At 46.2% G+C, this 72,089-nt stretch overlaps 2 protein-coding genes across 2 annotated transcripts; both read left to right on the top strand.

Annotated features, from left to right (window-relative positions):
- Nucleotides 1–514: 514 nt before the first annotated feature.
- On the top strand, nucleotides 515–1,211 carry MAD2L1BP (MAD2L1 binding protein; the record flags this gene model as incomplete). The annotated part of the gene is given in 3 exon segments (XM_077485413.1): nucleotides 515–712; nucleotides 714–923; nucleotides 925–1,211. Coding segments are annotated over 3 exon segments (522 nt in total), but the record flags the coding sequence as incomplete, so codon positions are not given.
- Nucleotides 1,212–25,226: 24,015 nt separating this feature from the next.
- On the top strand, nucleotides 25,227–70,499 carry DRC5 (dynein regulatory complex subunit 5). Its single transcript, XM_077485412.1, has 5 exons — nucleotides 25,227–25,343; nucleotides 30,998–31,217; nucleotides 60,958–61,532; nucleotides 65,087–65,536; nucleotides 70,158–70,499. Exons 2-5 carry the CDS (start codon nucleotides 31,034–31,036, stop codon nucleotides 70,353–70,355), a joined length of 1,407 nt encoding a protein of 468 aa, XP_077341538.1. The 5' UTR covers nucleotides 25,227–25,343; nucleotides 30,998–31,033; the 3' UTR covers nucleotides 70,356–70,499.
- The last annotated feature ends 1,590 nt before the right edge of the window (nucleotides 70,500–72,089 follow it).

Genomic DNA, 72,089 nt, shown 5'->3' with positions numbered 1-72,089 from the left:
ACGCATGACAAGTCGCTACAGTGTAACCGGGGGCTTTGTGCAGATCAATTTAACAAAGTAGATACCAAAGTACCAATGTTACTTTTGTATCCATCTCCTGTCTGAACAATGTTACTTTGTATCGCTCGATCTCCTGCCTGAACAATGTTTATAAACCTTGTCAGTTGGTCTTTTTTTTTTTTTTTTTTGACTATAGAAACTGCTTTATAGAGCAACTGACTATCATTTTGACAGTTGGAAATTACAGAGGGTGGGGATATCAGTAGCAGGGCAGAAAACGGGATTACTATGGATGCAGGCCCAAGTGTTCACAGCTGGTTAAAGTGGAACTGAAAGGTGAATACTCATCCAACCTTTCCTTGCCGGTATCTTTAGGCTTCTTCATTGGCTGGTGGGGGGATGATGTCACTCCTGTACATGCACATGCGCTAGTTGTCCTGGCACTCGCGATTGGCCCGGCACGGTAAGCAGAGAGTGGTCCTTGAACTGATCATATTTCTGTCTCTCTCGGTTCCAGGAAGGAGAAGTCATCAGGAGACCAACGAAGGGAGAAGCATCGGATTCCCGCCAGTGTCAGCGTTCTCTATCAGACTTGGACGCGCTGCTGGCCCAGCTGGAAACCTTCTTCACTTTGACAGCGGTTCCTCGGGTCCTCTTGCTGCTGGGAGGGTCTGCAGTGACTCCCAAGGAGATGTATGTGATAGACATGGAGGGTGTTACAGGTGGGCAATGGAGAGGAGAGCCTGGGCACGCGGCCTTGTCTCCGGCAGCTTTTCCACGCCGTCTTCCTGGCTGACCCATTCAGCGATCTCCGCTCCACCTCCCCCATGAGCGTGGTCATCATGGTGCAGGGACACAGGGACTGCGGCACAGAGTGGTTCCGGCCCAAACTGAACTACAAAGTGCCCATCCGGGGCCACAACACTGACGGTCAGAATGTCCTGCGGCACATCGGAGACCCCCAACGCCAATAGCCATGCCCATGAGGAATATATCTGGTTCCAGGCGCCCATCGCACTGAAAGGATTCCATAACTGAGACTCTTCCCTGTGGCCTCTCGTACCAAAGACCTGACCGTCCTCCATACATGAACCTCAGAAGGCTCCACCGTGACATTTCAGGACCTCAGAGACGGCTTTACCGTATGGTGTCATGCACCAATAAACAATTTCATGAGACGTCTTCATACCTCCAATAAATTGCTGCTTCTTCTGACCGCGTTCTAACCAGTAACTGTGCAATAATTCCAGGGGGGCCGTAGCTGGACCTTTCCTTGGAGGCCTCAGATACAGCCACATATATGTACAGTTCATAGGATGTCCTATCTACAGGAACTCCCTTCAATATAGGAGTGCGGAGACAGGTTCACTTGTGACTCCATCTTTAATCAGCTGCTAAGAAATCCAGGGGAACCCTCTTGGCCTGGAATCATGGGGGGGGCACACATGAGCTTCTTCTGCTGCTGATGTAGGGCGCTTATTGCGGCAAGCAGGGTTTTGGGGCCCAGTCTGACCCATTTCTGTCTGTAAGGCTCTATTCGCACTTGGGCGACTTGTGATGAGACTTTGGACACATAGTGGAGAATGCAAAATCTCGGGCTGCTCTGCATAGAAATCAATCAGATTCCAGGTTTTGTCAAAGCTTCATTAAACAAGCTGAAGTTAGAAGCTGGTTGGCTACCATGTGCAGCTGCACCAGATTTTGCACTCTCCAGTTTTAGTAAATCAATCCCATAAAGTCGCATGGCGTGTCACAGCCCATGTATTTCAATGTAAGGTGTTCAAATTTATGCGACTTAGTCCCACCGACTTTACTGCACTACTTTCATGCGATTGGAGTGCTATATTATAGACTGTAATGTAGGGTTGCGCAGGCACCGGTATCGGTGTTGATACTAAGCATTTGCACGAGTACTCATACCCATGAAAATGCTCTGTTACCCCAGGGCTCGACAAAACCCGGTCGCCAGGTCGCATTGGCGACTAGAAATAGCGACCTCGCGCCTGGGGCAGCACAGCTGGGGGTATCCTGTGTCTGTGGACCCCCCCCCAGCGTGATCGCGTCGGGCCGTTCCGCCGGCGGCCAAAAATTTAGGCCGCGGCTTTGAGGCCTTCTGCGGTCCTATGATTCCTTATGGAATCTGGCGCCCTCTTGTGGTCGCCGTTGGTATGACAAACCAGCAATGTTAATGAAGATTCCTCTGCCTGTATTATATTACCTGCCTCTTCTTGCCTTTATTTAGAACCCCCTAAACATTATATATATTTTTTATTCTAACACCCTAGAGAATAAAATGGTGGTTGTTGCAATACTGTCTGTCACACTGTATTTGTGCAGCGGACTTACAAGCGCACTTTTGTTGGGAAAAATAATTTAGTTAATAAAAAAATAAGACAACAGTAAAGTTAGCCCAATTATTTTTTATATTGTGAAAGATAATGTTACGCCGAGTAAATTGATACCCAACATGTCACGCTTCAAAATTGCACCCGCTCGTGGAATGGCGACAAACTTTTACCCTTTAAAATCTGCATAGGCGACGTTTAAAAAAATTCTACAGGTTGCACGTTTTGAGTTACAGAGGAGGTCTGGGGTAGAATTATTGCTCTCGCTCTACCGATCACGGCGCTACCTCCTATGTGTGGTTCGAACACCGATTTTATATGCGGGCAGGACAGGGCGCGTTTAAAAATTATTATTTTTTGTGCTTTATTTTAACTTTTTTTTTTTCCACTGTTCTTTTAAAAAAAATGTTGTGTCACTTTTATTCTTATTACAAGGAATGTAAAAATCCCTTGTAATAGAAAAAGCATGACAGGTCCTCTTAAATATGAGATCTGGGGTCAGAGAGACCTCGGATCTCATATTTACACTAAAATGCAATTGAAAAAAAAATTGTCATTTGAAAAAAAATAAATAAAATGTCCCTCTAAGAGCTATGGGCAATGACGGGGGGGGGGGGGCTGCGACGGCGCTGCTATCTTCCCCTCACTCGTCTCCATGTCAGGCCAGGGACAGGTCCGGATCGTCGTCACGGACCTGGCTCCTAACTTTTTAAGCTGGCTCCTAGATTCCAAGCAAATTTGTCAACCCCTGTGTTACCCAACCTGAGACCTTTGTGGTGTGATTTGAGCCAATATATAAATAAAAAAAAAAATGGGCTCAAATCGCACTGCAAAAGGATCGCATGCAATTTAAACAGGAATACGGTGCAATTCCTGTCTGAATTGCATGCTGTTTCCTGCACCACTCCTGTGTGAATTTAGGCTTATCCAAGTAACTTCAGCCTGTGCTCACACAGGAGCGGCGTGGGAAACCGCATGCAATTCAGACAGGAATCACACCGTATTCCTGTTCAAATTGCATGCAATCCTTTTTGCAGTGCGATTTGAGCCCAAACATTTTGTATGGGCTCCAATCGTGCCGCAAAGGTCTCGGTATTGGCGAGCCCTTGGCCGAAAGTATTAGTAGTCGTCGGTAGGAAAAAAACAAACGGTATTGGTGTAACCCTACTGCAATGTAAACTCTCAAAAGTCACTTGAAACTTGCATCTTGGACCCCTTTAACACTGACAACGGGCTAAACGGGGTGCTAAACCGTCATTTTAGCGGCACTTTTCAGATGCTAGCAGAGCGCTTTCAACACGCACACCCCGCCCCCCCCCCCCCCCAGCTCCCAAAAAGCAACACTGCCCTTTCATTTCATTGAACGTGGCGGTGAAGGAGAGGTAGATACACCGCCCTGAAGATGCTGCTTGCAGGACTTTTTCTAACATCCTGCAAGCGCACCGCCCCAGTCTGAAAGCACTCGGGGTCTCACACTAGGGCTGCAGGGGTGGCATTTTTCAGGCACTATTTTTAGCCCAAAAGCACCTGAAAAACCCCCCAGTGTGAAAGGAGTCATAACTTTGACTTTGACTGTTGTTGCATTGATAACATTTAAGATGCGACTTTTGAGAGTTTACATTGCAATATGTTTTTTTTTAACCGTCGAGTACTGATACTTTCGGTCAGGTACTCACAGATATTGAGTACCGATACATTTGCGGTGCAGTTTGAGCCCATACAAAATGAATGGGCTCAAATCGCCCTGCAAACAATCGCATGCCATTTGAACAGGAATGCCCGTCCGCAGTGCTCCTGTGTGAACCCAGGCTGAAGTCACTATGATAAGCCTGAGTTCACAGAACAGCGGTGGGGCGATCTGCATGCGTTTCAGACAGGAATCCCACCGAATTCCTGTTCAAATTACATGCGACTCTTTGCAGTGCGATTTGAGCCCATTCATTTTCCATGGGCTCAAATCGCACCGCAAAGGCATTGGTGCTTGATATCGGTGAGTACTTGACCGAAAGTATCAGTAAAAAAACGGTATTGGTGCAACCCCACTGCAATGTGAACTCTCAAAAGATGCAACCTTCATGTGACTTTTGAGCGTTTACATTGGCACGTTGCAATCCTACTGCAATCTAAACTCATGAAAGTAGCATCTTAATGTCGTCAATGCAACAGCCTAAGTCGCATTTTAAGTCGCACATATCCAATGTCGCAATGGAAATCTGTGGAGTTGCACAAATGTGAATGGAGCCTAAATGTAAGATTAATGGATTCGGAGTCAGTTTGGAGACACAATAACCGATCTCAGGCCCTGTTTACATTACTAAATGTGCCAAGAATGTGCCTTCTGTATATGTTATGTAGATAATATTCTTGGGGTCCACCTTCTGTAGATGACCAGCATTTAAGGTCCACCATTGACAAGTATTGGGAACAGCCTTCTGCCGATAACGAATATTTGGGGGTCCGCCTACTGAAAATGAGCATGCACAGTGCACCTTCTAGGGATAAGAATGGGCATTCGGGGGCAGTCTGGCAAATAACGGCCATTATGGGTGTGCCATCTACAAACAGGGATTCCGGGTTTGCGTTCTGCAGACAATCGGAAATTGGGGGGGCCCACCTTATGCAGGTAAAAAAAAAAAATGCATTTGAAGTTCAACTTCTGCAGATAATGAGTAATTGAGTTCTGCATTGTGGAGAAAATGGTAATTTGGGGTCCCCTCAGCCCCCCCTTACTTACCTGAGACCTCATTCGATCCAGGGCCGTGTACATCCGTGGATCGTTTCTCCCCTCACTTCCGGGTCTCGTTGGCGTTGCCAGGGCACTGGGAGCCATTGACTTCCAGTGCCATCAATTAAAGCCAGTGATGACAGGGTGGGGGGCGGGCAAGTCCCTCTGTCTGTCTGTGTCAATGCAGCAGAGAGACTCGGGTGGAAGCACGCACGAGACAAAGGGGAGGGGCCAGGAGCACCGGCACCCCAAAAGAGGAGGTTCCAGGCCAGTCTGTGTGATTCCATTGCACAGAGTAGGTACGTTTTTAGAAATGTTTTGTTTTTTAATAAAAAAAAAATGAAAACTACCTTTCACAACCCCTTTAAATAGAACAAGCTGAATCTAGAAGCTGCTTGGCACAGCTGCACCAGATTCTGAGTTCTCCATTTTTAGTAAATCAACTCCTAAGGGTCCACCTTCAATAAATAACGGCATTTAGGACCTCCCTTCTGTATATAACAGGCTTTTGGGGTCCATCTTTGATAAATAACGGGCGTGCAGGGTCTGCCTTCTGCAAACTACAAGGATGCAGAGTTTTCGTTCTGCAGACAATGCACATTCAGGGGGCACGGTTGGCAAGTGGGTATTGGGGGGGCCGTCGTCTGAAGAGCTTAATGAGCTTTCTATGTCCGCATTAGTCAGCGATCCCGCTCAGATTCCCCCCCCCAGCAAAGCGATGCTCATGTCTCATTACTCAACACGGTCTGGTCTGACTTCAGGGCGTTTCATATTTCCTGTAATCACATGGCGCCTCCGTGATCGCATGACGCCTCCCTGATCGCATGACGCCTCCCTGATCGCATGACGCCTCCCTGATCGCACGACTCCTCCCTGATCGCACGACTCCTCCCTGAGCGCACGACTCCTCCCTGAGCGCACGACTCCTCCCTGAGCGCACGACTCCTCCCTGAGCGCACGACTCCTCCCTGAGCGCACGACTCCTCCCTGAGCGCACGACTCCTCCCTGAGCGCACGACGCCTCCCTGATCGCACGACTCCTTTGTGTCCTTCCTGGTGCATTCGCAGAGGTTATCTGAATGTCATATTTTAAAATTTCATATCATTTTTAAAAAATATATATTTTTATTGCTCTGTGGAGGGATGTCTCTGCGTGTACGTGTTTACCATGATATCAACAGAATTTTGAACAAATATATTTTTCTACATTGTATCTCGTTTTCTTTTTTGTTTTGTTTTTTAAGTGATGATTTATTTAATTGCATGAAGGTGTATTGATTGTTTAGCCTGTAAATATTTTATTTTAATGAGAAGCATTTATTTGAAAGAAAGCATTATGTATCCTACCCGGCGCTTGGCGGTTGTAATTTGATTTTGTTGTTTTAGTCATTTGTGTTTTCTTTTATGAATAAATGGAGCTTCTGTCCTCCTTGTAATGTGTTCTCTATGTACAGCCGGCCTTCCCGCCCATATCCTCAGATGAACGCTGCGGAGAGTAAGTGGACTCGCTCAATATGCCTTAAAGCAGAAGTCAACTCCATTTTTAAACTTGATACCATCAGCAAGTTTTTAATAAGGTCATATCAACCTGTTGGTAGATACACTATATTATCAAAAGTATTGAGACGCCTGCCTTTACATGCACATGAACTTTAACCGCCTGCCGTATAGACAAATGACAGTGGACGGGACCCCCTTTTGTTCTGGACGAATGTTATATGACAGGGATCTGCAATTAGCGGACCTCCAGCTGTTGCAAAACTACAAGTCCCATCATGCCTCTGCCTTTGGGTGTCATGTTTGTGGCTGTCAGAGTCTTGCTATGCCTTATGGGATTTGTAGTTCTGCAACAGCTGGAGGTCCGCTAATTGCAGATCCCTGTTATATGACGTCGCCCAGTCTCACCGCGACCACTTGCCCCCAGGGGGCGCTGTGTCTCTGGAACATGGCACAACCCCGATCTCAGTGAAGAGCTGATCACACGGCTCTTTACCCATGTGATCGCTTGTGTCCAATCATAGCCGATCACATGTAAACACGGAAGGGCCATTTATCATCTTGCCTCGCACTGACAGAGCGTGAGCAGAGCCAATCAGCGGCATTTCCTCACTGGGGAGACCTGTACAGGCAATGATAATCAGTGCAGCCCCAACAGCGCCCATCAGTGATGTGAGTCAGTGCCGCCTTTCAGTGCCACCAATCATTGCCCATAAGACAAGTGCTGTGTATCAGTGCCCATCAGTGTTGCATATTAGTGCCTCTACATCATTGAAGGAGAAAACTTATTTATTCACAAGATTTTCTGAAAAACTTAAAGTGGTTGTAAACCCTTACAAACCACTTTGACCTACAGGTAAGCCTAGATTAAGGCTTACCTGTAGGTCCAAGCAATATCTCCTAAACCTATATGGTTTAGGAGATATTTGCCCGAAAACGGGCACCGCTGTCTACGGCGCATGCGCCGTAGACAGCGGCGCACTGAGCGCGGCATTTCCAAGAATGGAGCTGCCGCGCATGTCAACTCCCATGCGCATGCGCGGGAGTGACGTCATCGCGGCTTCGCCGAATGACAGCGGCGGAGCTGCGAGACCCACCAACAAGATGGATGCGGCGGACTACAGGGGACAGCGGCGACTTCGCTGGCTCCTGTGTCAGGTAAGTGACACATAATGGACTGCTATGCGATGCACTATGTTGTACTATGTGATGCGATGCGATGCACTATGTTGTACTATGTTGTACTATGCGATGCACTATGTTGTACTATGCGATGCACTATGTTGTACTATGCGATGCATAGTAGTCCATTATGCTTTGCCTTTGCAGGGAATGAAAGAGGAAGTAAACTCATCAGGGTTTACTTCCTCTTTAAGAAAATGTATTCAAGTGGTTAAGGCATCCCAGTCATAAAGTGGAAGTAAACTCCCCTATTGTTTTCAGCCAAGGAAGCTGCCATCTTTGCCTCTGTTTAATCTTCAACTGCTATGGTGCTGCACATGTGATCCGTTAGGACGCCAGCCATTGGATGGTTTGATAGTTTGGCTGAGAGCACAGCCAATGTGCAGTTAGCATTCCCGGCATGCCTTTTTTTTTTTTTTTAACCGTTTAAATCGATGGGTTTACTTCCACTTTAAGCGTCTGATTTTTGACAAAAGGGCGTGTGCCAGGATCTTGTCTTGCATACTAACGTTACACGATTGTCGTGTCACAAACACGAGCGTAGTGACGTACTACAAGGAATTTCAGCTCTTCAGCGCCACCCTTTGGGCCCCTTCTGCTAATTTCGTGTTTGGTGAGCATTGATTCTGAGCAGGCGTGTTTGTATTTTCGACTTTTGTGTGACGGATCTTTGTACTGACCATACGCAAATCAGACGTGGAGCCCCGTTGTCCGACGAAAATTTACTAGCCTGCCATCCAACATTTGTTGGCCGAAAATTGGAAAACAATTGTCTGAAGGAGCGTACTAATGGTAAGAATTTAGGACAACGTTCTGTCAACAGACAATCCCCTTCCAACAATCGAACTGTGTGTACGAGGCTTTAGTCTGTAGGGATCAATATTGAGTTGGCCCACCCTTTGCAGCTATAACAGCTTCAACTCTTCTGGGAAGGCCGTCCACAAGGTTTAGGAGATGTGTCTATGGGAATGTTTGACCATTCTTCCAGACAAGAAGGCCTGACTCTCAGTCTCCGCTCTGATTCATCCCAAAGGTTTGCTATTGGGTTGAGGTCAGGACTCTGTGCAGACCAATAAAGTTCCTCCACACCAAACTCTATGGGAATGTTTGGACCATTCTTTCAGAAACGCATTTGTGAGGTCAGGCACTGATGTTGGACGAGAAGGCATGGCTCACAGTCTCCGCTCAAATTCATCCCAAAGGGGTTCTATCGGGTTAAGGTCAGGACAGTCAAGTTCCTCCACCCCAAACTCACTCATCCATGTCTTTATGGATCTTGCTTTGTGCACTGGTGTTCAGTCATGTTGGGAGAGGAAGGAGCCATCCCCAAACTGTTCCCACAAAGTTGGAAGCGTGAAATTGTCCAAAATGTCTTGGTGTGCTGACTGCTTAAGAGCTCCCTTCACTGGAGCCAAACCCTGAAAAACAACCCCCACACCATAATCCCCCCCCTCCACCAAATGATTTGGACCAGTGCACAAAGCAAGGTCCATAAAGACATGGATGAGCGAGTTTGGGGTGGAGGAACGTGACTGGCCTGCACAGAATCCTGACCTCAACCCAATAGAACACCTTTGGGATAAATTAAAGCGGAGACTACAAGCCAGGCCTTCTCATCCAACATCAGTGCCAGACCTCACGAATGGTCAAACATTCCCATACACACTCCTAAACCTTGTGGACGGCCTTCCCAGAAGAGTTGAAGCTGTTATAGCTGCAAAGGGTGGGCCAACTCAATATTGAACCCTACGGACTTAAGCCTCGTACACATGCTTAGATTTTCGGATGGCTGAACATCATTTTTTTTTGTGGCATGTTAGTCTCATGTCGAAAGTGAAGAGGTTACCTGACCTTAACCCGATAGACCATGTTTGGGATGAATTGGAGCGGAGATTGTGAACCAGGTCTTCTCATCCAACATCAGTGTCTGACCTCACAAATGCTCTTCTGGAAGAATGGTCAAACGTTCCCATAGACACATCTCCTAAACCTTGTGGACGGCCTTTCCAGAAGAGTTGAAGCTCTTATAGCTGCAAAGGGTGGGCCAACTCAATATTCAACCTACGGACTAAGACGTGGGATGCCATTATAGTTCATGTGCGTGTAAAGGCATTTTTGTTTGATGTTTTTTGACATGCATTCCATGTGCTCCTTGATGTAAAGGGCAGTTATAGGTTGGGGTGGTTGCCATTTGTTTATCCCCTTGATCTCAGCCTATTGTTAGACCCATTTCTTGTAGACATCTCTTTGATCTCAACCTATTTGTAGACATCATCTCGATCTCAACCTATTGGTAGACATCTCCTCGATTTCAACCTATTGGTAGACATCTCCTCGATTTCAACCTATTGGTAGACATCTCCTCGATCTCAACCTATTGGTAGACATCTCCTCTATCTCAACCTATTGGTAGACATCTCCTCTATCTCAACCTATTGGTAGACGTCTCCTCGATCTCAACCTATTGGTAGACGTCTCCTCGATCTCAACCTATTGGTAGACATCTCCTCGATCTCAACCTATTGGTAGACATCATCTCGATCTCAACCTATTGGTAGACATCTCCTCGATTTCAACCTATTGGTAGACATCTCCTCGATCTCAACCTATTGGTAGACATCTCCTCGATCTCAACCTATTGGTAGACATCTCCTCGATCTCAACCTATTGGTAGACATCTCCTCGATCTCAACCTATTGGTAGACATCTCCTCGATCTCAACCTATTGGTAGACATCATCTCGATCTCAACCTATTGGTAGACATCTCCTCGATCTCAACCTATTGGTAGACATCTCCTCGATCTCAACCTATTGGTAGACATCTCCTCCTATTGGTAGACATCTCCTCGATCTCAACCTATTGGTAGACATCTCCTCGATCTCAACCTATTGGTAGACATCATCTCGATCTCAACCTATTGGTAGACATCTCCTCGATCTCAACCTATTGGTAGACATCTCCTCGAGCTCAACCTATTGGTAGACATCTCCTCGATATCAACCTATTGGTAGACATCTCCTCGATATCAACCTATTGGTAGACATCTCCTCGATATCAACCTATTGGTAGACATCTCCTCGATCTCAACCTATTGGTAGACATCTCCTCGATCTCAACCTATTGGTAGACATCTCCTCGATCTCAACCTATTGGTAGACATCTCCTCGATCTCAACCTATTGGTAGACATCATCTCGATCTCAACCTATTGGTAGACATCTCCTCGATCTCAACCTATTGGTAGACATCTCCTCGATCTCAACCTATTGGTAGACATCTCCTCGATATCAACCTATTGGTAGACATCTCCTCGATCTCAACCTATTGGTAGACATCATCTCGATCTCAACCTATTGGTAGACATCTCCTCGATCTCAACCTATTGGTAGACATCTCCTCGATATGAACCTATTGGTAGACATCTCCTCGATCTCAACCTATTGGTAGACATCTCCTCGATATCAACCTATTGGTAGACATCTCCTCGATCTCAACCTATTGGTAGACATCATCTCGATCTCAACCTATTGGTAGACATCTCCTCGATTTCAACCTATTGGTAGACATCTCCTCGATCTCAACCTATTGGTAGACATCTCCTCGATCTCAACCTATTGGTAGACATCTCCTCGATCTCAACCTATTGGTAGACATCTCCTCGATCTCAACCTATTGGTAGACATCTCCTCGATCTCAACCTATTGGTAGACATCATCTCTATCTCAACCTATTGGTAGACATCTCCTCGATCTCAACCTATTGGTAGACATCTCCTCGATCTCAACCTATTGGTAGACATCTCCTCGATCTCAACCTATTGGTAGACATCTCCTCGATCTCAACCTATTGGTAGACATCTCCTCGATCTCAACCTATTGGTAGACATCTCCTCGATCTCAACCTATTGGTAGACATCATCTCTATCTCAACCTATTGGTAGACATCTCCTCGATCTCAACCTATTGGTAGACATCTCCTCGATCTCAACCTATTGGTAGACATCTCCTCGATCTCAACCTATTGGTAGACATCTCCTCGATCTCAACCTATTGGTAGACATCTCCTCGATCTCAACCTATTGGTAGACATCATCTCTATCTCAACCTATTGGTAGACATCTCCTCGATCTCAACCTATTGGTAGACATCTCCTCGATCTCAACCTATTGGTAGACATCTCCTCGATCTCAACCTATTGGTAGACATCTCCTCGATCTCAACCTATTGGTAGACATCTCCTCGATCTCAACCTATTGGTAGACATCTCCTCGATCTCAACCTATTGGTAGACATCTCCTCGATCTCAACCTATTGGTAGACATACCCTTGATCAGAACCTATTGGTAGACAAATTCCTGATAAAAGTCTCCTTGATCTCAACCTATTGGTAAACATCCACTCAGTCTCAACCTATTGTTAGCTATCCTTTTGATCTCAACCTATTGGTAGACGTCCCTTGATCCCTACCTATTGGTAGCCGTCTCCTTGATCGCAACCTATTGGTAGACACCCCCCTGATCTCAACTTATTGGTAGACATCTCCTTTGTAGAAATCCCCTTGATCTGAACCTATTGGTAGGCCTATTCCTGGTAGACATCCTCATGATCTGAACCTATTGGTAGACCTCACTTTGATCTCAACCTATCACTAGACATATTCTTGGTTGATATCACCATGATCTTAACCTATTGGGCTTCAGGGAAAGAAGATGAGCATCACGAGAGAGCATGTTTGCTGGAGATAGATTATTACATCATCAAGGCTAGGCCAGGATGCTAGAAATGAGCCTTCCAATATGAACGCACCAGTGATGTCCTCAGAAGAAATTATACCGATACAGAGGAAGGATGTGGATGATCATAATGCTGTCTAATAGGGTGCGTTCTCTCTCTCTCTCTCCCCCTCTCTCTTTCTCCCCTCTCTCTCTCTCTCCCCCCCCCTCTCTCTCTCTCTCCAACCCCCCCCCCCTCTCTCTCGCCTCCCTCTCTCCCCTTCTCTATCTTCCCCCCCTCTCTCTCTACCCCTTCCTCCAACTCTCTCTCTCTCCTCTCTCTACCCCCCTCGCTCTCTCTCTCCCTCTCTCTCTCTCCCTCCCTCTCTCTCCCTCCCTCTCTCTCCCTCCTTATTGGTTAGCAGAATGCATATTGACAACACAGTATCTTTGCGGACTGAATGGTGTCAGCTCTGCCCAGTTGCCTTTTGCTAAACTATTCAAATCCTCCCAAGATCCCCATTTTTACAACATAAACACTAATCCCGTGGTCTAAAATAAGAACTAGGAGGGCTAATGAGACTCCTTGAGAAAACACACTGGGGAAGAAGGGCAAGATGATGCTGGAAATAAGGTGGGCTCTGCCTGTCTTGCTGCTGCTTCTAATGCACATTGTGAGACGCTCACAGTGTGCAGTGAAATCAGAGTAAGCTATTTCAGTCTAGGAGAGGAGCCACTACAACTGTGCAAGACTGAAGGGAAGACCGGAGGGAGGATTTCAGCAAAATGTAGTGCATAGACATTCAGAACAAAAAAATTTTTTGCTTTGATTGTTATTTAAATAATTTTGTTTATTCATTTTCAAAATTCGAATTTTGGAAGACAGTTACATTCTTTCAATGTATTCTAATGTATTCTATTCTGTTCTTTCCTAGCCTATTCTCATTCATTCTATTTCAATTTATTCCATTCAAATTTCAGAAGACGGTTTTATATTCTGTTTTATCTTTGCTATTCTATTCTTTCTTGTTCTATTTTATTCTATTTTTTTATTTTCAAGTCTATTTTGCTCTGTTTTATGCTATTCTTTTCTATTCTATTTTATTCTATTCCTTTCTATTCTGTTTTACCCTATTCTATTCTTTGCTATATTATTCCATTCTGTTCTGTTTATTTTTCACTCCTCTTCTGTTCTGTTTTACTCTATTCTTCTTTTTTTATTCTATTCTTTGATATTCTATTTTATTCTGTTCTTTTATTTTCGATTCTATTATATTCTGTTCTGTTTTACTTTATTCTTTTCTACTCTATTCTATTCTATTTTATATTTGATTCCTTTATTTTATACTATATTTTATTCTATTCTTTTATTTTCTATTATATACTGTTCTGTTTTTCCTCTATTCTATTCTTTTTTTTTATTCTATTACTTTAATTTATATTCTATTTTGTTCTGGTTCACTCTATTATTTTCTATTCCTTTCTGTTCTGTTTTCCTCTATTTTATTATTTTCTATCATATTCTTTTATATATTATTCCTTTATTTTGTATTATGTTTTGTTCTATTATGTTCTGTTTTACCCTATTCTATTCTTTGCTATATTATTCCATTCTGTTCTATTTATTTTTCACTCCTCTTCTGTTCTGTTTTACTATATTCTTCTTTTTTTTAATTCTATTCTTTGATATTCTATTTTATTCTGTTCTTTTATTTTCGATTCTATTATATTCTGTTCTGTTTTACTCTATTCTTTTCTACTCTATTCTATTCTATTTTATATTTGATTCCTTTATTTTATACTATATTTTATTCTATTCTTTTATTTTCTATTATATACTGTTCTGTTTTTTCTCTATTCTATTCTTTTTTTTATTCTATTACTTTAATTTATATTCTATTTTTTTTCTGGTTCACTCTATTCTTTTCTATTCCTTTCTGTTCTGTTTTACTCTATTTTATTATTTTCTATTATATTATTTTATATATTATTCCTTTATTTTGTATTATGTTTTGTACTCTATTCTATTTTATATTCTATTCCTTTAGTTTATGCTATATTTTATTCTATTCTTTTATTTTCTATTATATACTGTTCTGTTTTTCCTCTATTCTATTCTTTTTTTTTATTCTATTACTTTAATTTATATTCTATTTTTTTTCTGGTTCACTCTATTCTTTTCCTTTCTGTTCTGTTTTACTCTATTTTATTATTTTCTATCATATTCTTTTATATATTATTCCTTTATTTTGTATTATGTTTTGTTCTATTATGTTCTGTTTTAATCTATTATATTCCTTTATTTTCTATTTTATTCTATTCTTATTTTTTGAATGAAATTTTCCGAATCATATTTCAATTTCGGACGAATTTTTGTTATTTTGTGTTTGTTTAAATTCGGATACATCTGAATTTCCGAATAATGAAAAATTTGCCCGAATTTCAATTCAGAAGGAAATGAAGCGCCCATGCCTAGTAGTGCAGAGTCGGGAAGGACATGCTGCAACTTGTGGTTCAACAGCAACTGGAGCAACGTGGCTTTCAGCAAAATGAAGCGGGTGCTCTCCTTCCCTCCACTAATAATGGTTCTGCAGCATTGTGCCCGTCCATGTCTCCCCCCCCCCCCCCCTGCAGAGGACAGGCACTGTGTTTCCGCTCCCCTGACTGTGCGCCCTCCTGAATCGGCTTCACCCCCACTTTGTGTCTGCATGCGCCGTCCTCTCCTGCTCTCTCATGTCTTCTATTTCTGGAGAAAATCTCATCAATTATTAATCGTTCTTCTCTGCATCTTCTCACCGCTCATCCTCACATCTTCCCTTACTACAGCATGCATCATGTACAGCACAGAACATACCATGGGACCTTCTGCAGGGGGAAGGAACTGGAAAGTGATATCATTTATAGCCAACTTCTCACGGAGAGGAGACTGTACAGAGATCACACGCCTGACAATAATATCACTCTACTGTACAGAGCTCATAGTCCGGATAATGACCGTCATACTGGACTGATATCGTATGGTAATCTGAATATACAACATACAGCGCCTTGAAAAAGTATTCATACCCCTTGATATTTCCCACATTTTGTCACGTTGCAACCAAAAACGTAAATGTATTTTACTGGGATTGTATGTGATAGACCAGTGATGGCGAACCTTGGCACCCCAGATGTTTTGGAACTACATTTCCCATGATGCTCATGCACTCTGCAGTGTAGATGAGTATCCTGGGAATTGTAGTTCCAAAACATCTGGAGTGCCAAGGTTCGCCATCACTGTGATAGACCAACACAAAGTGGCACATAATTGTGAAGTGGAAGGAAATTGATAAATGGTTTTCACAATTTTTTACAAATAAATATGTGAAAAGTGTGGGGGGGGGGGCATTTGTATTCAGCCCCCTTTACTCTGATACCCCTAACTAAAATCTAGTGGAACCAATGGCCTTCAGAAGTCACCTAATTAGTAAATAGGGGGGGGGGCACCTGTGTGTAATTTAGTCTCAGTATAAATACAGCTGTTCTCTGAAGACCTCAGAGGTTTGTTAGAGCAATGTTTCTCAACTCCAGTCCTCAAGTACCCCCAACAGGTCATAGTTACATAGTTAGTAAGGTTGAATAAAGACACCAGTCCATCCTGAGTGAGTGTCTACAATTGTCTCTATCCCTGTACATTGCACACTCACATTGGTCCCTACCCTCAAGGAGCCCACAATCCCCATATACTAGGGACAATTTTGGACAGAAGCCAATTAACCTACTTGCATGTCTTTGGAGTGCGGGAGGAAACCGGAGTACCCGGAGGAAACCAATGCAGGCGCTGGGGGGGACATGCAAACTCCAGGCAGGTAATGTTGGGGTTGGGATGCGAACCAGCGACCCTTCTTACTGCTAGGTGAGAGTGCTAACCACTACACCACTGTGCTGCCCTCATGTTTTCAGGATTTCCCGAAGATGAAACGGCTGTAGTAATTACTAAACTGATCAAATCACCTGTGCAAAACAATGGAAAGCCTGAAAACATGACCTGTTAGGGAGGTATTTGAGGACGAGTTAAGAAACATTGTGTTAGAGAACCTTAGTGAACACACAGCATCATGGAGGCCAAGAAACACACCGGACAGGTCAGGGATAAAGTTGTGGAAAAGTTTAAAGCGGGGTTGGGTTATAAAAAAATATCCCAAGCTTTGAACATCCCACGGAGCTCTGATCAATCCATCATCTGAAAATGGAAAGATTATGGCACAACTGCAAACCTACCAAGACATGGTCGTCCACCTAAACTGACCGACCGGGCAAGGAGAGCATTCATCAGAGAAGCCGCCAAGAGGTCCATGGTAACTCTGGAGGAGCTGCAGAGATCCACAGCTCAGGGGGGAGAATCTGTCCACAGGACAACTATTAGGCTCAGTTCACACCTAAGATGGCTGCAGTTCACACAGGAACGCTGTGCGTCCCTGTTCTCTGTTTCAGGGACGAATCAGGTCTGAATCTTTGTCTGAATTTGGCCCTGAAACTGAGCCAATGTCAGGGCTGGCTTAGCCCTTCCTCCTCTGGGCTGGCCGCTCAGCTGTCGGCTAATTGCCAGCTCTCTTCTCTTTCCACAGTTACCAGCTGTTCCCGATGATGCTCGTCTGACCTGCCTATTTAAAGCCTTCCATCTCACTTTTGCTTTGCCTTCACGTTGGTCACATCACAAGGAACCATCTCCTGCTGTTTGTTTCAAGACTGGCTTGCTGACATCCCTCCTGGCTTCCTATCCTGCTTTCGGTTGCTCTCCTTGGATCCCTGACTTCTGGCCTGGCTGATTTCCCGATCTGGTTAATGAACTTTGGACTGGCTGACTACCCGATCTGGCTACTGGACTCTGGCTATGCTTGACTACGCCTTTTTCTATTTACCTTTTTATTTTTATTAATAAGCAAGTGTGATTTGATTGTACTTCTGCTCAGTCTGATTCATGGTTCCTGACAGTACGGGAAGGCCATGACTTCAGAAGATACAGTCAATCCACTTGTTGGTAATGTTTTTTCCAGATTGAATGAGCAAGATCACCGCATGGATCAGTTTGCCATGGCGTTACAAATGCTCCTGAATCGCACGGCTCACCTGGAATCCCCCACGGCGGCTGCTCCGGTACAACCTGAGTCGCAGGCCATCCCTGCTGCTGCACCAGTCTCTGTGCAGGCACCCGCCTCGAGTATTACCTCTATTAGAGGTATGTCTGGTTCTGCTCCGCTTCCCCAGCGATTTGGGGGCGATCCAGTTCAATGCAGAGGGTTTCTCAATCAGGTTGAGATATACGTCAAAATGCTGCCCCAGGCGTTTCCCACCGACAGAAGCAAAGTAGGTTTCGTGATATCCTTGCTTTCTGAGAGAGCCTTGGCCTGGGCTAACACTCTATGGGAGACGCAAAAACCTGTTGTCTTGAGTTACCCTCAGTTTGTGGCCTCCTTTAAAAGGGTTTTTGACGTTCCCGCACGCTCCGCTTCTGCTGCCAAGTGCCTCATGTCCATCAAACAGAGTACGAGAACTGTTGCCGACTACGCCATTGAATTCTGTACTCTGGCAGCAGAGGTTGCTTGGAACAATGAGGCCCTCCTGGCTGCTTTTTCTCATGGTCTCTCGGATTCCATCAAGGATGAGATAGCAGCCCGAGATATACCCACTGAGCTGGAGAGCTTGATCTCGTTTGCCATCCTCATTGACTCCAGACTCAGAGAAAGACTTTCTCTTAAGGAGCGCTTGCGGAAGCCTCCTGTACGTTTGCCTCCGAGCTTTGTAGTCCCACCCATGCCTCCCTCACCTCCCATGCCTCCCTCACCTCCCATGCCATGCCTCCCTCACCTCCCATGCCTCCCTCACCTCCCATGCCTCCTGGTACCGAGTTGGCCAATGAAGATGAACCCATGCACCTGGGCTTCACGCGTCTCTCTGCGGATGAGAGAGCCTTTAGGAGGAGGGAGAGATTGTGCCTTTATTGTGGCCAGGTAGGTCACTTTTTGAAGTCTTGTCCTACCCGTCCAGGGAACGCCCAAACATTGTGGTCCTGTCATGGACAGACCTTAGGTGGCGTTGTTTCATCCCCAGTTATCCAGAAGGATAAGCCCCTGGTTTTGGTCACCCTTTCTTGGGCTGAGTCGTCCATCGAGATACAGGCTCTAATCGACTCTGGAATAAAGGTGTAAAAAAAATACTGCGCTGTGAAAAGATGTGTTCTACCCAGCTGCCAACACTACTGAAGACTACACAGTAACATACAAAAATTAAAACAAAAATGTGTGGCGCTTAGGTGGCAACAAACCACATGAACCAGTAAGGCACTAATTCAAGCAAAGAAAATTACATACACTTCAAAAAAAAGAAATTATGTGTAAATTCCGTTGTATATTAAGAGATCTTACTCCCAGGTGGAAGAGTGCATGAACCTCATGCACACAAAAGATTAAGGTAAATAAAATGAATTTAACATATACAGTCCATCAAGTGAACGTCTAACAGTCCTTGAAATTTGTAATATCAATCACAATTCCAAACTTGAGGTGACGTGAAAAAAGGTGAAATTCAACTTCTGATGTGTAGAATAATACCACCACCACCGTGATAAAGAAGGGGAGAGGAGGCTTACCAAATGACGTGGACTCAGAGGAAGGCTTACGCCTCTCGAGTCATATGGGCCTGTAGGTAAGCAAACCAGATAATCGTAGATCTAGTATGTAATCTCCCGCAAGTCTTCAGGTCATGAAATCATCCGTAGCGATCCTCCTATAGTGCTCATCCCACGAAAATAGGGGGCTCAGGTATCAAAGACCATGGAAGTAGAAAACTAGCATAGCGTGATACCGTTTTAACATCCAATTTATTAAAAAATAATAATAAAATTACACTCACATTTGGTTCAATCGTAATAACATAGTCAGAAAGTAGCGATGTCTGTAAGGGGGGTGGACCCCCCTTACAGACATCGCTACTTTCTGACTATGTTATTACGATTGAACCAAATGTGAGTGTAATTTTATTATTATTTTTTAATAAATTGGATGTTAAAACGGTATCACGCTATTCTAGTTTTCTACTTCCATGGTCTTTGATAGCTGAGCCCCCTATTTTCGTGGGATGAGCACTATAGGAGGATCGCTACGGATGATTTCATGACCTGAAAACTTGCGGGAGATTACATACTAGATCTATGATTATCTGGTTTGCTTACCTACAGGCCCATATGACTCGAGAGGCGTAAGCCTTCCTCTGAGTCCACGTCATTTGGTAAGCCTCCTCTCCCCTTCTTTATCACGGTGGTGGTATTATTCTACACATCAGAAGTTGAATTTCACCTTTTTTCACGTCACCTCAAGTTTGGAATTGTGATTGATATTACACATTTCAAGGACTGTTAGACGTTCACTTGATGGACTGTATATGTTAAATTCATTTTATTTACCTTAATCTTTTGTGTGCATGAGGTTCATGCACTCTTCCACCTGGGAGTAAGATCTCTTAATATACAACGGAATTTACACATAATTTCTAATCGACTCTGGGGCTGCAGGCCTGTTCATTGATGCTGCATTTGTATCGCAGCACTCGATTCCGCTGCAGCTGCGTGACACTCCACTTGCCATTGAGGCTCTTGACGGGAGACCTTTACAGCCTGCCCATGTGACTCATGAGACGGTTCCATTGTACATGGCCGCAGGGGCGCTTCACCATGAGATAATCCAATTCCAAGTTATTTCCTCACCCAGATATCCGCTGGTTATTGGTTATCCTTGGTTACAGAGGCACAACCCCTCTTTTGATTGGCTCCGTGCTGAGGTTCTCTCCTGGTCACCACAATGCAGTGAGACATGCTTCCTGAAGGTATCCAAGGTCCTGTGCACCTCTTCACTCCCCTCCTTGCCGGAGGAGTACCGTGATTTTGGCGATGTCTTTGATAAAGGTCAAGCCGGTAGTTTGCCTCCACACCGGCCTTATGATTGCGCAATTAACCTTCAACCTGGTGCCATACCTCCTCGTGGCCGGGTTTACACTTTGTCGATCTTGGAGGATAAGGCCATGGAGGAGTATGTTGCTGACACACTTTCTCGAGGTTTCATCCGTCTCGTCCTCGTCTCCTGCTGGTGCTGGTTTCTTCTTTGTGAAAAAGAAGAGCGGTGAACTGACACCTTGTATAGATTATAGGAGTCTCAATAGTGTCACGATTAAGAATGCCTACCCGATTCCATTGATTACAGAGTTATTTGACCGCCTCAAGGGAGCAACGGTTTTCACAAAGCTTGACCTGAGAAGGGCGCATACAGTACCTGGTGCATTGGAAGGGGTACGGTCCGGAGGAACGCTCCTGGGTTTCATCCTCTGACGTACATGCCACTGTCCTCCTCCGCAAGTTCCATAGACAGTTTCCCCTCAAGCCCGGTGGCCCTCCGAGGGAGAGGGGTCATTGAGGGGGTGGGGGGGGGGGGTTACTGTCAGGGCTGGCTTAGCCCTTCCTCCTCTGGGCTGGCCGCTCAGTTGTTGGCTAATTGCCAGCTCTCTTCTCTTTCCACAGTTACCAGCTGTTCCCAATGATGCTCGTCTGACCTGCCTATTTAAAGCCTTCCATCTCACTTTTCCTTTGCCTTCATGTTGGTCACATCACAAGGAACCATCTCCTGCTGTTTGTTTCAAGACTGGCTTGCTGACATCCCTCCTGGCTTCTTATCCTGCTTGCAGTTGCTCTCCTTGGATCCCTGACTTCTGGCCTGCCTGATTTCCCGATCTGGTTAATGAACTTTGGACTGGCTGACCACCCGATCTGGCTACTAGACTCTGGCTATGCTTGACTACGCCTTTTTCTATTTCTATTTTTATTTTTATTAATAAACCAGTGTGATTTGATTGTACTTCTGTCTCTGTCTGTTTCATGGTTTCTGACAGCCAATAACGCGCAGTGTTTCTGTGCAAGCCACTCCGCAGCCCCCCCCCCCCCCCCGGAAATATGTGAACTTCGCTATGCGAACTGGATATGGGGAAAACAGCATGGAATTCACATAGGTGTGAACCCAGCCTGAGTCGTCCTCTCCACAAATCTGCCCTTTATGGAAGAGTGACAAGAAGAAAGACATTGTTGGAAGAAAGCCATAAAACGTCCCACGTGCAGTTTGGCCCCTTTCACACTGGGGCGTTTTAGCGCTAAAAATAGCGCCTAAATAACGCCTGAGATAATCCTGCCCCAGCATTCTCAATGTGAAAGCCTGAGGTGCTTTCACACTGAGGTGTTGTGCAGGCTGTGCGTTGGGAAAAATCCTGCAAACAGCTTTTTTGGAGCATCTTTTGGGCGCTTAAAATAGCGCTGTAAAAACGCCTATCCCCATTGAAATGAATGAGTAGCGCTGTAAAAACGCGGTAATACCGCTTTAAAAATGCCCAGAAGCTATGGAAAGGTCACATGACCACAGTAGAGTGTAGGATGCTGGGATACCAGGAAATCCTGTTTGGAATAGGATAGGAGATCAGACAAATTAATCATCATGGCAGAGCAATCTGTTGAAATGCAGCCAACAGCTGCAGGATCAGCTGCAGAAGCTGAAAGATCCTCTGAGACTGGAAATAACAGAAAGTGATGTAAGGGGGTGGGGTTGTCTGATGATTCCAACGCTTCAAAGGCGCTTCAAAAACGCTATAAAAACGTATGGGCGTCAGCGCTATTTTTAGCGCTAACGCTACAAAAATGCGGTAAAAACGCGGTTAGAACGCTATGCGTTTTTAGCGCGTTTTCTAAACGCCCCAGTGTGAAAGGGGCCTTTGTGAGAAGCCATGTGAGGGACACAGCAAACATGAGGAAGAAGGTGCTCTGGTCAGATGAGACCAAAATGTAACTTTTTGGCCTAAAAGCAAAACGCTATGTGTGGCGGAAAACTAACACTGCACATCACCCTGAACACACCATCCCCACCGTGAAACATGATGGTGGTAGCATCATGTGGTGGGAATGCTTTTCTTCAGCAGGGAAGGGGAAGCTGGTCAGAGTTGATGGGAAGATGGATGGAGACAAATACAGGACAATCTTAAAAGAAAACCTGTTAGAGTCTGCAAAAGACTTGAGACCGGGGTGGAGGTTCACCTTCCAGCAGGACAACGACCCGAAACATCCAGCCAGAGCTACAATGGAATGGTTTAGATCAAAGCATATTCATGTGTTAGAATGGCCCAGTCACAGTCCAGACCTAAATCACATTGAGAATCTGTGACAAGACTTGAAAATTGCTGATCACAGACGCTCTCCATCCAATCTGACAGAGCTTGAGATATTTTGCAAAGAATAATGGGCAGAAATGTCCCTCTCTAGATGTGCAAAGCTGGTAGAGACATCCCCAAAAAGACTTGCAGCTGTAATTGCAGGGAAAGGCCGTTCTACAAAGTATTGACTCCTGGGGGCGCCATACAAATGCCCCCCCCCCCCCCCCACACACACACACACACACACACACTTTTCACATATTTATTTGTAAAAACATTTTGAAAACCATTTATCATTTTCCTTCCACCTCACAATAATGAGCCACTTTGTGATGGCCTATCACATAAAATCCCAATAAAATACATTTATGTTTTTGGTTGTAACATCACAAAATGTGGGAAATTTCAGGGGGTATGAAAACTTTTTCAAGGCATTTTATATAGGGAATATGATGATATTGTCAAAGAATAATAATAAATTATATTTTGTTTTTGAATAATATAGGGTATAATAGGACACAGCAAATAATTACTATAGGGTACAGTAGGAAACTTTATATAACTAGTAACATAGAGTATAATAGAACCCATAATAAAGATAATATAGGGTATAAAAGGACACAGTATGGTTGATATTCCCTTTCCCCCCATGATTATTGTAGACACCCCCATATATTTCTGGCACTCCCCATATATAGGATCAGTGGGGGGCGCTGGGCCCGGTCTTGGTGGGTGATCTGGATTTGCTGTTGCTGACCATGCCGGGTGTGTAGAGGCGGTGAAGTGATTTCTCATTAATTCTTCATGATCTCCATGACTGGAGCCGCAACCAGCCGAGTGTTTGGCCTCAATATATCATCAGTAAAATCCGTCCGCTGGAAGCTGTGTAATATAATGTATACATATACAGTATACACAATACATAGATGATATAGGGGGTTACAAAACATTATAGACAGTACAGAGATAATATAGGGGGTCACTACACATTATACATACAGTAGATGATATGGGGGGTCAATATACATTATACACCATGCATAGGGTTATACAGGGGTCAATATACAATATACACTGTACAGGGATAATATAGGTGATCTGTATACATTATATACTGTACAAGGATAGCATATGGGGTCACTGTACATTATACAATGCTTGCATTTAAAATAAGGTATTATTTGTGTATTATACACTCTATAGAGGACAATATATCTGGATATCTTTGTAGTATGCCCTCTATAGGGGACTGTACCGGTGATATTTGTGTATTGTATACTCTATAGGGGACAGTATAGGTGATACCCCTATATAGTGTGTAATACATCTGGATATCTGTGTAGTATAACCACTAGGGGACAGTACTGGTGATATCTATGTATTATACATTCTATAGGAGACAGTATAGATGATATCTGTGTATTATACATTCTACAAGGGACAGTATATGTGATATCTGTGTATTATACACTCTATAAGGGACAGTATAGGTGATATCTGTGTATTATACACTCTACAGGGGACAGTATAGGTGATACTTTGTATTATACACTCTATAAGGGACAGTATGGGTGATACCTTGTATTATACACTCCAAAGGGGACATTGCCGGTGATATCTGTGTATTATACACTCTATAGGGGACAGCATAGGTGATACATTGTATTATACACTCTATAAGGGACAGTATAGGTGATATATGTGTATTATACACTCTATATGTGACAGTACCAGTGGTATCTGTGTATTATACACTCTATAGGGGCAGTATAGGTGATATCTGTGTATTATACACTCTATAAGGGACGGTATAGGTGATATCTGTGTATTATACACTCTATAGGGGACAGTACCGGTGTATCTCTGAATTATAAGATCTATAGGGAACATTATAGGTGATATCTGTGTATTATACACTCTATTAGGGACAGTATAGGTGATATTTTATATTATACACTCTATAAGGGACAGTATGGGCGATACCTTGTATTATACACTCCATAGGGGACATTGCCGGTGATATCTGTGTATTATACACTCTATAGGGGACAGCATAGGTGATACCTTGTATTATACACTCTATAATGGACAGTATAGGTGATACATGTGTATTATACACTCTATAGGTGACCGTACCGGTGGTATCTGTGTATTATACACTCTATAGGGGCAGTATAGGTGATATCTGTGTATTATTCACTCTATAAGGGACAGTATAGGTGATACTTTGTATTATACACTCTATTGGGGACAGTATAGGTGATACTTTGTATTATACACTCTATTGGGGACAGTAAAGGTGATATCTGTGTATTATACACTCTATAGGGGACAGTACCGGTGGTATCTGTATTATAAGCTCTATAGGGGACATTATAGGTGATATCTGTGTATTATACACTCTATAAGGGTCAGTATAGGTGATACCTTGGATTATACACTTTATAGGGGACAGTATAGGTGATTTTACAGTTCTGTCAGTTTTTTCGCCCATTGAGGTATTCCAGTCAGTAAGGACACTAGTGGGCGGGGTTCAGCACAGTGAGCTCCTCCCTCCTTGGTTACGGGCGGCATCGCGGTTGCCGTGGTAACGATACACAGCTGAGAGGACGCCGCCATGTTTGTTTACTGCACCGTGTGACAGCCCCGGGATCGGCTCTAGAGGTATTCCCGTGTTGCTTTTCTCAGTGTGGTGCCCGGGGGAGGGGGACTCCTCTGTACTGGAACATGTGGAGGTTTTGTGGGTGGGCCCCTGATAGAAGCTGCACACATAAACACAGTATAGGGGTGATGATGGGGGGAGGGGTGATGTAAACATTGATGTATGAGTGTATGGAGTTTTCTGTCACTTTGGACACTTAGTGTAGATTTGTTATGATTTGTTGTGTTCAGTTCTATTTCTTCGCAGTGTTTGTAGGGGTGTCCGGACTCCGCCCCCCACAGGGTCACAGAGGTGCACATTGGAGGGTCACCCCTGGGCTGGGAGATGTCCCGGGAAAGGTCCTCGCCGTTCTCACATTGATCACCCTCCTCAGCGCCCAATGGAAGGGCAGCGGTGGTGGGATGGCGGCATCTGGAAAAGACCGGAGATCTTCATGGCGGCTGTGTGTCCCCAAATCTCCCGTGTCATCTGAAATCTGACGGGTCCTTCAGAGATCCCGGAGTCCTCCGCCAACCCCCCCCCCCGCGCATGATCTCTCATCTCTATATTGGGGTCAGCTTCGAACTTTAACCTTTCCGTTGCCAGAGCTGTTTTTGTGCTTCTTGCAAACCTGATTAACCCGCCCATGTAGCACACACACTATATTACCAAAAGTATTGGGACACCTGCCTTTACACGCACATGAACTTTAATGGCCTCCCAGTCTTAGTCCGTAGGGTTCAATATTGAGTTGGCCCACCCTTTGCAGCTATAACAGCTTCAACTTTTCTGGGAAGGCCGTCCACAAGGTTTAGGAGATGTGTCTATGGGAATGTTTGACCATTCTTCCAGAAGCACATTTGTGAAGTCAGGCACTGATGTTGGACGAGAAGGCCTGGCTCACAGTCTCCGCTCGAATTCATACCAAAGGTGTTCTATCTGGTTGAGGTCAGGAGTCTGTGCAGGCCAGTCAAGTTCCTCCACCCCAAACTCGCCCATCCATGTCTTTATGGACCTTGCTTTGTACACTGGTGCGCAGTCATGTTGGAACAGTAAGGGGCCGTCCCCAAACTGTTCCAACAAAGTTGGGAGCATGAAATTGTCCAAAATGTCTTGGTATGCAGACGCCTTAAGAGTTCCCTTCACTGGAACTAAGGGGCCAAGCCCAACCCCTGAAAAACAACCCCCCCACACCATGATTAAGGCTTACCTGTAGGTCCAAGAAATATCTCCTAAACCTACACGGTTTAGGAGATATTTGCCGAAAGACAGGAACCGCTGTCTACGGCGCATACGCCGTAGACAGCGGCCCGCTGGCGCACTGAGCACGCCTCTGTCAACAGTGATATGCCGCGAGTAGCGGCTTCTGTGCGCATGCGCGGGAGTGACGTCATCACAGCTTCGCCGAATGACAGCGGCGGAACAGCGAGACCCACCAAGAAGATGGACGCTCCGGACTACAGGGGACAGCGGTGACTTCGCTGGCTATTGTGTCAGGTAAGTGACACATAATGGACTACTATGTGATGCGATGCGATGCATAGTAGTCCATTATGCTTTACCTTTGCAGGGAATCAAAGAGGAAGTAAACTCATCAGGGTTTACTTCCTCTTTAAATCCATCCAAACAAGAGTCTAAGGCCGCGTACACACGCGGGGACTGTTCGCTCAACTTTGTCCGCTGAACAGTGTTTCAGCGGACAGTCCGCTCGTGTGTGGGCTTTCAGCGGACAGTTTCAGCGGACAGTCTGCTGAACAAAGTTTTTCGGAATTTCCGAAAAACTGTCCGCTGAAACTTGGTTTGAGCGGACAGTCCCCTCGTGTGTAGGCTTGTTCGTCAAACTAAGTTCCGCGCATGCTCAGAAAGAATTTACACGCCGAAGGTTGCATTGCAGTGTATAGGACATCGTTTTCTAGTCCCGTCGTACGTGCCGTTCACGTCATCGCGCACGGTTTCAGCGGACTGTTCGTTCGTCGTGTGTGGCCAAGTCCGTCCATGCTAATTTTGAGCGGACTGTCCGCTGAAACTGTTTGACGAACAAAGTTGAGCGAACAGTCCTCGCGTGTGTACGCGGCCTAATAGACATCCCGGGTATGATAACATTTGAAATATGAAATCATAAATTATAATATATATATATATATATATAATAAAATAAATAACTATAAATAATTATAACAAATAATAATATAATAATAATAAAAATGATTCAATAATGTAATCTAATCAAAAACACTGAAATATGCTGAGTTGCAGAATTGTCGCTGTCATTACTTTTAGTGTTTGATGATGAATTTCCCCACAAATTACTATCGCTCAATTCTGCAAGTGATTCTAATGTATTATCGCTGTTTTCTAGCTGGTCTATAAGCACTTTTGATGTAAACGGACATTTTTTGGTTGCTATGGACAATCTCCAGTTTCCGGGCATAAAGAACAGTACCGTATTTATAATATAAAACTGCATGCAGGGCACTGGACAAACCACTAGGGACAAAGGGGATGTGTAATTATTTGACACAGTACTGTAATCTGTAAGATTACAGTATACTGTATCTATACTGTGTTTTTAACTTTTTGAATTGGGCGCCGAACTCCGTCCCTGTGCGTCGCAGCACTCGCAGGGAACGGAGCTCGGCACTGTCACAGATCGAGCGAGACACGGCGGCTCACTGATCACAGCGGGGAGACATCGCTGGATCCAGGGGACAAGGTAAGTAACCCTTACATGGATCCAGCGATGCGATCCCAAGTCTGGCTCGGGAATACCGCTTATGGTAATTTAAATCTCACCCCGAGCCAGACTGGGGAATACCGCCAGGGAGGCTACTGAGGTTGTAAACCCTCAAGGTTTTTCACTTTAATGCATTCTATGTATTAAGGTGAATTGCATCTTACCTGAACACAGTCTTTCCAGTGACGAGAACGAGTGCACCAGCTCCAGGTGGTGTCTCGGGTCCTGATTGGATAGATTGATAGCAGCGCAGCCATTGGCTCCCGCTGCTGGCAATCAAATCCAATGATGCGGACGCCGGGAGGTGTGGGCCCGAGTCCTGCTGTCTCTGTCAATGGTCTTCAGGTGGTTGTGGTCACTATAAGCCAGGGGTAGGCAACCTGGGGCCCTCCAGCTGTTGTAGAACTACAAGTCCCATCATGCCTTTGGGAGTAATTGTAACTGCTAGCCTTGCAATGCCTCATGGGAAATGTAGTTCCACAATAGCTGGGGGGGCCCAGGTTGCCTACCCCTGCTATAAGCGATGACCGACTCCTCTTTTTCCTGTACAGGACAGTCGCCATGGGGGGAGGGGCCTCAATAACTTCCATCGACTGAATGAGAATTGATGGTGGGATTGATTATGTAATTTATTGTTTTGTCACTGAGGTTGTGACCCCGCTTGCCAGGTATATGAATAGCCGGTCTCTGGGGGAACATTGCACAGAGGAAGAGCCGGACATATAATTTCGCTGTCATCTGAAACGCGGTGTGAATGATGGCGGAGGACGAGGCCCGACAGCACCTAGCTCTGTTTATTAAAGCGGAACTCTAAGTTTAGAGCAAATCACTGTACAGTGTCGGGTTCTCTGTGTTTCACTGAATGAAGGTGCTGTAGCGATGGGTGCCACTTTCTGCTCTTCTAATTAGGCCCCTTAGAGCTGCCAGGCTGGTCACATGACCTTCTTCTTGTGTGGCAGGAGGACAGACCAGAACCTACTTCCGAGGTGTCACGGAGCAACCATCACACCTCGATGGGTGAGAGGCGGCCCTGCCAGAGACAGAATAACCCACCTTCCACATCACTGCCCACAGAGTTCCTCCATAAAAGGTGCCGCCATTGTGAATTGTGGGAAGTTTCCTATGCAGAAGCTTCATACCAACAAGAAGAGATTTTTAGATGGAATTTATTAACATATACATTTAATATGTGATTGGTGGTTATTTGTCTTATTGATTCCCATTTTGTTTTCCTAAATGGTGGAGATGGTTTAGAGCAGTGGTTGTCAATTTACAAGATGTAGGGGTCCTCAGCTGTGGCCCCTGATAGTTCCAAAGGGCCACACGTATTGTAAAGTATACAAAAGAAGACCGTGAGAGACTTCAGAAATTCTAGAGGAGCTGATCAAAGACTGCAAACATACTAGAGGAGACGATCAGAGACTGCAGGCATGCTAGAGGAGATAATCAGAAACTGAAGACATACTAGCGGAGATGATCAGAGACTGCAGGCATGCTAGAGAAGATGATCAGAGACTGAAGACATACTAGAGGTGATGATTAGAGACTGCAGACATACTAGAGGAGATGATTAGAGACTGCAGACATACTAGGGGAGACTATAAGTAACTGCAGACATGCTAGAGGAGATGATCAGAGACTGCGGACATGCTATGCTAGAGGACATGAACAGAGACGGCAGACATGTAGAAGGAGACGGTCAGAGACTGCAGGCACGCTAGAGGAGATGATCAGAGACTGCAGACATACTGGAAGGGACGATCAGGGACCGCACACACGCTAGCAGAGATGATCAGAACCTTCAGATATACTAGAGGAGATGATCAGAGACTGCAGACATACTAGAGGAGACGGTCAGAGACTGCAAACATACTAGAGGAGACGGTCAGAGACTGCAGGCATGCTAGAGGAGATGATCAGAGACTGAAGACATACTAGCGGAGATGATCAGAGACTGCAGGCATGCTAGAGAAGATGATCAGAGACTGCAAGCATGCTAGAGAAGATGATCAGAGACTGAAGACATACTAGAGGAGACGATTATAGACTGCAGACATACTAGAGGAGACGATTATAGACTGCAGACATACTAGAGGAGATGATTAAAGACTGCAGACATACTAGAGGAGACGATTATAGACTGCAGACATACTAGAGGAGATGATTAAAGACTGCAGACATACTAAGGGAGACTATAAGTAACTGCAGACATGCTAGAGGAGATGATCAGAGACTGCGGACATGCTATGCTAGAGGACATGATCAGAGACGGCAGACATGTAGAAGGAGACGGTCAGAGACTGCAGACATGTAGAAGGAGACGATCAGAGACTGCAGGCACGCTAGAGGAGATGATCAGAGACTGCAGACATACTAGAAGGGACGATCGGGGACCGCACACACGCTAGCAGAGATGATCAGAACCTTCAGATATACTAGAAGAGATGATCAGAGACTGCAGACATACTAGAGGAGATGATCAGAGACTGCAGACATACTAGAGGAGATGATCAGAGACTGCAGACATACTAGAGGAGATGATCAGAGACTGCAGACATGCAACAAATGTGGTTGTAGATTGGACAGACAGTTTGGGAGAAAGAGACTGGGGAAGCACCACATGAGACAGCTAGAGATCACTGTCATTATATCGTATTTGCAATTAATGCTTCTTTTTATTGCTGACTGTTGGATTCTGCAAAAGGCCACACAGCAGGTTTCCAAAGGGCTGCATGTGGCTCGTAGGCCACAGGTTGGGCACCGTGGGTTTAGAGCCTCTGTCAAGTTTTTGTTGCTGTGTGTATCCCCACTGGAGAGATTTCTCCTCACTTCCTCTTAGAAGGATTTATTTCTTGGATGAACCCATACTATGAACTCTCACAGCTGTATCCTACTGATTTATAGAACAGAATAATAATCTGCCTCTCCTCCTCCATCCTCCAGGAATGTGCAACTGAGATTGGCCAGCCCGTCCCAACAATGCCGGAGTCTGCAGCCAATGAGAGGGCGGCGGTCACCGCGCCGCTACCCATCCAGCAAAGAAATGCAGCGGCTGACCTTAGGAAGATGCGTCGGATCATCACAGAGGACTACAGCTGGTCCCTGGCTATCGTCCCGCTTCTCACCGACCTCTGTCTGCAGCACATCGTCAAGAACTTTGAGTGTAAGTAGCCATCTTGTTCAGCTCTGTGATTGGAGGAACTCCGAAAGTTGAATTTCTGTCTGATCAATGGATTTTTCATACATTCTCCACCTCACTGCGCTTTCCAGAGACTTCCTGATGAAGTTTAGTGTAACAGCTTTTCCCCTGTATCTGCAGATACATTCCAATCCCCAATCGGTATTATCACCGAACATTCCATACACTGGAGGAGTTTTCTTATGTCTTGTCAATGGGCTTTTGTTGGCCTCAAATGGGTTTTGTATTCCCAATTCCCATTCAAGTCTATAGGAATTCAAAACCTGCTTCAACCCCTGTTCACACTGAATGCAGCTTTGAAATCGCACAACTGCAGCGCAATTTCAAAGCCACCAGTCAGGCCACCCCTTACCACATGATCAGCTGTCAGCCAATGACAGCCGATCATGTGATGTATACAAAGCTGATAATTGGCTATTTTTCCTCCTTATGCTGATAAAAGCAGATCACTGGGGCTGCGAGAGGGACATAGGTCCAGATTGTGAAGGTGCTCAAAAGTGCCACCTACCAGTGCCCACCAGCACCACCTACCAGTGCCCACATTACCACCCATCAGTGCCCACAGTGCCACCTATCAGTGCCCACAGTGCCACCTATCAGTGCCCTCAGTGCCACCTATCAGTGCCCACAGTGCCACCTATCAGTGCCCTCAGTGCCACCTCTCAGTGCCCACAGTGCCACCTATCAGTGCCCACAGTGCCGCCTATAAATTAATCAGTGTGTCATTACCAGTGCTGCCTATCAATACCACGTACCAGTGCCATCATCATTGCCCATCAGTGCCATCTGTCAGTGCCACCCATGAGTGTCACACATTAGTGCCACCCATCAGGGCCCATGAGTGCCGTCTTATCAGTGCCCATCAGTGCCATCTTATATGTGTCGCCTTATCTGTGCCTATCAGTGTCACCTTATCTGTGCCCATCAGTGCAGCCTCATCAGCGAATATCAATGAAGGAGAAAAATTACCCGTTTGAAAAATTCTGAAACATGTTTTTTTTTTCAAAAATGTCTGTATTTTTTTGTTTGCTTAACAAAAAATAAAAACCCCAGTGGTGATTAAATGCCACCAAAAGAAAGCTCCCTTTGTGTGAAAAAAATGTAATTTGGATACAGTGTAGCATGACCGCCCAATTGTCATTCAAAGTGTGACAGCGCTGAAAGCTGAAAATTGGTCTGGGCAGGAGGGGGTTTAAGTGCCCAGTAAGCAAGTGGTTAATGGACAAAAAAATAAAAAAATAATAATAATATTATTCTTGAAAAAAAAGCCTTTGAAAATCAGTTTGCAATAACTCCATCAGTATCACCAGCAAAGCAGCTTCATTATTATCCCATTATAGAAGAAGAGAATTGTGCGCTGCATTTCCAGATTTCATAATTTGCCGCGTCACGAATGTTAATTCTCCATTACCAACGCGAGTTTACAAGACCGTCCGCTTCCGGCTCGTTCCTTGCTTCCGAGCATGCGTGTTTGTACTTTGGACTTTTGTCCGACGGACTTGTGTACACACGCTCGGAAAGTCTGACAACACACATTCGTTGGCGGAAAAATTTGAGAACCTGCCATCCAACATTTATTGGAGGAAAGTCCGACAACAAATGTTCGATGGAGCGTACACACGGTCGGACTTTCCACCAACAAGCTCACATCCAACATTTCCCATCGGAAAATCCGATCGTGTGTACGAGGCTTTAGACTGGGATGAACTGGAGGGCAGCATTCGTAGTGTGGAGCGTCTCCCATGCCTGTGATATTTTAGTTTTATAGGCCATCAATGGTGGCTGTGGGGTGAAGACTGCCAGTAAATACCTAAAATAAAAGCCCCTCCCCCAACCCATTTTGTGTATTTCAGTCAATAAAATCAATATACACCATATATACTTGTCATGCCTGATTAACCCTTTTTTGTACACATTCTCCATTACGGTGGGGTCAGCTCCGCTCATTACGCAAGTGCTGACTCTTCATTCACAGAGAACAACCCGTGCTGCAGAGCTTTGTGATGGATCGCTGTATACAGTGCCTTGAAAAAGTATTCATACCCCTTGAAATTTTCCACATTTTTTCATGTTACAGCCAAAAACGTAAATGTATTTTATTGGAATTTTATGTGATAGACCAACACATAATTGTGAAGTGGAAGGAAAATGATAAATGGTTTTCAATTTTTTTTACAAATAAATATGTGAAAAGCGTAGGGGGGCATTTGTATTCAGCTCCCTTTACTCTGATACCCCTAACTAAAATCTAGTGGAACCAATTGCCTTCAGAAGTCACCTAATTTGTAAATAGAGTCCACCTGTGTGTAATTTAATCTCAGTATAAAGCTGTTCTGTGAAGACCTCAGAGGTTTGTTAGAGAACAAACAGCATCATGAAGGCCAAGGAACACACCAGACAGGTCAGGGATAAAGTTGTGGAGAAGTATAAAGCAGGGTTGGGTTATAAAGAACCATCCCAAGCTTTGAACATCTCACGGAGCTCTGTTCAATCCATCATCGGAAAATGGAAAGAGTATGGCACAACTGCAAACCTACCAAGACATGGCCGTCCACCTAAACTGACCAGCCGGGCAAGGAGAGCTTTAAAGTGATTGTAAAGTCTCGTTTTAAAAAAAATCAAAAAATAACAATACATGTTATACTTACCTCCTCTGGGTAGTTGGTTTTGCGCAGAGCAGCCCAAATTCTCCTCTTCTTGGCTCCCTCTTTGCTGCTTCTGGCCCCTCCCTCCAATCGAGTGCCCCCACAGTTAGTAGCTTCCTATGGGGGCATCCGAGCTGAGTCACAGCTCCATTCAGACATGGAGCCCCGACCCGGCCCTGCCCCCTCTCTCCCCTGATTGGCTTACTGACGTTGATTGACAGCTGCGGGAGCCAATGGCACCTCTGCTGTGTTTCAGCCAATCAGGAGGAGTGTCCCGGATGGCTTAGACATTGGTGGACATTGCTGGAGAGAGATGGGGCTTACATAAGTAATTAGGGGGTGCTGGGGTGGCTGCTACACACAGAAGGTTTTTTTATCAGCTCAGGTAGGAGAATCTGTCCACAGGACAACTATTAGTCGTCTCTCCACAAATCTGCCCTTTATGGAAGAGTGACAAGAAGAAAGACATTGGAGGAAGAAAGTCATAAGAAGTCCTGTTTGCAGTTTGTGAGAAGCCATGTGGGGGACACAGCAAACATGTGGAAGAAGGTGATCTGCTCAGATGAGACTAAAATTTTACTTTTTTGGCCTAAAACCAAAACGCAATGTGTGGCAGTAAACTAACACTGCACATCACCCTGAACACAACATCCCCACCGTGAAACATGGTGGTGGCAGCATCATGTGGTGGGGATGCTTTTCTTCAGCAGGGACAGGGAAGCTGGTCAGAGTTGATGGGAAGATGGATGGAGCCAAATACAAGAAATCTTGGAAGAAAAACTGTTATGCTGTGTACACACGATTGGACTTTTCGACGGACCTGGTCCGGCGGACTGGAATCCATTGGACAATTAGATTGTGTGTGTGCTCCAGCTGACTTTTCCTTCCCAAAATAAAACTTGCTTCAAATCTTTCCGATGGACTCAAGTCCGGTCGAAAAATCCGGTTACCTGTGTGCTAGTCCGACGGACTAAAACCGACGCTAGGGCAGCTATTGGCTACTGGCTATGGACTTCCTTATTCTACGTCATCACGTTCGAATCCGTCAGACTTTTGGAGTGATCGTGTGTGGGCAAGTCCGTTCATTTGAAAGTTCGGCGGACCTCAGCTGCAAAGTCCGTTGGATAGTCCGCCAGACCAAGTCTGTCAAAAAGTCAGATCGTGTGTACGTGGCATTAGAGTCTGAAAAAGACTTGAGACTTGGGTGGAGGTTCACCTTCCAACAGGACAACGACCCTAAACATACAGCCAGAATCAAGAGATCAAAGCATATTCATGTGTTAGCATGGCCCAGTCAAGGCAGGCCATTCTCAGACCTATACAAAACAACCCTATATGGCTAACGGTCTGATGGAACACCTAGGTTATCCTTCTCCCTCGACAGACCACCTCCCACACAGTGGTAGCTTCCTGTACTACATCTTCCTAGATAGTTCTACACCCCGCATACCACTGATCTCCTCCGGCAATACTGCACAGGCGGTATATTCCACACTCGGGCAAGTGAGCAAGCTCTCACCTGTGGCCGGACTACCTTCTCTTGCACTTCTCCTTTTACACCTAGACTCCCCGCTCCCTCTCTTTCCCACCCCCAGATCTATTCCCTTCATACCCCTCACCCCCTTCCCTCATCCCAATAACTACCCAAGCCTAAACTTCAACTCGGTCCCTGTCTTCCCCCCTGCCACAGCTCAAGGCCCAACCAACTACAGGTTTCAGAGGCTCGCTTTGACCATCCGAGACACTCTCCGCAACCGCACCACTCATGGCTCCTACTCCCCCCCAAAGGTGACAAACTCCTTGTCAAACTTGTTTCACTTAACGCAAGAGGACTAAATATACCAGAAAGATGCTCCTCGCTCCTCCTCGCGATGCAACGGAACAAAGCTTACATACTATTTTTGCAGGAAACGCACTTCCGCACCGACTCCATCCCAAAATGAATGAATAGATACCATCCAAATACATACCATGCATCCAACTGAACGTCCATATCAAAAGGAGTCTCCATACTCTTGGCAAAACACTGCCCCTTTCAACTCACTGACGAAGACGGTAGATTTCTCTTTCTGAAAGGGTCATACCTTGGCAGAAAGACCTTAGCGAATGTCTACGTACCAGATAGCCGACAGGTTATCTTCTTTCGCGACATAACTACAGCATTGACCGTATTTCAAGAAGGCACCCTTATCCTAGGAGGCGATTTTAATGTCTCCCTGAACCCTCTCCAAGACACCTCTACCGGTACATCCTCTCTCCCCTATGCCGCTCTTCGATCCATTAAATCTCAAGTACGAGACCTGTTGCTTCATGACTCCTGGTGCACATTAAACCCTAACGGCAGAGACTTTACCTTCTTCTCAGCCCCACAAAATAGGTACTCCAGGATAGAATACCTATTTATCGTGCAGAATGACCTACCCTTCCTTAAGAGTATATCCATCGACCCCATGTTCCTATCAGACCACCACCCCATCTCCATGACCATCTCGTTCCCAGAGGTACACAATCACCCACAGTCCTAGAGATTAGACCCCTCTCTACTCACAGACCCTTCTATTGCAGAAGAGGTTAAGCTCTGCATCAAACAATACTTCACGGGAAAACAAACCTACTGACACCTCCCCAGTCATTACATGGGAAGCCCACAAATGTGTAATACGGGGCACCTTTATTGCAGCAGCCGCCAAACAAAAATGGGAGAAAAAGAAACATATCCTGGAACTTACCACCCAAATTCAAAAGTTGGAGTGTGCACATAAACACACACAAGCTGCAGACACCTTTCACACCCTCGTAAGAACCAGGACCGAACTTCTTGGCAAACAACTTACATCCTATCTCAAAAGGTTTACTATGAATACAGTAATAAAGCTGGAAAATTATTAGACCCCTTTCACACCACACTGCCCATACTGCCGGATTTGCGGCGCATTTCGGCTGCTAGCGGGGTGCTTTCACCCCCGCTAGCGGCCGAGAAAGGGTTAAAACCGCCGGCAATACGCCGCAAAAGCGGCGTTTTGCCGGCGGTATTACAGCGCTGCCCCATTGATTTCAATGGGGAGCAGCGGTGGAGGAGCGGTAAGCACACCACTCCTTCACTGCTCCAAAGAAGCTGCTGGCAGGACTTTTCCCTGAAGTCCTGCCAGCGCACCGCTGCGGTGTGAAAGCCCTCGGGCTTTCACACTACATACAATGGTGCAGCTTTTTTTGGGCGGATTGCAGGCGCTGTTTATAACGCTATAGGGCCTGCAAAACGCCCTGGTGTGAAAGCGGTCTTAGCTAGAGCCCTACAATCTAAGAGAGCTGACTCCACGATACATCCCTTGACGGATGCATCAGGACATAAAATTAGTTCATCCCCTGACATAGCCAAGCATTTTTTTGACTATTACTGACAACTATATAACCTACCCCCAAAGGCCCCATCAAAAAACACTACATCAAGTTAACAGTTAATTACCAATTTCTTAACACAATATAGTTCCACCCCAATATCAAACACCCTGGCTCAATATTTAGATGGCCCTCTGACGGGAAAAGAAGCCTAACTGGCTCTGAAACAAATGAAACCGGGTAACAGCCCGGGCCTGGACAGACTGACAGTGGGATATTATAAGACTTATGCAGAACTTCTCACCCCTGCTTTTATCTCAGCTTTCAACACCTTCACATCATCGTCAGAGCCCCCATGGGACTTAATGAAATCCCACATAGCACTTATTTCCGAAACCAGGGAAAGACCCCTCCCTGGACATCAACTATAGACCAATCTCATTACTGAATGTGGACCTTAAGTGGTTTTCCTAAATGCTAGCCAACCGACTTCTCCCCTGTTATGTCTTGACCACGTTTTTTTTATTACAGGTAGGAAACCAAGGGACAACACAATCAAGGCCATTAACATTCATCACTGGCTCACATCCAGTCACCGCCAAGGGTTCCTTCTTTCCCTCAAAGAAGGCATTCGATAGAGAGGCTTGGGACTACATGGCAGAAGCATTAAAGTCCATTGGTCTTCCATACCGAATGCTAAACTTTATACTCACACTCTACTCCAATCCCACAGCCCACAGAGTCTGCATAAATGGCCACCTATCAGATGCCTTCTCAATATCGAATGGAACTCGCCAGGGATGCCCCCTCTCCCCACTGATCTTTGTCCTTACCCTTCAACCACTACTAAGATGCATTAAAGCGAACCCAGATATCAAGGGAATCAAAATAGGTCAACACACCTACAAACTAGCCGCCTTTGCAGACGACATCCTGCTTTTCCTTACTGAACCGCTTACAACAATCCCAAACTTATTTAAAAACTTCAACATCTTCAAAGCTCTAACCAACTTACAAATCAATTTTACAAAATCCAATGCCCTTAAAGCGGGGTTCCACCCTAAAGTGGAACCTCCGCTGATCGGATCCCTCCCCCCCTCCGGTGTCACAATTGGCACCTTTCAGGGGGCAGGGGGGTGGAGATACCTGTCAAAGACAGGTATTTTCACCCACTTCCGGGCATAGACTCCCGTGGGAGTCTACGCCATTTCCTGTCCTGCCGCGCTGTCTGCTGGGACACACACGGGTCCCAGTGACAGCGCAGAGAATTCCTATTGCGCTGCGCGACTCGCGCATGCGCAGTAGGAAACCGGGAAGTGAAGCCGATTCGCTTCACTTCCTGATTCCCTCACCTAGAATGGTGGCGGCAGCAGCCGAGCGATCGATCGGCCTCGGCTGCCGACATCGCTGAACCCCGGGACAGGTGAGTGTCCATTTATTAAAAGTCAGCAGCTGTAGTATTTATAGCTGCTGGCTTTTAATATTTTTTTTTTTTGGTGGAATCCCTCTTTAACGTCACTTTACCATTAGATACCTATCGACAATGCTGCAATAAGGTATTCAGGAATCCAGCTACCAGCTTCCCCCCACAAACCTTTACTCCGCTAACTACACACCACTATTACGCAACATCATAGAGGACCTGAAGTCATGGTCCACTGGACTTTTCCCTTGGTTTGGCAGAGCCGCCATCATTAAGCTTGAGCTATTATGCAAAGAAGAATGGACAGAAATGTCCTCTCTAGATGTGCAAAGCTGGTAGAGACATCCCCAAAAAGACTTGCAGCTGTAATTGCAGAGAAAGGGGGCTCTACAAAGTATTGACTGAATACAAATGCCCCCCACACTTTTCACATATTTATTTGTAAAAAAAAGTTGAAAACCATTTATTCAAGGGTTATGAATAGGGGTAGAAATTTAATTTCAAGGGGTATGAATACTTATTCAAGGCACTGTAAATATCTGTATCCTCAGTCACTTTCTGCTGGGGGGCTCTGTCAGGTAGGCTGTATGGAGCCCCCTGATTTCTAACAGCAGCCCTAAGAACAAGGTGTGTTTTCCTGGTGTGTTCCAAATGGTGGCCTAGAAATAGCATATAAAATGAAATGGCCGATTGCCCCAGACTGCTCAGCGAGGAATTGGCTTTCCTCTGTGTTGCGTTGCTTAGCAAGAAGTATCGCCTGCAGCTTCTTTTTCACACCTGACGCTCCGTGACGTCTCCTTTAACTGCTTCACTGTCAGCTTCCCCTTAACCTTGCAGAGAGTGTCCATGGAACTTCAAAATCCCTTTTTTGTCCCTTTTTAAAACAGAGCTGGTCTCCTTCGTATGGCTGGACATACCGGACATTATCCACTTGAAGAGCATGCATTTACTGGCAATTTTTACAAGTTTAAATCAGTATTTTCTGCCAGAAAATTACTTATAATCCCCAAACATTTTATTTATATATATATATATATATATATATATATATATATAAAATATATAATTAGCAGGGACCCTAGGGAAAAAAATGGGGATTGTTGCAATTTTTTATGTCACATGATACTCGCACATCAGTTTTTCAAACGCAATTTTGTTTAGAAAACATACACTTTACTGAATTAAAAAAACAAAACAAGGCACAATATACAGTGGTGAAAATAATTATAAAGAAATGAAAGGTCTAGAATTTCTTTCATAGGTGTATTTTAAATGATAGAGACAGAACATCAACCAGAAATTAAAAAAAAACACACAATACAAATGTTATAAATTGAGTTGTAGTTCAGTGAATAAAATAAGTATTTCATCCCCAAGCAAAACATAACTTAGTACTTGGTGGAGAAACCCTTATTGGCAAGCAAAGAGTTAAAGCGGGAGTTCCGCAGTTTTTTTTTTTTTTTTAAAAGCCAGCAGCTATAAATACTGCAGCTGCTGACTTTTAAAATAAGGACACTTACCCGCCCAGCGCGCCCGCGATGTCGGCAGCCGAAACCGATCTCTCGATCGTCTCTCGGGTGCTGCTGCCGCCATCTTGGCTATGGGAATCAGGACGTGGAGCCTTGCAGCTTCATTTCCCGGTTCCCTACTGCGCATGCGCAAGTCGCGCTGCGCAATAAGGATGGTCCCCGCTGTCTCTGGGATCCATGTGTTTCCCAGCAGACAGCGGAGGACCTGCGGAAAGGGGCGTAGATTCTGCGGATATCTATGCCGGAAGGGGGTGCAGATACCTGTACTGTACAGGTACCTGCACCCCCCCCCCCCCCCGAAAGGTGGCAATTGTGGCGCCGGAGGGGGGGAGGGTTCCAATGAGCGGAAGTTCCACTTTAGGATGGACCTCCGCTTTAAGGTGTTTCTTGTAGTTGGTTACCAGGTTTGCACACATCTCAGGAGGGGTTTTGGTCCACTCTTCTTTACAGATCTTCTCTAAATCCTTAAGGTTTCTTGGCCATCGCTTGGCAACTGGAAGTTTCAGCTCTCTCCATAAATTTTCTATAGGCTAAGCCACTCCATGACCTTAATGTGCTTCTTCTTGAGCCACTCCTATGTTTTGGGTGATCGTCATGCTGAAAGACCCATCTACGACCCATCTTCAGTGTTCTGGTTGAGCGAAGAAGGTTCTCATCCAAGATTTTACAATACATGGCCCCATCTATTGGCTCCAAACACAGTGATTCCCCCTCCTCAAGATGGCACATGTACAGGCCTGTTTGATGTTTGCCCTAGAAAAACAAATAAGTGATTTAGAGAAGGATTTGGAGAAAGTGCTGTGGCCAGATGAGACCAAAATTTAGCTCTTTGCCATTAACTTGACTCGCCGTGTTTGGAGGAAGAAAAATGCTGACTATGACCCAAAGCCCTTGTACACACGGTCGGACATTCCGACGGAAAATGTCCGATCGGATCGTGTTGTCGGATAATCCGACCGCGTGTGGGCTCCATCGGACTGTTTCCGTCGGAATATCTGAAGGACCAAGTTTTCCAGCTTGGCTATAAAATTTTCCGACAACATGATCCGATCGGACCTTGTCCAATCGTGTAGAGAATTCCGATCGGACAAAGTGCCACGCATGCTCAGATCAAATTCCTACACCAAAGCTATTGGCTACTAGCCTGAACGTAGTCCCGTCGTAACGAAATAACGTCATCACCTTCTGAACTATCGGATTTTCCGATAACTTTGTCCGACTGTGTGTATACAACAGTTTCGGACAAAATCCGTCGGACAAAATCCGATGGATTTGGTTGTCGGAATGTCCAACCGTGTGTACAAGGGCTAAGAACACCATCCCTACAGTCAAGCATGGAGGTGGAAACATTATAGTTTGGGGCTGTTTCTCCGTTAAAGGTACAGACCTACTTTGCCGCATTGAGGAGCGAATGGACGGGACCATGTATTATAAAATCTTGGATGAGAACGTTCTACCCACAGCCAGAACACTGAAAATGGGTCATGGATGAGTCTTCCAGCATGACAATGTTCCAAAACATACCGGCAAGGCAACAAAGAAATGTCTCAAGAAGAAGCACATTAAGGTCACGGAGTGGCCTAGTCAGTCTCCAGACCTTAATCCTATAGAAAATGTATGGAGGGAGCTGAAACTTCGAGTTGCCAGCTGACAGCCAAGAAACCTTAAGGATTTAGAGAAGATCTGTAAAGAAGAGTGGACCAAAATCCCTCCTGAGATGTGTTCAAACCTGGTCACCACCTACAAGAAACTTCTTATCTCTGTGCTCGCCAACACGGGTTTCTCCACCAACTACTAAGTCATGTTTTGCTTGGGGATCAAATACTTATTTTACTCACTAAACTGCAACTCAATTTATAACATTTGTATCGTGTGTTTTTTCTGGATTTTTGGTTGATGTTCTGTCTCTATCATATAAAATACATCTATGATAAAAATGATAGACCCTTCATTTCTTTGTAAGTGGGCAAGCTTCTGCAGGGGATCAAATAATTTATTTCCCCCCCACTGTATACCCCCTTATTTTTATTTTTTTAATATGAAAGATGATGTTACGCCGAGTAAATAGATACCTAACATGTCACGTTTTAAAATTGCGCACGCTCGTGGAATAGTGACAAACTATGGTATTTAAAAATCTCCATAGGCGATGCTTTAAGGGCTAGCGCTAGGATTATTGCTCTCGCTCTAACGTTTGTGGCAATATCTCACATGTGAGGTGTAAACATCCCTTGTAATAGACAGGTCCTATTTATGGAGAGATCTGGGGGTCTAAAAGACCCCAAAGCTCTCGTTTACCTTTAAAAACAAAAGATAAAAAAAAAAAAAAAAAAAAAGTTGATCTTTTGCTTTAAAAAAATAAAATAAAACTTACTTCCAGAAGTGACATCATGACATTGCTCCGGTCCCCCAAGGCCATAGAGATGATCTGGTTTCTTTCCACCTCTATGACCAGGCGGCCGCATTGTCAGATTGTTTCTTGGGTGTGCCAGTAAAAATGGTAAGCCCGAGAAACAGCAGCGAGCAGCGATCCGGCAGCTAATGAGCCGCTCGGACCGTTTTCATGCCATAACCCCAGTAAACCACTTGCAAACTGCAATGTATATATACGTATTGCGAGAGACAAGCGGTTATACAATTTTTTGTCCTTCAACCATGGGTTGAAGGACAGAAAATCACTTGATTCCCTCATTAACACAGTCATTGCACCTTCCCGCAGTGCTGTTGTGTTCTCCTGGCGGGGATCCTTCCCGGGCAGCAGAATACATTGATCACTGCCGGTGGCCATAGCCACCGGCAGTGATCGAGCAAAAAAAAACAAAAAACGACAGGCTGGTTGTACTAAAGTCGATCCAAATATCAACTTCAGTACACCCAGCCTGCCCATAGACGGATCAAAATTGAATTTCGACCTGTCTATGGGTGACTTAAATGGGCACATAGAGGTTGATTTGCCAAAACTGGAGAATGCAAAATCTGATGCAGCTGTGCATGGTAGCCAATCGGCTTCTAACTTCAGTTTGTTCCGTTAAGCTATGCAGAGCAGCACCAGATTTTGCACTCCCCAGTTTTAGTAAATCAACCCCATATTGTCATTGCCAGTCCACATAAACCCTGCAGTGTGTGAATGACCCCCACTAACTGCTGCCCCCATACATGGACTGTACATATATACAGTCTTATCTTGCTTCCTCCCCCATGCCCATCCCCGTGGAGGAATCATCTCCACTCATTAGAAATGTGTTTAATGCAGATTATGTTAGAGGATTCCATAATAATTCCCCCCCCCCCCTTGCAACTGTCACAGGGAGGAGGTCACCTTCTGGAGCTGCGGGGGTTAAACGACCCCCTGGGGTGCGTGGAGGCGTTAAGCCCATGACATTTCATCTGTGCGCTAATAATCTCCTCTGGATGTTGTCACCAGATAAGGCAGAGAAAAGCGTTCTCAATTATTCATCATCTCAGCGTCATTTAAACTCTCAGCCCCCAAGATGAGGAACAGTCATGGCGGCGATTTTCACAGAATCAGGACGAGGAAGAGATGCAAATTAAACTGCCAAATGGAGCTAAGCAGAGGAGGTGGAAATGGCTCCCGGTTCATGCCACACCACTACCAAAAATAAATGGCTGCCGGTACACACCACCATCAAAAATAAATGGCTCCCAGGGCGCACCACCACCAAAAATAAATGTTTCCTGATTCATGACACACCACCACCATAAATAAATGGCTCCTGGTACACAACACCACCAAAAATAAATGGCTCCCAGGGCACACCACCACCAAAAATAAATGTTTCCTGATTCATGCCACACCACCACCAAAAATAAAAGGCTTCTGGTGCACACCCCCACCCAAAATAAATGGCTCTCAGTGCACACCACCACCAAAAATAAATGGCTCCTGGTACACACCGCCACCAAAAATAAATGTCTCTCAGGGCACACCGCCACCAAAAATAAATGGCTCCCAATGCACACCGCCACCAAAAATAAATGGCTCCCAGTGCACACCACTACCCAAAATAAATGGCTCCCAGTGCACACCATTACCAAAAATAAAAGGCTTCTGGTGCACACCTCCACCCAAAATAAATGGCTCTCAGTGCACACCACCACCAAAAATAAATGGCTCCCGGTGCACATCACTACCCAAAATAGATGGCTCCCTGTGCACACCACCACCAAAATAAATGGCTCCCAGTGCACACCACCACCAAAAATAAATGGCTCCCGGAGCATACCACCACCAAAAATAAATGGCTCCCGGTGGATACCACACCACCACCAAAAATAAATGGCTCCCGGAGCATACCACCACCAAAAATAAATGGCTCCCAATGCATACCACACCACCACCAGAAATAAATGGCTACCGATGCATACCACACCACTACCAAAAAATAAATGGCTCTCAGTGCACCCCACACCACCACCAAAAATAAATGGTTCCCGATGCACACCACACCACCAAGAAAAATTAAAGGCCCTTAATGCATACCACACCACCGCCAACAATAAATGGCTCCCAGTGCACACCACACCACCACCAAAAATAAATGACTCCTAGTGCATACCATACCATCAGCTCCTCTAGACTTTAGACTTCACAGTTTAAAGTGGTTATAAAGGCTGAAGCGAGCTCATATGAGTGCCTCCATAGCAATCGTCTTTCTATAGTGGGCACTCGGCAGGGGGAGGAACCAGGGGCTCAGGCATGGGACTCAAGGAGAGGAGAACTGGGACTGCTCTGTGCAAAACCATTACACAGAGCAGGTAAGTATAACATGTTTGTTATTTAAAATAAATAAATAAGGGTTTACAATCACTTTAACTTTCCTTTAGAAGCTTCCCTAATGGGGCCCCCTCCCACCCCAGGCCCCACAGCAACTACATGGATTGCTATGTCTATATACACCTCTGTCTTTCCTGGATCCTGTTCTTGGGGGTCCCATTTCTTATTCTCATTGACAAGCCTGGCAGAGACTCCACAAGCAGATAAAGGAAATGAAGCGTGAAGACCTGCAGCTTTCCTGTCATCTGAGCACACAGCTGGGAAATAGCTGGGAGGGACAATTATGGAGGCCACTCTTGGCCCGGGGACAGCCGCCGTCTCTCACGTTTTTTGATTGTTTCCCCCCGGGGATTTCTAGGCCAGCAGATTTCACATGTTGTTTCATTTTTTTTTTCTGTGTAAATCATCTGAGCGTTATAACGATCGCTTTACTAGCTTGGTCAGTTTCATTTACCATACACAATTTAAGTAGCTTCAGGTTCAGTTCCCAGCAAGCCGCACAGTATATTCAGCCTGCTGTAGAGACTGTCCTCCTTCATTCATCTCAGGCTGAGGGGAACTGGCCACAGCCAATGGAAGTGGATGGAGAGTTTGGCTGGGGATAGGATGGATCACTGTTGCAGTAAGTCTCTCATTCATTTACTTGGACACACATGGGTCACTCCTGGAGACTGACACCCACCTATGAAGGTATTTTTATATTAAACTTTAGCTTTAAAGAAATACATTAAAAACATGCCACCACCACACTTCTTCCATGATGAGCTATGGACTTTTGGATATCCCCCCCATTCTGTAGATAGTACTGTAGCCTTGCAACTGTACCGTATGTATGTCAGTTTGCTTGCTATAGAGAGGACTTTCTCAGCCAGCGTTCTTGCATAGGTTTCTAGGGGCTTCTTGAGAGATCAGCAATTTCTTCCTCTCAGATAAGTTCCCACTGACACCCATGATCTGCTTAGTTATCTGTAAAGAGCAGGCTTTTCACCAACCATCAGTGCTTCTGACCACCAATGTAAAGAGCATTCTTCCCACTGACCACCAATGTAAAGAGCATTCTTCTCACTGATCACCAATGTAAGGAACATTCTTCTCACTGATCACCAATGTAAGGAACATTCTTCTCACTGATCACCAATGTAAGGGACATTCTTCTCACTGATCACCAATGTAAGGGACATTCTTCTCACTGATCACCAATGTAAGGAACATTCTTCTCACTGATCACCAATGTAAGGAACATTCTTCCCACTGATCACCAATGTAAGGAACATTCTTCTCACTGATCACCAATGTAAGGAGCATTCTTCCCACTGATCACCAATGTAAGGAACATTCTTCTCACTGATCACCAATGTAAGGGGCATTCTTCCCACTGACCATCAATGTAAGGAGCATTCTTCCCACTGATCACCAATGTAAGGAACATTCTTCCCACTGATCACCAATGTAAGGGACATTCTTCTCACTGATCACCAATGTAAGGAACATTCTTCCCACTGACCATCAATGTAAGGAGCATTCTTCCCACTGATCACCAATGTAAGGAACATTCTTCTCACTGATCACCAATGTAAGGAACATTCTTCCCACTGATCACCAATGTAAGGAACATTCTTCCCACTGACCACCAATGTAAGGAACATTCTTCCCACTGATCCCCAATGTAAGGGGCATTCTTCCCACTGACCATCAATGTAAGGAGCATTCTTCCCACTGACCACCAATGTAAGGGACATTCTTCTCACTGATCACCAATGTAAGGGACATTCTTCCCACTGATCACCAATGTAAGGGGCATTCTTCCCACTGACCATCAATGTAAGGAGCATTCTTCTCACTGATCACCAATGTAAGGAGCATTCTTCCCAATGACCACCAATGTAAGGAACATTCTTCCCACTGATCACCAATGTAAGGAACATTCTTCCCACTGACCACCAATGTAAGGAACATTCTTCCCACTGATCCCCAATGTAAGGAACATTCTTCCCACTGATCACCAATGTAAGGAACATTCTTCCCACTGATCACCAATGTAAGGAACATTCTTCCCACTGATCACCAATGTAAGGAACATTCTTCTCACTGATCACCAATGTAAGGAACATTCTTCTCACTGATCACCAATGTAAGGAACATTCTTCCCACTGATCACCAATGTAAGGAACATTCTTCTCACTGATCACCAATGTAAGGAACATTCTTCTCACTGATCACCAATGTAAGGAACATTCTTCCCACTGATCACCAATGTAAGGAACATTCTTCTCACTGATCACCAATGTAAGGAACATTCTTCCCACTGATCACCAATGAGTATTCTTCCCAATTTTCCTTTATTAAAAGTCTTGCAATCAATAAGCATAAAATCACAATATATAAATATACATAAATTTATACGTATTTACATAAATTAAAATAAATATAGCAAATCTGCTCTCAAAACAAAAAAATACTTTACAGCAATAACATAAATCCTATTACGACTCACACCACTACACCAGACATCAAACTTGTGAGGTTAAGAAACAAACCTGTACCCATTATGCATTCAGCCCTTCTTCAAAAAACTAACCAACAAAAGCTAAGGGAGTGAAAGAAACAGAAAAAGAAAAGAGCTCCTCACCCAGAGATGGGCAGTTCACCAAAGGCAGGTCTGATATTCCTCCACGCCCTCATCCAGACTGCGCGAGGCTCCCTGCCCCTCTCAAGACCCCGAATTTTCCCAACCTCACCAAGAATATCGTGCACCACCACCTCAACAGAGAGGACTTTCTTCCGCAGGGTAATCTGGCACCGTGCATTCCATGTGAAGTAATGGACAACTATTATAACTAAAAACAGTGTATCGAAATCAAAATCCCAGCGAGTCAGGAATGCCCCATACACCCACTCCGCATAACTCATGCGATAGAAAAAGGGGATGCCTAGAGCCCTCCCCACCCTTTTATACACCTCTATGTTAAAGGGACACTGGAGCAAAAAGTGGTCCATAGACTCCACTTTACCAACACACTCCGCTCTAGGACAATCCCGATCATCCACAGGGCGATGCTTCAAGTTCCCTCTCACATAGAGCCTTCCATGGAAAGCGAGCCAGGCTTGATCCCTAAACTTCAAGGGGATTCTTTCTAAATTGATTAAACGCAACCCCTCCCTCATTACAGAGCCTGGGCAATCCCTTAAGGCCAGTGACACACTGAAAGCAGAGCTCAAAATCCTCTTCTCCAGAAGCTTCCTGGGGAGGGACTTGATATCCTCCACTGTCACCTGCCACTGCCGAAGTATTTTCAGACACGGGGCAACATAAGTCGGGAGCTTGCCATGTTGGACTCTCAGACTTTTCACTGGCCCGCCATCTTCCCAGCATTGCTGAAAAGGCCTAAAACAAGATTGAAAAATACCCACCCATCCCGGCGGGTTCTCTGCTAGCATGTTACCTTTCCTGCTGGGGCTCTGGGAAGGCATCCGGAAGTACGAAGCTTTCACCCTCCTCACCCATCCAGAAAACTTCACTCTTTTCATGGTTGACTTTAGAACCAGAAGCCTCCGTGTACTGCTCTATCATAGAGACCACCTCCAGCGCCTCCTCCGTTCCAGAGACAATAACAGACACATCATAGGCATAGGCCACGACCTTCAAAGGCGGCACACCAGCAATGCCCAAAGGCACCCCGCACAAAGATCCACTCTCTAGCCTTCTTATGAAGGGGTCGATTGCGAATACATATAACAGGGGGCTCAGAGGACATCCTGGCGCACACCAGAGCCAACCTCAAAAGGCCGTCCAACCCAACCATTAACCAGTGGGAAGCTCTCAGCCCCTTTATATAATGTCTTCAGCCAATCTATAAACCTCCCCTGCAGGCCATATCTACCAAGTAGCAAATACAGGTACTCGTGATTGACTCTATCAAAAGCCTTCGCCTGATTCAATGCCAGCAAGTACTTTCTCCATCCAGCAGCCCTGCATCGCTCCAAAGCCTCCCGGACAGCTAAAACCGCTGAAAGGGTACTTCTACCTTGGACCGAGCAGTGGACCGAGCAGTGGTGATGACTGGACAACAAATCGCCTGCCACTGACGACAAGCGCCAAAAAAGAATCTTCGCCAAGATCTTTCTATCAACATTGAGAAGTCTGATGGGGCGCCAGTTCTCAATCATTGAGGGGTCTTTACCTTTTGACAGAAGAATCACAGCGGATTGCCTCATGGAGGGAGGGAGCGAACCCTCTTCTAGACAGCTGTTATAAACCTCTGCTAAAAAGGGAGCCAGAATGGACTTAAAACACTTGTAGAATTCAGCTGTCAACCCATCTGGCCCAGGCGATTTTTTTGGTAGCCAGCTTCTCTATAGCATGAACTACCTCATCCACTGAAATTGGTTCTGTCAAATCCATCAAAGGCAATGTACCATTTCCCAATCCTGGAGTAGAATCCAGAAAGCTTTCCATCTTGTCCCGACAAAGGTCCTTTCTTCCTAGAAGATCTGCATAATATGATCTGAAGATCTCCAGGATCCCTGATCTGGACTTCACCAGGGAACCCGTACTATCCCTCAGGCCTATGACCGTCTTAACTGCTATGCCTTGTTTACAGTTCTGGTAAGGATCAGGCGAGTGATATTTTCCATAATCCCTCTCCAGAACCAAGGAGGCATGCCGGTCGTATTGACACTTTCTAAGAAGAAACTTCACCTCAGAGATCTCCCCTGGATCTCCTCTATACGAGACAAGACGATCAAGCTTCCTCCGCAAATGCTGGTAGGCAATGTACATACCAAGCTGCTTCTCTTTACTTATGGCCTTGAAAAGTCCAATCGCCCTTTGTTTCACAAGTTCACACCACTCTGACTTACTGCTGCAAAAGTCCAGAAACCTGTGCCTGAAAAATATCCTCAAAGGATTGTCTTACCTCCATATCTTCCAGGAGAGCCGAATTCAGTTTCCAGGTACCCCTTCCCCTGGGTGGAGTGTCAGAGACATTCAGAGTCACAGACAGCATACAGTGGTCAGAGAACTCCACCGCCCTCAACTCAGGAGCCGAGAAAACAGAGTTCTCTCCTTTATAAAAAAACCTATCTATCCTACTCTGACTATTCCCTCTCTGAAATGTGAATCCCGTGCTGCCAGGGCAGTGCTTAATATGCACATCTACCAGGCCTGCTTGTCTCACCATATCTCTAAGAAAAACGCTATCGTACGCCAGCCTGTCTATGGAGCCTCTCCTGTCTTCAGGCCTAATTATGGTGTTAAAATCACCTCCAAAGACAACCTGCTGGGACGTAAAAAGGAAGGGCTTGATCTCTGTGAGGAGGCATTTCCTGCGCCATTTTGACTGCGGTCCATAGATATTGGTCAGGTCTTGCCCCCTAACAGAGACATCTAAGACCATGAATCACCCCATTTCTACCTCAATTACCCGCCGGCACATTACCATATCAATTTTAAAAAGGACCGCAACTGCAGGGCTCAGCCTCAAGAGACCAAAAGGAGGGACTGCATCTCCACTCCCTTTTTACACCAGGTAAAAGTTTGCACACGGGGCAGTTCATGCATGGCTGCAAAGGAAGAATCCACAAAACAACAACAGGCCCCAGAGTCCACAATGGTGGAAACAGTGAGTGTCTTTCCTGCTAACTGGAAGGAGACTGGCAGCAATGTCCGTAGAAAGTGTCCTTCATTGCCACAGTAGAGACAAAGGTTGTGCAGCGATGTCGAGTTCTTTTCTGGACAGAGGAGACCTGGGGAAGCTGGCATCTGGAACCTTCTTGACATCAGTGGCGTTCTTAGGCATGGCCCAGAAGGAGGCAGGGGATGGGACCTTGGAGTGGGCAGGCATTTGGTGGAGATTTCCAGCTCTTTTTAACTGTCTTTGACGCAGGTGGCAGTCAGTCTGTATACAGAGATTAATTAAAGCGGGAGTCCACCGGGACTCCGCGTTTTTTTTAAAAAGCCAGCAGCTACAAATACTGCAGCTGCTGACTTTTAAAATAGTGACACTTACCTGTCCAGCGCGCCCACGATGTCGGCACCCGAAGCCGATCTCTAGATCGTCTGTAAGGTGCTGCCGCCGCCATCTTGGGTATGGGAATCAGGAAATGGAGCCTTTCGGCTTCATTTCCCGGTTCCCTACTGCGCATGTGCGAATAGCGCTGCGCAATAAGGACGGTCCCTGCTGCCTCTGGGATCTGTGTGTTTCCCAGCAGGCAGCGGGGCACTTGCGGAAAGGGGCGTAATCTACGCCCCTTTCCGCAGAGAGCTATCCCGGAAGTGGGTGCAGAATACCTGTACTGTACAGGTATCTGCACCCCCCTCCCCCCTGAAAGGTGCCAATTGTGGCGCCGGAGGGGGGGAGGGTTCCGATGAGCGGATGTCCACTTTAGGGTGGACCTCCGCTTTAAGTCATTCAGGTAGGTGGGTGTTTCCACTCTGGCAAGCTCATCTTTGATAGCTTCAGACAGGCCGAGACAAAATTGGAAATGTAATGCTGAATTATTCCGCTCAGTACCAGCACTGCACAAAGGAAAACAAAGTTCTAAAACATAATCCTCCACAGGCCTGGAGCCCTGTTGTAAGTGGCCCAGCATGGTTTCAGCAGTCTGGTGATGGAAAGGATCAGCATACAGTTGAGCCATGGCAGTAAAAAAAAAGGAATGGACTGAAGCCAGGATAGGGTCATGTTGCTCCCGAAGCTGATGTGCCCAGGCCTGGGGTTCCTCCAGTAGCAGAGATATGAGGAATTATTGGGTAACTGGTAACTGTGTTCATACAGGGTGTTGTTTGTATGTTGTTTATATGTTTTTTAATTATGCTGTAATAAAATGTACACCTTTTTATTGATTCTCCCTCTCATTATGTGCCCACAAAGTCCACCAGTTTTTTTACTTGTTCAATCGTTATATATATATATTTTGGATGTTGGCATGGTGAGGGAATTCCCTTCCCACCAATGTAAATTAAATTCTTCCCAATGACCACCATTGTAAAGGGCATTCTTCTCACTGGACACCTATGTAAGGAGAATTCTTCCCAGAACATTTTTTCCCGCTAATCACCAATTTAAGGAGCATTCTTCCCACTGATCACCAATGTAAAGAGTGGAGAGTAGTCCCATGTGGACCAGCAGATGGACATAGCAGATTTCAAGAGTAGGGGTCTTCATACAGAGAATAGGGTACAATCTATGTTCAGATGGGTATTGTAAGTTATCCAGGGGTCCAAGATTTTTAAAAACTTCAAGTGAGAATCCTCAAGAATGAAAATGAGCTTCTTCTGGACGAAAAAAATTGAAATTGTGTAGTAAATACAAATACAGAATGAATTTTCACCAGGACAATAGGCCTTTATCTTCCTTGCCTCCTGGGAGTTTGTGGTTATGATACGCATGCATTATGAATGACATCGAAACTTGCGGCTTTTCCTACATTTACTATGGTCATTGGGAACCTTTTACAGATGTTTTTCTTCCATGATTCCTGGGCAATTTTGAACCACCTTGTATTATTATTTAAAGGAGAAAAATTCCTTTATTAAAAAAATAAATAATGTAATATATAAAATTGCTACACAAGCCAGTTTGTAGTTTAACCACTTCAATACCGGGGCACTTAAACACCTTCCTGTCCAGACCAATTTTGAGCTTTCAGCGCTGTCGCACTTTGAATGACAATTGCGCGGTCATGCTACACTGTACCCAAATGAAATTTTTATCATTTTTTTCCCACAAATAAAGCTTTCTTTTGGTGGTATTTGATCATCTCTACGGTTTTTATTTTTTGCGCTACAAATAAAAAAATACCGAAAATTTTGAAAAAAAAATGTTTTTTTTTGTTTCAGTTTCAAAACTTTGTAAATAAGTACGTTTTCTCCTTCACTGATGGGCACTAATGGGGCTACACTGATGGGCACTGATAAGGCGGCACTGATGGGCACCAATGAAGTGGCACTGATAGGCGGCACTGATGGGCGACACGGATGGGCGACACGGACGGACACTGATAGGTGGCACAAATTGGCACTGATAGCTGGCACGGATGGGCGGCACAGATGGGCGGCACAGATGGGCATGGATAGGCGGCACAGATGGGCATGGATAGGCGGCACAGATGGGCATGGATGGGCACTGATAGGCAGCACAGGTGGGCACTGATAGGCGGCACAGGTGGGCACTGATAGGCGGCACAGGTGGGCACTCATAGGCGGCACAGGTGGGCACTCATAGGCAGCACAGGTGGGCACTCATAGGTGGCATTGGTGTTATACTATAGTAATGGATGCCAATCAGTGCCAAACAATAATGCATGCCAATCAGTGATGCCCATTGTGGGCACTGATTGGCATCCATTATGGGCACTGATTGGCACCCATTGTGCTGACTGGCATCCCTGGTGGTCTAGGGAGGATTACCTTTTCCCTGGTGGTCTGGTGGCGTCCCTGGTGGTCCAGTGTGGGTATCCTCGGGGGGGCTGTGCTGATAATCGATCAGCACAGACCCCCCCCTGTCAGAGGAGCAGCCGATCGGCTCTCCTCTACTTATGTCTGACAGACGCGAGTGAGGGAAAGCCGATCACCGGCTCTTCCCATTTACACTGTGATCAGCGTTGATTGGACACGGCTGATCACGTGGTAAAGGGTCTCCGTCGGAGACCCTTTACCGAGATCGTAGTTGCCGGGTGTCAGACTGACACCCCGCAACAACGATCGCCGCGATGCGCGCCCCCGGGGTCGCGCAGCGGCTCATAATCCTGATCACGTCATATGACGTCCGGTCAGGATTATGAAACCACTTTGCCGCCGTCAATTGCCTATAGGGCGGGCGGCAAGTGGTTAATATAGTTTTAAAAAAAAATACTTTTCCATTTCAATCTGCAGCTGCTGAAATTTTCGAAAACTGTCGAAAAATTCAATGCAATATGGAAACCTGAGGGTTTTCTGTACACCGTACCGTACCGGGGGTGTACAAAAAGTCCCCAGAAACGTAATTTCCTGCTTGTGTTATTGGCTCACTGATTTTCCCAGAAGTCTGCAGTAAGACACAAAAAAATGTAGGCACTCCCGCAATAGGAATGACATTTTTGGTAAGATACTCGCTAAGGCTTAACTAAGGGTTGCAGACAATGCAGCGCTCTTCATTAAACCACTGAAAGTTCACCAGTGGTTAGGCTGGGTTCATACTTACAGTGCCTTGAAAAAGTATTCATACCCCTTGAAATGTTCCACATTTTGTCAGGTTACATCCAAAAAACGTAAATGTATTTTATTGGGATTTTATGTGATAGACCAACACAAAGTGGCACATAATTGTGAAGTGGAAGGAAAATTATAAATGGTTTTCAAAAATGTTTACAAATAAATATGTGAAAAGTGTGGGGGGCATTTGTATGCTGCCCCCCGGAGTCAATACTTTGTAGAACCCCCTTTCTCTGCAATTACTGCTGCAGATGGGGGTTGGGGATGTCTCTATCAGCTTTGCACATCTAGAGAGGGACATTTTTGCCCATTCTTCTTTGTAAAATATCTCAAGCTCTGTCAGATTGGATGGAGAGCGTCTGTGAACAGAAATTTTCAATTCTTGCCACAGATTCTCAATGTGATTTAGGTCTGGACTGTGACTGGTCCATTCTAACACATGAATATGCTTTGATGTAAACCATTCCATTGTAGCTCTGGCTGGATGTTTCGGGTCGTTGTCCTGCTGGAAGGTGAACGTCCACCCCGGTCTCAAGTCTTTTGCAGACTCTAACAGGTTTTCTTCTAAGATTGTCCTGTATTTGTCTCCATCCATCTTCCCATCAACTCTGACCAGCTTCCCTGTCCCTGCTGGAGAATGGGGATGGTGTGTTCAGGGTGATGTGCAGAGTAATGCCGCATACACACGACCGGACTTTCCGGCAAACTAGGTCTGACATTCTTCCCGACGGACTTTCGGCGGAGTTCCAACGGACTTTCTGAACAAACGGACTTGGCCACACACGAACGGACTAAGTCAGTTGGAAAGTCTGTTCGTTTTGAAAGTGATGACGTAAACGGGACAAAAAAAGGAAGTTCAATAGCCAGTAGCCAATAGCTGCCCTTGCATTGTATTTGGCCAGTCGGACCAGCACACAGAAAAACGGTTTTCCCGATTTGAGTCCGTCGGATAGATTTGAAACATGTTCCATTTCTAGGTCCACCGGATTTTAGTCCCGAAAAACGAACGGATTAGCCCACACACACGATCGGATTGTCCGACGGACTAATTCCCTTTGGACCTAGCCTGCCAGAAAGTCCGGTCGTGTGTACGCGGCATTAGTTTACCGCCACACATAGCATTTTGCTTTTAGGCCAAAACGTTCAATTTTGGTCTCCTCTGACCAGATCACCTTCTTCCACATGTTTGCTGTGTCCTCCACATGGCTTCTCACAAACTGCAAACTGGACTTCTTATGACTTTCTTTCTCCAATGTCTTTCTTCTTGTCACTCTTCCATAAAGGGCAGATTTGTGGAGAGACGACTTAGGCCGCGTACACACGCGGGGACTGTTTGCTGAAACTTTGTTCGTCAAACAGTTGCCGCAACAGTCCGCTCAAAATTTGCATGAGCGGACTTGCCCACACACGGCACTTTTTGAGCGGACTGTTTCAGCGAACTGTTTGCCAAACAGTTCGCTCAACTTTTGAAATGAACGGACTCGCCCACGTAAGGCGGAAGCAAGTCCGCCCATTTCGAGCGCGTGTACAGGTAGGCGGGGCCCGCGAAGGAGACGTCGCGGGCACCGCCGCCTGGAATGGACTTAAAGGGACACCCAACGCCGAAAAAAATCGGCGTGGGGGTTCCCCCAAAGTCCACAACAGACCCTTGTCCGAGCACGCTACCCGGCCGGCCAGGAAAGGGGGGGCGAGCGAGCGCGCCCCCCCCCCCTGAGCCGTACCAGGCCGCGTGCCCTCAACATGGGGGGTGCCTTGGGGAAGGGGGGGCCGCGCGGCCCCCCCACCCCAAAGCACCTTGTCCCCATGTTGATGAGGACAAGGGCCTCTTCCCGACAACCCTGGCCGTTGGTTGTCGGGGTCTGCGGGCGGGGGGCTTATCGGAATCCGGGAGCCCCCTTTAAGAAGGGGGCCCCCGGATACCGGCCCCCCACCCTATGTGAATGAGTATGGGGTACAATGTACCCCTACCCATTCACCTGTGAAAAAAAGTACAAAAAAAAACACAACACAGGGTTAAAATATTTTATTGCACAGCTCCGGGGGTCTTCCGTCTTCGGGGGTAATCTCCGGACTCCTCCGCTATCTTCTTGTAGCTCTTTTGCTAGCGGAGGAGAACGGCTTTCTTCCTCCCCGCCGCCGGCCTCTTCTTCCGACTTCGGGGGTCTTGTCCCCCTCTTCGGTTCTTCTGCCGGGCCACCGCGCCTTCTTATAGCTCTTTTAGAGGCGGTGGCCCAGTCTTCTGTCGCCGCCTTTCGTTCTTCTTCTTCTTCTTCTTCTTCTTCTTCTTCTTCTTCTTCTTCTTCTTCTTCTCCAGGAGATGTTGACACGTCGCTCTCTCCGGCCGGAATGCCAGAGCCGCGCTGTGCTGCCACTTATATAGTGCCAATGGGGCGGTGTCACATGGTATATGTCACATGGGTTGGTCACATGGGTTGATGTCACATGGGGACTATGACATCGTAAGGGGGCGGGGTCACCATGTGACATCAACCCATGTGACCAACCCATGTGACATATACCATGTGACACCGCCCCATTGTCACTATATAAGTGGCAGCGCAGGGCGGCTCTGGCATTCCGGCCGGAGAGAGCGTCGTGTCAACATCTCCTGGAGAAGAAGAAGAAGAACAAGAAGAAGAAGAAGAAGAAGAACGGAAGGCGGCGACGGCGACAGCGGCGACAGAAGACCGGGCCACCGCCTGCAAAAGAGCTACAAGAAGGCGCGGTGGCCCGGCAGAAGAACCGAAGAGGGGGACAAGACCCCCGAAGTCGGGAGAAGAGGCCGGCGGCGGGGAGGAAGAAAGCCGGACTCCTCCGCTAGCAAAAGAACTACACGAAGATAGCGGAGGAGTCCGGCGAGAAGACCCCCGAAGACGGAAGACCCCCGGAGCTGTGCAATAAAATATTTTTTCTCGTGTGTTGTGTTTTTTTTTTGGGTACTTTTATTTTACAGGTGAATGGGTAGGGGTACATTGTACCCCATACTCATTCACATAGGGTGGGGGGCCGGTATCCGGGGGCCCCCTTATTAAAGGGGGCTCCCGGATTCCGATAAGCCCCCCGCCCGCAGACCCCGACAACCAACGGCCAGGGTTGTCGGGAAGAGGCCCTTGTCCTCATCAACATGGGGACAAGGTGCTTTGGGGTGGGGGGGCCGCGCGGCCCCCCCTTCCCCAAGGCACCCCCCATGTTGAGGGCACGCGGCCTGGTACGGCTCAGGAGGGGGGGCGCGCTCGCTCGCCCCCCTTTCCTGGCCGGCCGGGTAGCGTGCTCGGACAAGGGTCTGTTGTGGACTTTGGGGGGACCCCCACGCCGATTTTTTTCGGCGTTGGGGTTCCCCTTTAAGTTCATTCCAGGCGGCGGAGCCAGCGACGTCTCCGTCGCGGGCCCCGCCTACCTTCACACGCGCTCGAAATGAGCGGACTTTCCTCCGAGCGGGAACAGTTTGCTCATTTCGAAAGTAGCCTACACACGGGCGGACTGTTCGCTCAAACAAAGTTTCAGCGGACAGTTTTTCGGAATTTCCGAAAGACTTTGTCCGTCAAACTGTCCGCTGAAACTGTCCGCTGAAAGCCCCACACACGGGCGGACTGTCCGCTGAAACACTGTTCAGCGGACAAAGTTGAGCGAACAGTCCGCCCGTGTGTACGCGGCCTAATAGTTGTCCTGTGGACAGATTCTCCCACCTGATCTGTGGATCTCTGCAGCTCCTCCAGAGTTACCATGGACCTCTTGGCTCTTCTCTGATGAATGCTCTCCTTGCCCGGCCGGTCAGTTTAGGTGGGCGGCCATGTCTTGGTAGGTTTGCAGTTGTGCCATACTCTTTCCATTTTCCGATGATGGATTGAACAGAGCTCCGTGAGATGGTCAAAGCTTGGGATGTTTTTTTATAACCTAACCCTGCTTTATACTTCTCCACAACTTTACCTGTCTGGTGTGTTCCTTGGCCTTCATGCTGTTTTTTCACGAAGGTTCTCTAACAAACTTCTGAGGGCTTCACAGAACAGCTGTATTTATTGTGAAATTAAATTACACACAGGTGTATTCTCTTTACTAATTAGGTGACTACTAAAGGCAATTGGTTACACTAGATTTTAGTTGGGGGTATCAGAGTAAAGGGGGCTGAATACAAATGCACGCCACACTTTTCAGATTATTATTTGTAAAAAATAATTTATAATTTTCCTTCCACTTCACAATTATGAGCCACTTTGTGTTGGTCTATCATATAAAATCCCAATAAAATACATTTATATTTTTGGCTGTAATATGGCAAAATGTGGAAAATTTCAAGAGTATGAATACTTTTTTAAGGAACTTTATGTGAATTGAGTGCGGGTTTTTTTCCCACATCCAATTCGCATTACAGGAGACTGTGACTGGCTGTCATTGGAGCCAGTTCACACATCTCCGGGGCGAAGAGGGGTCCTGTGCATCTTTGGCTCTGTTTCAGGCAAAAATTTGGACCTGATTCGCCCCTAAAATGGTGAACAGGGATGTGCCGGACCCCTGCTGTGAGCCACTTCCACAAATAGTGTGAACCCAGCTTTATAATGAACACAGGTTCTCCTATTGAGAAATCAGTCTGGAAAGTATATAGTGAAACAAACAGCTATTTCTTCAGAACAGTAAAAGGTAGAAATCCCCAACAACGTTTGTTAGCCTCTTCCCGGACGCCCAGGGGACAGGAATGCTCAGCGATTTTGATTGGCTGTCACAGTGGTCACATGATTGGGAGATAGTCCTGCCAGCGACCGATCATTACTCCGGACTGAGAGCTGTCTGTGACGGCTCAGTCTCTGTCCCGATGCTCTGCCTTATAATGTCCGGGCATCATATAGTGTCCGCCCCGTACTGCACATGCGCAGTACGGAGCAGACAAAGTTTCGGAAAATCTCCGAAGCTGAACGGCGCCTGCGCCGTGAGTGGAGGTGGTAGCCCCACCATCCAAGCGGACATAGGGTTGTGAATATTAGAGGGCCCCTTACGGGTGAGCTTCGCTCGCCACGCTTCGGGGCTCGGCCTCGCTGCGCTCGGCTCTTTTATATTCCTACTCTATGTCCACTTGGATGGTGGGGCTAGAACCTGGACTCACGGCGCAGACGCCGTTCATCCTCGGCAGTTTTCGGAATCTGTGTTGCTGTGTACTGCGCATGCGCAGTACGCAGCGGACACTTTTGGATGGAGGACCTTATATGATAGGACACCGGGAACACGCATTGAGCCCACTCCCAGCACAAAAACATCGGCCACCCAGCTACGTAAATGTGCAGTGTTTTGGCGTTAATGTCCACCCTTTTGCAGCAACACATTTGTGTTACATGGGCAGAAAAAGGTTAAAATCCCTGCAATATATACATTGATCACCCCCAGCAGGTTTTTTTTTTCCTCAACCAAAGTGAAGTTACATTTTAAGACATAATCTTTGTATGTAAACAGGCATAATGTGCTCCTGTGTTGTAAACAAACAACTGACTGATGATTATCAACAGGGCTGCAGATAAAGCAGTACCACCATCGCTCCTGTACTGTGCCTGGTTCAAAATGGTGGCCTGGGCACCTGCTGATCAGGGAGGTCAGCTGTACTGCCTCCTCTTCCCCACACCCCCCACTTTGATCACCCACAACCCTGTGCTGTCCAGGCTCCCCTGTGTGCTGCCACCCTCCCCGCAGCACTGTCGGCCTCCCTTCTCTCCTCTCCTGGCGGCTGCTGCGGGCACACAGAGCATTGGTTTCAGAATGGAGAGTGCGGGGGGGGGGGGGGGGTAAATATGTCATATTTACTGGCCCGTTTCTTTCCTGAATGAACACAGTAAGTGATTGGTACTGATCACTCCTTTGTACATTTATCGCTGATGCATAGTAAACTCAGTTTACTATGCTTCCAGGGCTGGTGCAAGGATTTTTGACACCCTAGGCGAAACCTCATTTTGCCGCCTCCCCTTAGCCCCACCCCTGACTCCACCCTTGACTCCACCCCCTTTTCCCTGCCCATGTAACCCCCACCTTTTTGAATGAAGCGCCCATCAAATGCGGCCTCACCAGCGCCCATCAATGCAGCCTACCAGCGCCCATAAAATGCAGCCTCACCAGCACCCATTAATGCAGCCTATCAGTGCCTATCAATGAATGTTTGCTTGCTTCCATTCATTCAGGAGTTGGGACACAGTCCTCCACTGCTACTGTACCTCTGACAATATGTGCGAACGGAGCAGCGGTAGTCTGCTGATACTGATAATTAGTTGCTTGCTGCAGAGAGAAGTGAGTATGAAGACCAGTGGCCGGGCGCCCTAGGCAGCAGGGCGCCCTAGGTAGTAGGGCGCCCTAGGCAGCAGGGAGCCCTAGGCAGCAGGGAGCCCTAGGTAGTAGGGCGCCCTAGGCAGCAGGGAGCCCTAGGCGGCTGCCTAGTTTGCCTAGTGGTAGCACCGGCCCTGTATGCTTCCATTTGTGAATGAGCAAGGAAGCCTCTGAGAGATTCCTATTCATTCATCGGTGCAGCTGAGGCTGGAGAGAAAGGAACTGAGGAATATACAGTATGTTCTCAGTAGGAAACCCACGCAGGCACAGGGAGAATGTGCAAACTCTAGGCAGGTAGAGCCGTATTTGGGATTCAAAACAACTACCCCAGTGCTGCGGAAGTACTAACCACTTAGCACTTTATTTGATTTGTAGTTTGATTCCTATTCATGAGGTCCCTTTTAATAATTTCATTATTTATACAAAAAATGTTCTGCCTATGGTGTTACTTGTCTGAACAATTCTCTTTCTGTTAAATGTCCACAGATAAACCTATTCTGGATAAGTTGCTCCCGAAGCACAGGGTCAAAGTCTTGGACGCTCTCTCCACCTCACTGCCCCTTCAGGTGACGGCAAATCTGATCAGTTATGAAGAATACTGGAGACGTTGTTGCGTTGAACGTTGGCCTGTCTGTGACGTCTCCCGCTATGGCTCTAGCTGGAAAAGGTTATTCTTCGAGAGACACCTGCAGAACCTCATTGAACGCTTCATACCTGATGTGACCGAGATCCGGACCATCTGTGAGATTGCTGAGCTCAGCAAGGACTATGTGAAGAGGTTGGACATCCAGCAGCTGCTGCCACCGGTGAGGGTGGAGATCAAGAGGGACGAGGAGTCCGATGAGATCTCTGAGGAAGAAAGTGAGGTCGGTGGTGACCTTCCCTCCATGGACCACTTTGATTTCAACCTCATAGCCAATTCACTACATGGTCTAGAGGAACTGCACCTTGTCTATGGGGTTAAAGGTTGCGGCATGAACTTTGAGTGGAACCTCTTTAGGTTCACAGAGCGGGACTGCAATCTGCTGGCCGACACCTTCAAGACCTTCAGAGACCTGAAGGTAAGCGATTGGCTCTGAGGAGCTGCAGCACACCCCTTTTTCCACACCTACCCTGTTTCCCCGAAAATAAGACCTAGCGTGATTTTCGGTGATGGCTGCAATATAAAGCCTTGTACACGGAGAATCCGTCGGAATGTGTCCCATCGGACCGTGTCGTCGGATAATCCGACTGTGTGTGGTATACATCGGACTGATTCCGTCCGAATCTCCGTCCGACCCAATTTTCCAACATGTTGGAAATATTTCCCGACCAACTGGTTCGATCGGACATACTCCGATCATGTGTAGAGCATTTTGATCGGACCAAGTGCCACGCATGCTCAGATCAAATTCCTACATCAAAGCTATTGGCTACTAGCCTGAATGTAGTCCCATCGTAACGAAATTACGTCATCACGTTCTGAAAGATCGGATTTTTCGCCAACTTTGTCCGACCGTGTGTATGCAACAGTTTCGGACAAGATCCGACGGACAAAATCCGACGGATTTGGTTGTGGAAATCTCCGACCGTGTGTACAGGAGCTAAGCCCTACCCCTCAAATAAGACCTACAAGGACTTTAACTAGGGCTTATTTGGGGTGTAGGACTTATATTGCAGCCATCACCAACAATCACGCTAGGTCTTATTTTGGGGGAAACAGGGTAATAGTGTTTCCAATCACACTTGGACCAACAGGGAGATGTGGAATGTGGCTTTAGAATTCTGAAAGGCTCTGCCATCTTGTTCTGGTAAGGTTATGAGAACTTTGACAGACCTACAACAGCAATAACTGTCCTGGGAGGGTAGGATGGAGCCCTGGCAGGGGCAGCTAGTGAGATATATAAACAACAATAATAATAATAGAAGTCCAGTTAGTATTTGGAAGCTAAGTCCATTTCCTTCTGGATCCAGATCCTGTATTAAAAGTTCTGGTCGGTGTTGAAAGAGGCAGCCAGCTCAGGAGAGCAGAAGAAACTCTATGGTAATGAGAAGAAGGAAGAGACAGCAGCGCCGCTCTAAGGCCCCTTTCTCACTTTGGGTCGGTTTTCAGGCGCTACATCGCTAAAAATAGCGCCTGTGTAGCGCCTGAAAAAAACGGCCCCCTTCACTCCAGTATAAAAGCCCGAGGGGCTTTCACACTGGAGCGGTGCGCTAGCAGGACGGTGAAAAAAGTCCTGCTAGCCGCAACTTTGGAGCGGTGAAAGGAGCGGTGTATTCACCGCTCCTAAACCGCTCCTACCCATTGAAATCAATGGGACAGCGCAGATATACCGCCGGCAAAGCGCCGCTCCAGCGGCGCATTGCACGTGGTTTTAACCCTCGCTAGTAGCCGCTGACCGCCGCTAAAACGGCGCCCCAGTGTGAAAGGGGCCTTAGCGTAATATGTTAGTAAAAAAGCTGCTCCTGCCAGGGCTCCATCCTACCCTCCCAGGACAGTTATTGCTGTTGTAGGTCTGTCAAAGTTCTCATAACCTTACCAGAACAAGATGGCAGAGCCTTTCAGAATCCTAAGTTCACATTCCACATCTCACTGTTGGTCCAAGTGTGATTGGAAACACAATTAGGTGTGGAAAGGGGGTGTGCTGCAGCTTCTGGATCGTAAATATCTGTTTGAACAATAGATCTTTCGAGCTTTTGGGGCTATCATGGCATTCTGAATGCTAACTGATCATGTGTTCTTCACAAGTCTTCCTCCACTTATATTTAATAAAAAGGGGTTCTAACTTCCATTAGAGCAGGGTTGTCAAACTCTTTTTCTTCACAGGCAATACGATTGCCCTCAAAGGGCCAGTAGCATTTGTAAGAGCATATGTCCAGAGCACCCCACTCCCCTTACATCAGATGTCAAGAGCCCCTGTACCATGGAAAGTCAAGGGTCCCCCACCATTCCTTACATCATAGTGCACCCCCTTACCTTGTGCTTCTGCCGGGAATAAGCTGGGGGGGGGGGCAGAGTTGGGAGGCAGAAAGTGCAGGGTCTGGAGGAGGACTAGAGGAGTGCTGAAATCAGCTGCCGGAGTCTGCTGAACGCTGAGACCAGGGGAGATGGGGACGAGGAGGTGCTGGGGCTGCACAGAGAAGCACGGGATCTGTAGGAAGAGTTCTGTCCTCCCTATGCTGCCAACTGCAAGGTGGGGGCAGAGATGAGAGGGGTGCCACTGCTGCAGGAGGGCCACATGAAATGGCCTGGTGGGCTGGATTTGGCCCGCAGGTCTTGTGTTTGACACGTGCCTTATAGAAACCCAGAGAACAATTAATGGCATAGAAGTGGTGTGAAGAAAAGAAATGCTGGTTTAAGAATGTAATGCCTGGACAGAGAAATAAAGAAATGATGCCTCGGCCCCCTCACCTAAACGGCCCAGGGACAGGTGCACCCTCCAAACCCCAAGGGTTGGTATAACCTAGGTTAGATATCTAGTATCTGATTGAGAATGGTAAGCATGCCTTTTTCTATTTTTTTGCTGTAAGAACAGCTCTCTTTTTCTGATTGGTTGCTGTAAGCACAGCTCTCTTGTTCTGATTGGTTGCTATAAGCATGACTGTCTTTTTTTTAATGGATCATTGATATCATGTTCTCTTTTTCTAATTGACTGTTGTAAGCACTGCTCACTTTTTATGATTGGTCGCTGTATGAATAGCTCTCTTTTTCTGATTGGCCGCTGTAAGCACAGCTCTCATTTTCTGATTGGTTGCTGTAAGCATGGCTCTCTTTTTCTTAGCTCCATTTTTCACAAACATCCTCCTTCCTACTAATTAGTATTACTATTACTAATTATTATTACTATTAATATGACTATGAATATATAGTAGTACTATTAGCCCCTGTACACACGGTCGGACATTCTGCCAACCAAATCCGTCGGATTTTGCCCGTCGGATCTTGTCCGAAACTGTTGCATACACACGGTCGGACTAAGTTGTCGAAAAATCTGATCGTTCAGAACGTGATGACGTAGTTTTGTTACGATGGGACTACGTTCAGGCTAGTAGCCAATAGCTTTGATGTAGGAATTTGATCTGAGCATGCGTGGCACTTTGTCCGATCAAAATTCTCTACACATGATCGGAGTATGTCCGATCGGCCCAGTTGGTCGGAAAATATTTCCAACAAGTTGGAAAATTGGGTCCGACGGATATTCCGACGGAATCAGTCCGATGCAGACCACACACAGTCGGATTATCCGACAACACGGTCTGATAGGACACATTCCGACTGATTCTCCGACCGTGTGTACAAGGGCTGAGGCTGGGTTCACACATATGCAAATTGGTTGTGGGTTTCCCCCGCATCTAATTGGTATGACACGCAAGTGTGGCTGGTAATCAATGGAGCGGGTTCACACATGTCAGGTTGGCCGCGGTCTGGATTGAAAAGGGGTTCTGTGCGTGTTTTGGTCCGGTTCAGGTGTGAATTCAAGAAAAAATTTGGTCTTGAATCACTGCACCTGAACCGGTAAACAGACACGCATCGGACCCCAGGCATGAACCCGCGGCCGCACATATGTGAAACCAGCCTTACTAATTAGTATTACTATTGCCTTTTCCTACTAATGATTCTCCCCACATATTCCAGGTCTTCAGGTTGCACAAAAGTAAAGTGGACGATGACAAGGCCCGTATCCTAATCAGGAGTTTACTAGACCATCCATCTCTGGTTCACCTTGACCTGTCACACAACCAGATCTCAGACCGCGGAGCTCGTGCTATCGGCAAACTTCTGAACCAGAGCCAGCTTCAGATCCTCAACCTGTGCAACAACAACGTGGGTGTGCATGGAGCTAAGGCCATTGCTCACGCCTTGTCCAAAAACACCATCCTCAATACGCTGAATCTACGCCTGAACCACATCGGGGATGAGGGTGGGCAGGAGCTCTCTAACGCTCTGCTGAAAAACAGCACCCTAATAACGCTGCATCTGGGGAGCAACGAGCTGTCTGAACCCACTGCAACTGTCCTGGCACAGGTCCTCACCCAGAACACCACACTCAAGAGCATCAGCCTCTCCAGCAACCGCATTGGATTGGTATGTGCCCGACTCAGCCTTACCTGGTGGTGGTCTGCACTGCAGATATATAGATGCATGTGTCTTTGAAGTTCAACCAATCCCAATAAATATCCTCCCAGAATCCCCAAATACAGTTAGAACAGTTCCCTGTAAAAAAAGGAAAAAAAAAGGAAAAAAAAAAAAGATGGCAGTTCCTTGACTGTAAAGGATAGAAGGGTTAAAGTGGGGTACCCCCTAAAAAAAAAAAATTAAAAGTCAGCAGCTACAAATACTGCAGCTGCTGGCTTTTAATAATCGGACACTTACCTGCCCCAGGGTCCAGCGATGCGGGGGAACGAAGCCCCCCCCCCTTGCTCCCCGCTCCGCTCGCGGCGCCGTCATGCATACTGTGGGCACCCGGCTGTGGCTTCACAGCCGGGCACCCACTGCGCATGCGCGAGCGGCGCAGGGCGCCGTGATACGCCGTACAGTCACCTGGGACACATGACAGGTCCCAGGTGAATGTGCGGCGCGAGGGGAAGTGATGTCACCAGCCTGGGCAATGAGGAAGGCAGATTACGAGGGACCCCCTAGCAACCGGTATTTAGAGGTGAGTAAAAAAATTTTTTTTTGCCAATTATTTTTTTTTTATTTTTTTTACGAATTTTAAGCACTTTTAATTTTTTGGTGGCAACACCACTTTAAGTTCCACTCTAACTTTGCAAAAGTAAGAATTAAAACCCCTGTCAGTGTACACCAGTGCATAACGCTTCAATAAACTACAATCTGTGTGATGTTGACAATCACTGCAACAGTCCCCACCCCCCTAGGACTTCACTGTTAATGCATTTCACTCTACAAGTAAGCCCTTTCGAGTGAAACGCATTTGAGGAGAGATTCCAGGGGCAGGAACTGTTCAAGTGATTGGACCTGTGTTGATTAACTTGTTGATGTGCATTGTGCCCTTTCTTTTCAAATAGCTTCTCAGCGAGTGCCCGCACTCCAAAAATAGATCATAAGGGCTTGTTAAATGATCTCTGAAGAGTGATCCAAATGCGGAACCCTCTTCAGAGATCAAAACGCATATGAAAGAGCCCTAAGCAAGAGTCCACGCTTCATAAATAGGTCCACAGTGAGTGTCCATGTTTCAAAAATAGGTCCTAAAGGCTTGTTCACATGTGAGGTTGTGAGCCATCCTGCTGTTGAGCCACACTTTGATCTGAACCCCCCACCCCTAACTGCTTCCCCTTTGATGCAAAGACAGTGGCCAAGGGTGTATACATGACTCAGCAGCAGCAGGAATTATAACCCCTGTCTGTTGTGGCGCACTAGTGTTCCCTTAAAACCCAGGGCCCATAGTCAGTATGCTAGAGGCTAGCATTCAGTCCCCTCCAAAAGCCCCTGTCCTGGGTAAGTCTATCACACTCTTCACCGCCTTAGCGCTCGTCAGAGATCAAAGCGCATATGAACGAGCCCCGAGTGTCCACCCTCCAAAAATAGGTCCACAGTGAGTGTCCACACTGTAAAAATAGGTCCTCAGTGAGTGTCCACGCTCCAAAAATAGGTCCTCAGTGAGTGTCCACACTGTAAAAATAAGTCCTCACTGAGTGTCCACACTGTAAAAATAGGTCCTCAGTGAGTGTCCACTCTCCAAAAATAGGTCCTCAGTGAGTGTCCACTCTCCAAAAATAGGTCCTCAGTGAGTGTCCACTCTCCAAAAATAGGTCCTCAGTGAGTGTCCACGATCCAAAAATAGGTCCTCAGTGAGTGTCCACGATCCAAAAATAGGTCCTCAGTGAGTGTCCACTCTCCAAAAATAGGTCCTCAGTGAGTGTCCACTCTCCAAAAATAGGTCCTCAGTGAGTGTCCACGATCCAAAAATAGGTCCTCAGTGAGTGTCCACGATCCAAAAATAGGTCCTCAGTGAGTGTCCACGCTCCAAAAATAGGTCCTCAATAAGTGTCCACACTGTAAAAATAAGTCCTCACTGAGTGTCCACACTGTAAAAATAGGTCCTCAGTGAGTGTCCACTCTCCAAAAATAGGTCCTCAGTGAGTGTCCACACTGTAAAAATAGGTCCTCAGTGAGTGTCCACTCTCCAAAAATAGGTCCTCAGTGAGTGTCCACTCTCCAAAAATAGGTCCTCAGTGAGTGTCCACTCTCCAAAAATAGGTCCTCAGTGAGTGTCCACGATCCAAAAATAGGTCTTCAGTGAGTGTCCACGATCCAAAAATAGGTCCTCAGTGAGTGTCCACGATCCAAAAATAGGTCCTCAGTGAGTGTCCACTCTCCAAAAATAGGTCCTCAGTGAGTGTCCACTCTCCAAAAATAGGTCCTCAGTGAGTGTCCACGATCCAAAAATAGGTCCTCAGTGAGTGTCCACGATCCAAAAATAGGTCCTCAGTGAGTGTCCACGCTCCAAAAATAGGTCCTCAATAAGTGTCCACACTGTAAAAATAAGTCCTCACTAAGTGTCCACACTGTAAAAATAGGTCCTCAGTGAGTGTCCACTCTCCAAAAATAGGTCCTCAGTGAGTGTCCACACTGTAAAAATAGGTCCTCAGTGAGTGTCCACTCTCCAAAAATAGGTCCTCAGTGAGTGTCCACTCTCCAAAAATAGGTCCTCAGTGAGTGTCCACTCTCCAAAAATAGGTCCTCAGTGAGTGTCCACGATCCAAAAATAGGTCCTCAGTGAGTGTCCACGATCCAAAAATAGGTCCTCAGTGAGTGTCCACGCTCCAAAAATAGGTCCTCAGTGAGTGTCCACGCTCCAAAAATAGGTCCTCAGTGAGTGTCCACGCTCCAAAAATAGGTCCTCAGTGAGTGTGCACGCTCCAAAAATAGGTCCTCAGTGAGTGTCCACACTCCAAAAATAGGTCCTCGGTGAGTGTCCACGTTCCAAAAATAGGTCCTCGGTGAGTGTCCACGCTCCAAAAATAGGTCCTCAGTGAGTGTCCACGCTCCAAAAATAGGTCCTCAGTGAGTGTCCACGCTCCAAAAATAGGTCCTCAGTGAGTGTCCACGCTCCAAAAATAGGTCCTCAGTGAGTGTCCATGCTCCAAAAATAGGTCCTCAGTGAGTGTCCACGCTCCAAAAATAGGTCCTCAGTGAGTGTCCATGCTCCAAAAATAGGTCCTCAGTGAGTGTCCACGCTCCAAAAATAGGTCCTCAGTGAGTGTCCATGCTCCAAAAATAGGTCCTCAGTGAGTGTCCACGCTCCAAAAATAGGTCCTCGGTGAGTGTGCACGCTCCAAAAATAGGTCCTCAGTGAGTGTCCACATGGTAAAAATAGGTCCTCAGTGAGTGTCCATGCTCCAAAAATAGGTCCTCAATAAGTGTCCACATGGTAAAAATAGGTCCTCAATAAGTGCACATGCTGTAAAAATAGGTCCTCAGTGAGTGTCTAAGTTATAACTTTTTGTCGGTTAAGAAAATAGAAGAGGATATCAACTCCCAGCCTGAGATTTTAAACTCTCTTTAGTTTGATGTTTCCTGACCAGGCTTTATCTCCCCCATACTACCCCCATTATTACACAGGACCCCCTTCCCTCCATCCACAGTCCCCTGCATTGGTTCCCTCCCCCCACAGTGGTCTCACATTGGTAGTGTCCAAAGGATGTCAGGCGAACACCAGGCACACCCTGCGGAACCGTCCAGCGAAGAAGTTCTTGGGTGGGCTGATGGTCTGCGGCTTGTCAGACATGTTGAGGGGTTAGCGTGACTGTGCTTGGGACTGACAGGAACTTTCCCTGGACAAGATTTACCTTACCGAGCTGGCCAATCACCACACAGGCTGCTGACATAACACTCAACCTATTACCAGCGCCCCCTAATATTTAATTCCACCCTCGTCTCCTGAGTAATAGCCAAATCCACTTATCAACTATTTGTGGGCAGTGCGGGCTCAAGGGGCAGCTGCTTTGAGCCCCAAATAATTACTGGGCCAGGGGAAGCTGCCCCTTCTGCCCCACATTACGCAGAATTATGCCCCATACACACGGTCGGACATTCTGACAACAAAATCCGTCAGAGTTGTGCTGATTTTGGGACAAACTTGTCTTGCATACACACGGTCGCACAAAGTTGTCGGAAAATCCGACCGTTCAGAACGGGGTGACATCAAGCACGTACGTCGGGACTATAAACGGGGCAAGTAGCCAATAGCTCTCGTCTTTTAATTTATTCTGAGCATGCGTTGCACTTTGTCCGTCGGAACTGCCTACACACGATCGGAATTTCGATTTTGTCAGAAAATTTTAGATCCAGCTCTTAAACTTTGTGTCGGAAATTCCGACGGAAAAAGTCAGATGGAGCCCACACACGATCGGATTTTCCGCCAACGCGATCCAATCGCACATTTTCCGTCTGGAAAGTCCGACCACATGTACAGGGCATTAGGACTGGGGGAAAGGGGTTCTTTCAAGTGAACCTGTCACTTTATGCATGTAAAATCTCTGTAACCTTCTGCCCTATGGAACCGGATGTGACCTCATTGTGATGCATGAGCAGGATTAGCCTACATGGTGATGCTCAATGCACCACATACACAGAACACGTCATTCCATACTTTACCTTGAAGGGTCGGCAAATTTTATGAGTCTGATGAGAGCTTTGGAGTTACTGTATGTCCGGCATCATATGATCTCCGTTGTGTCTCCAGGATGGCGGGAAGCAGCTGCTGGAAGGGATGTCGGAGAACAAGACCCTGTTGGAGTTTGATCTGCGGCTGACCGATGTGGGACAGGAGAGCGAATTCTTCATAAACCAGGTTCTGAGAAGCAATCAAGAGCGAGCCCGACTACAGAGCCAACCAAAACCAGCACCAAGCCAAACCCAGGCATTGCCCCAGATGTACTAAAAATTATGTTTTCATCACTAGGGCACAAGAAGCATTCTAAAATCCTCCACTGCGATGTAAGGTTAGAGCCAGCCAGAGGGGTACGGGGACACAAACATACATACATATACCAAGTACATAATAAATTATATGCAAAAAAATGTACAGTGTTGTTGGATTATTTAAAGAACATTTTCACATGGAGTAATTACAATACATGTACAGAGGATAAGGTAATCCCACAGGGGGGGATAAGGTAAAGGCTAGCAGTACTTCCATAATGATGGCAAGAACTGGAGTGGCACTATCTCCATCTTTATAAAAAATCTGTGACAAAACAGGCTATATATAGCAAAACAAGCCACGCCCCATTGTCTGAAACCAAACCCCAGAATACTTGACCCGCCTATTTCATTTTCCAAAACATGAGGCAGCAGCCATATTGTCAGTGATGGAAAGAGACGCCATGCTGGTGTAGTGCAGAGGAATAGAGGGACAGTGTTAGGTTAGAAATCAGCACTGCTTCTTCCAACGGGCTTCAAAAACAAGCTGGATTTTATGGATATTGCTGGCAGGGTGTTCTGTGCATTTCACCTCTCTGATGGCTTAAAGAGGAAGTAAACTCTCCCACTCTGATGCTTCTTTCCATTTAGTCCATTATAATAAGTAATTATCAAACTATAGCCACTGTAATCCAGTCCAAATCAAATATTACTTACTGTTTAAAGAAACTTTAAAAAACTTGTTTCCAGAGGTAAGGCAGCGCCATCTTAAGTATTGTTTTCTGAGTCCACAGTAGAGTGTATTTCCACCCTTACATTGAGCACTTCCCGTACTGTTAACCAAAGCCTCCTTCTCAATCCAATGTTTCTATGGCAACCCTGCTTCCCTGTTCATAGCTGACTTGTTTTATTTCATAGTATTTACTTGTGCCAATTATCTAGTGTTTGCCTATGTCAGTCTTATCAGCTTCAGCTGATAAGACTACAGTAATGCTGTCCGATGCCCAGGCTTAAGTTACACTGCATGTGAGGTCACATGGTCACATGGGGTGTAGTAGGGAGCTCAGAGTGATTATGCAGTCTTGTGGGATTTCAGTGTTTTGCTGTAGGAAGTCCTGATAATAGACAGACAAGCACACAGAGTGTGCCGTAAATCAGGGGAGATGTGGGCATGCTCAGTGACATCATTCATAAAGAACAAAAAGGATTACAACAATACTAAGCAAGTAAGATGATATCTACAAGCAGTGTTCATTATGGTTTTTTATGCTGATTTACATGGGACAAAGTTGCGGGGGAGAGTTTACAATCACTTTAACACAGTGGTCCCCAAATCTGGGGCCGAATGTGGCCCTTTATTTGCCTTTATCTGGTCTTTGGGGCACTATTCGTCCCACTGACATCAACAGTGGGGCATTATTCCTGCCACTGATACCAACAATAGAGCACTTTTCCTCTTACTGACTCCAATGATGAGGCACTATTCTTTCCCTTGATACCAATGATAGGGCACTATTCGTCCCACTGACACCAATAGGGCACTATTCTTCCCACTGACACCAATAGGGCACTATTGCTCCCACTGACACCAATATGGCACTATTCTTCCCACTGACACCAATAGGGCACTAGTCTTCCCACTGACACCAATAGGGCACTATTCTTGCCACTGAGACCAATGACGGGGCACTATTCCTTCCCCTGACACCAATGATGGGGCACTATTCCTCTCACTGACACCAACAATAGGGCA

Source organism: Lithobates pipiens, unplaced genomic scaffold, assembly GCF_037356315.1.
Source record: "Lithobates pipiens isolate NorthernLeopardFrog02 unplaced genomic scaffold, aLitPip1_a1.2 Scaffold_18, whole genome shotgun sequence".
Taxonomy (NCBI): domain Eukaryota; kingdom Metazoa; phylum Chordata; class Amphibia; order Anura; family Ranidae; genus Lithobates; species Lithobates pipiens.
This window is presented reverse-complemented; position numbering and strand designations above follow the sequence as displayed.

What these genes read in the sequence shown, in the direction of transcription:
- DRC5 (XM_077485412.1), top strand. Translation starts at nt 31,034, where the DNA reads ATGCCGGAGTCTGCAGCCAATGAGAGGGCGGCGGTCACCGCGCCGCTA. An exon ending in CATCGTCAAGAACTTTGAGT is followed by an intron (nt 31,218 to 60,957) that starts GTAAGTAGCCAT and finishes AAATGTCCACAG; the next exon opens with ATAAACCTATTCTGGATAAG. An exon ending in AGACCTTCAGAGACCTGAAG is followed by an intron (nt 61,533 to 65,086) that starts GTAAGCGATTGG and finishes CACATATTCCAG; the next exon opens with GTCTTCAGGTTGCACAAAAG.